The sequence below is a fragment of the Mytilus edulis genome, chromosome 6 (assembly GCF_963676685.1).
Source record: "Mytilus edulis chromosome 6, xbMytEdul2.2, whole genome shotgun sequence".
Taxonomy (NCBI): domain Eukaryota; kingdom Metazoa; phylum Mollusca; class Bivalvia; order Mytilida; family Mytilidae; genus Mytilus; species Mytilus edulis.
The window spans coordinates 79207185-79279273 of NC_092349.1; the positions used below are offsets into that span (position 1 = coordinate 79207185).

The window sequence follows — 72089 nt, forward strand, 5'->3', positions numbered from 1 at the left end:
GCAAAATATGCTTTTGTAATATTTATAGTTGAATTGAAAGTACTTTTCGTAAACTCTTTCGTTAGTATACCTATTTTATTTATCCTTTTGATTTGTTAATTGTTTTGTCAAAATGTTAGTGCCGTTTTGATGAAAGCACTAAGTCTTTACGACTGAGTTTAACTCAATCATTTTACAGTCTGCTGAAAATTTTCGGACGCCATCACTACTTGGTTAGCTGCTAATGTTGTATATCTATTTCATATTTTACCATGGATATTTTCCAATTTTCGCAACCACAATCCTGTCCTGTTCTACCAAATGTTACCTGCTGAATAACACCGGGTTTATAATTACACGAGCAACACGGCCGATACCACATGTTGAGCAGGTACTGTTTACCTTCCGGAGCACCTGAGATCATCCCCAGTGTTTTGTAAAGTTCTTAGTTTTCTATGCTGTTTTTTGTGTACTATTTTTTTTTTTTAATTTGAGTCTTTTTCTCTTTTTTTTTCCCTGGCGTTGTGTTTATTTTCGTCTATTGAGTTTGAATGTCCATTAATATGCCTTTTTTCACTATACATGCCTTTTTGCATTTTCTATGTCCGGAACCTGCACCCTAGTGGTTGTCGTTTGTTTCTGACTTTCATGTAGTTTCCATTCATTGTTTTTGCGGTTATCATGTTTCCCGTCCATTGTTTTTAGCATATATCAGGTCGTTATATGTTTTTGTCATTCACAGATCTTTAAATAGAGAAAAATTAGCAAATTAATAAAGAATAGAGAATAATAGGGTGCTGTAAATATAGTCTCTTAAATGACATAACTTGTATCCGTTGTAACTCTAAAGATATATGGAAGATGAAAATCATTTTAATGATGTCCGCATTTATCTGCTTCAGAAATAATAAGAAGTTGCCTATTTGTCTAAATTTGAACTCTGAAAGGAATAAACTGGTATGGCTTATGAACACAGCTACAAGATAAGCCAATTTTCACTCTTGCTAGTATATTTTTTTCTTGTCGGCTTTAAACACGAGAAAGACTTTGTGAATAACACAGCTCCTTGATCATCGCTTCTTGTTGTCTGATGCAGTATGAAACATACACTATTCTCGAAACCTCTCACCACAGTATGTGTTATTGCTGTACGGCCTTCAACAATGAGCAAAACCCATACCGCATAGCCAGCTATGAAAGGCCGCGAAATTACAAAGTTTAATGTAAAACAAGTCAAACGAGAAAACTAACGGTCTTATTTATGTACAAAACAATGAACGAAAAACAAATATATAACACATAAACAAAAGACAACCACTGAATTACAGGCTCCTGACTTGGGACAGGCACATACGTACAGAATGTGGCGGGGTTGTACATGTTAATGGGATCCAAACCCTCCCCTAACCTTGGACATTACATTGTAAGAACGAACTATAAAAATATGTTAATTTTGTATCTGTAGCAGATACGATGTAGTCTGTTACCGTTCTTAAGATCATTATCCCAGTCTGAGAGAAATTTCCTTCTGTACCTGATACAGCAAAAAGAAAAATCAAAAATTTATACGTTTCAAACGAAAATGAAAAAAAATTTGAAAATAAATGCAAATAAAATCAAACGAGAGGATTTTTACCACATCTTTTGATAGAGTAGAAACAATGATTTAGGTGCTTTATATAAATTTCATGTAAAAAAATGTATGTTGTAAATATTGTATTCATGGCATCATGCCCCATGGGAACAAATCAGGCCCATCTTGGGGTGTCCAAGTAATCATATAATCACAAATTGTTCCGAGATAACCAAAGACAAGATATAATAAAATAATCAAAAATACAGTCCTAGATTATCAAATAATCTTGAAATATTTGGTTTGGATGTTTGGATATTAAATAACTACTGTAAAACAGCAATCACATAACCAAAAACCTAGCGAGGAGGCTCCCTAATTCGGAAAATGAATTCTATATTTATGTGTATAAAGATAAAGAAAATAGAGAAAAAATAAGAATATAAATGAATGATAATTATATTAAAAAGATCCCCATTTCAGTTTCATCAACCTTAACTGGAATACGCTTGTTTGACACTTCCCTCAAAAGTCTGAAGAGAACCTTTAAGTTAGTCCTATAACATATGACTTCGCATTCTTATTAAATTTTTAATGTTTTCATACCGATATTTTTATTTTTTATTTAACTTTAACGGGTGGCTCATTAAAAGTAAACAAAATAAATAATCAGAAATAGGAAATAGAAATAGAAAATAATGCCCCGAGATCATATGTTATAGATCGTTACATGTATGTTTTAATTCGTTACCTCAACCGAACAAAAGACATTTATCAAAATAATACAAAACTCTCACTTGGGAGCAGCCACTTGCAAAAGTCAAGTGCATTTTTATTCAGGTAATAAGTAAACGTAATTCAATATGGCCGCCGTGAAAACATCACCAATATGTTGGCTATCCCTCCTATATGCTAAAGTACGCCATAAAGAACGTATGTGCCAAATCCGATTCTTGTATCACAATTTGCATGATTTTGTCAAATTTCGGTACTAAGCTGTCCCACTAACGTAATTCATTTTATAAAAGGCATATGAAACGAGTGACTGGTGAACAATAAAGTTTATCCAATTCTTAAACAAATGCATGTATATATCATATTTTATTAAACTTAGTCTTTTGTGCGCGATTTTGTCATTTCTTACGCAAAAAAAATCGTTTAACAAATATGGCAGCTCATTAATTGCCGTGTTTTGAAGCCGTAGTTTACCGAATGTCACCTTATAGTAAACAATCAACAAGGAAGCATATATATTGAGCACGTGTATAACATGTACAATCAAATAATAGTTTATTTCAGTGACAGATCCATGCGTATTGCGATCACCGAATTTTTACCAAAAGGGTCACGCTAAGGTAACTTTTCATACGGAAAATATTTCGGCGAATTGCTTCCTGGAAGCAAGCAATTATTAAAAGTAAACTTCTTCTAAATGTGGTAAAATTAAAGAATTTTCTACCAAGAAAAAATAAATAAATATATAAGTTTTAGAATGAAAACTATCTATTAAGTTATAAAAAACATGCATCATTTTTTTTTTAATTTGCTGTTTCATATGATAGTTACTTGTCTCAGACAGAAAACAATTCCTATATAGTACCTTAATATAACATTAAGGTATATATATAGAATTTTTTTTCGGAGACAAGTGCCTGTGTTTTATATGACTGAAATGATAATTGTGAGAAGTGTCTGTCTCTGACTAGCACACTTGCGACCCATCTTGGACTTTCAACCTGTAAATAAATAATTTTTGTAATTATTTATTTGGAAAAAAGCCTCTAGAACACTAGACTGCAAATTAATGACTCGAATGACTTTAACTACTATCAAACCACCCGTGCATGAAATTCTACCCGAATTCTTTATATATCCAATCAAACACACCTATCTATACTAGTCAACAAAAGAAACGATACACGACTTTGAAATAAAATTTATCAAAAAGTATTAAATATAAAACAAAATGAGATATACTATTTTAAAAAGCTTTCATTTGCAATGTATGCACATCTGATAATGAAAATCAAAACTTGTCGAAAAGTATCTGAATTCCGTGTAAACGAGCATAGGGTGCAAATTAGTTTTGCGGAAAGTTGAATAAAAAATCGACAGATAATTTTCTAAGTACTAAATAAAGTTTCAAGTTTGTTTAAAAATATTCAATATGCTAATCAAGTTATGTTCATGTTGTAATTAATGGGTTGAAATATTGTTTTTTTTTAAATTTTTGGGAAAAAAGTGTTTTTTGAAATCTCAAAAAATGCAAAATGTTTTTTTTTTTTTATTTTCGTCTCAAATCAATGCTTTAGGTATAAAAACAACACACAGTAAATTTGGAACCTTTCGGATTAGTTTTAAGATTTTTACCGCTTTTTGAATATCACTTTACACATACTGTCTATGGTAAATCAGTTGATAATGTATACATTTTAACGATTTCTCGTGGGGCCAAACTTTGCTTAACAAATAAACAAAGAAACTGTATGATTTTTAAAAACAAATTGATGGCAAACATTGTCTTTACTTTTAAATGAGAGGTTGGCATCATTAATTGGAACTTTTGTTTTTAAAATTGTCGTTTTATGTAAATTTGGTAAAAAAATCAAAAAAAATCGTGAAAAAACGTCACGAAAGCAAAAAAATATTTTTTTAAACGGATTTATATTTCCATAATGATTAAGTATTACTACCTTCAATATTGGTCCAATGAACGGAAAACTTTATCTTTAATTTGAAAAAAAGTCTTGTATCGTTTCTTTTGTTGACTAGTATATTATAAATAGCATAAACACATGCACGTTACCAAACACAACAAACTTGCATCGATATATGTACAACTTTAATAAATATAATAATAGGACTACAGAGAACCTATTCATAACCCATCCTTGTTTCCGGAATAAATCTCAGGTTTCGCTACCGATTTAAGTTTTAGAATATCTTAAAATTCGTCCAATAGAAATTAAGGCGTTTCAATTTCAACCATGGTGTCAATAATTAGGATGATTTAAAGAGAGCGTTAAATTTGTTGCTTCAGCAGTTCTATTAAAAAAGATTTAGCTTCATATTACATACTAAATGAGGTAAGCTTCAGTATAGTAACACGCTAGAAGATAAACCTATCTCCGAGTGTATTACTATTATACGAAAGTATACAATTTTTATTTCTATTTTTAGCTCACCCGGACCAAAGGGCCAAGCAAGCTTTTCTCATCACTTGGCGTCCGCCGTCGTCTGTTAACTTTTACAACATTTTTCACCTCTGAAACTACTAGGCAACATTAAACAAATTAACTTCACCACAGTCATCATTGGGACATCTAGTTTAAACAATGTGTCCGATGACCCAGCTTATTGCCAACAAGATGGCCGCCATGGCTAAGAATAGAACATAGACGTAACATGTAGATTGTAGCTTATATTTCTGAATCCAAAGCATTTAGAGCAAATCTGACATTGGGTGAAATTGTTCAATAGCTCATGAGCTATCTGCCCTGACATTTTCAGAAGTATCCGACAACCCGTTGTTGGGTTAATGTTGCTGCCCCTGAATTGGTAATTATACAGAAACTTTGCAGTTTTTAGTTTTGATCGTGAACACTATTGAAGATATAGACAAACTGTAAACAGCAATAACGACAGCAAAATAAGATCTACAAAGTAAGTCAACATTACTAAAATGAGACATACCTGACAACCCGTACATTTAGTTGTTTTGCTGCCCCGACATTGGTAATTTTTAGGAAGTTTTGCAGTTTTTGGTTATTATCTTGAATACTATTGAGATAAACTGTAAGCAGCAATAACATGAATATATAATGTTCACAAAGTAAGATCTGCAAATAAGTCAACATGACAAAAATGGCTAAAATTTATAATAAAACTACATCCAGGAGCCTGTAATTCAGTGGTTGTTGTTTATTGTTGTGTTACTTATGTTTTTCATTTATTATTTTGTACATTTATTTAATTAGGCTGTCATTTTTCTTGTTTGAATTGTTTCAGATAAATTTTGTCATTGCATGTCCCTTTTTTGCTGACTATGCGGTATGGACTTGGCTCATTATTGAAAACTGTCCGGTGACCATTCACTATTAATTTCTGTGTCATTTGGTCTCATGTGGAGGGTTGTCTCATTGACAATCATGCCACAACTTCTTTTTATATTTAAATATTAACTTAAAACATGACAAGACGGAAGATTTTCTTGACCTTAGATAGATTAGATGATAAGGATGCTATTCTAATATAGCTTTTAATGATTTTGTGTCTAGGCCTTTCTGCAACAATCAGAAATTTCTAAAAAAAAATTAGCTTCTTCAATCATTATGACTATCTGAAATATACTTGTAGCAGCACTTGATGTGTTAAGGTAAAACAGTTGCAAATCCAATAAAATTGCTCAGCAAAACATGCTACATAAACATATCTACATGTTCCTTGCAAATTTTAGAAAAATCTGTCAACCTGTTTGGAGATGATAACCATAAGAGCAAGGGAAAACATGGAAATTTCAAATTATTATCAGCCAGACAAACACAACTAGTCTGTGCAATCAATGGTCCTCAAATTTAGCCGACCGTCACTTTTTTTTTTACCAGTTAAGTGTTACAGACTCAAGTGAACTTCTTGTTTTCTGTATACTTATCTAATTATTTTTTTTATAATTGCATTCATTTTTTAGTTACAGCTAATTATTATAAGTGAACTGGATCTAAAAATTACGACAAGCGAAGGATGAATTTACCATATTTACTTGACAGGCAAAGCAAACAAAAACCAGGGGTGTGTCAAAACATTGAAATAGAAGACTCCAAGTTAGGTTTGTGTGAAGGTAAAAGAGAATCGGAGATTTGCTATATTGAAAACGAGGTTAAAACAGAAGATTCCAAGTTAAATGTATTTGAAGTTAAAAGAGAGACTGACAGCTCTGAGAATGAATGTAATATATTAATGTCGAGCGACTATAACAATCAAAACAATAATAACAATAGTGCCAACGTTAATAGAAAAATAGAAAAAGATGATATGGTTGACGTTGTACATGCTACAGAAACTGACATTTTCAATGTGAAATTTAAAAAGACCGATTTTTATACAGATTTGCCTTTAAATGACAAGAAAGATCGCCAGACCAATTTGAATAGGTCGGAAAATAATGGTGAAGCAATTAACTGTGACAAAATATCTAAGTTAATTTCCTGCAATAAAACAGAAGAGAAAAACAAACAAACTCAGACGAAGTGTTATAAATACAAATTTGGTGAGAAGGAATTTTCTTTTAAGTTTCCAGTCGTTTCAGTAGATAAAAATTTACCAATGATGTACATGTTGAATGGCGATAAACGTTCAGGTATTACATCGCCAGATGACCAATCATCAATGGCAAGGCAAGGTTTTAAGAATGATACACAAATGGAATCCGACAAATCGGAATTTGAAAACCTCAAAAAGTTAAACAAAAGTGAATCTGAAAAGCCTGTTTCGATGGTTTCATCCAGTTTTAATCACCAAGTCTCTTGTCAGATGTCACCGTGTAAAGAGAACGAAATCACAAAAACGATTCCACACAAATGCAAATTTTGCAACAAAGACTTTTTATCAAAATTTGCATTAAGAAGTCATATAAAATTACACACAGAGAGTGAAGGCTTTGTTTCTTATCTTCCTAAGCAACCACGTGCAGATTTGAAAACATCGGATGAGAACAAGAATCATATAATTGGAAAGGTTTACAACTGTTTTCTTTGTAAAAAAGTGTTTACGATTGAATCAGCAATGATCAGACATATTAAATTGCACAAGGAAAAAAGAAAGCATAAATGCAAGACATGTGGTAAAGGTTTTAATCAAAAACGTCAACTACAGAAACATGAAGTTATTCACACCGAGTGTAAACTCTTTATGTGTGATTCCTGTCAGATAAGTTTTAAAAATGTTTCTGAATTAAAACAACATATTCGAAATATTTGAAAAGGAAATATTTAATTGCTCTTGATGTGGGGAAAGCTTAAAGCCTTTAATACTTATGATGCCCTCGGAAGCCACGAGAACATACATGCTACATTGTCACCACTTGTATGTCATGTTTGTGGAGAACATGTTTCTTATTCTAAATAGAGGGAGCATTTAAAATTACACGACAGAAAAGCGCGTTACATGTGTGAAGAGCGTGGTCGGAAGTTTACTTTTACAGCTGATTTAAATGAGTGTGTAGCTAAATCTAATATATTTTGTTAGCTTGCTTACTTGCTGAACCGTGAAGTCATTGTTAGCAAGGTATACTACCCTCCTTTCGTAGTAGCCTAGTTCCACAGACAGATACTAGTATATAGGTTCGTTTTCTATCGGACTAGTCTACTCTTAAAGGATGGTAGTTAACCTAACCGAACAATGACTTCACGGCTCAGCTAGCAAGCAAGCTAACCAAAGATATTATTTTTGCCTACACACTCATTCAAATCGGCTGTAAATGCCACTAACAAAGACATTTGTTTAATCACTCAGAAATTAAACCATATAAAAGTAATTTTGAGTCGTGTGCTCAAAACTTTCAATCCAGTCCTGAATTGAAGAAACATTCAAGACTTCAACATCAAAAGTTTATGCATTTTAGTTCTTGTCATCAATGTGGCATTATGATAGTTTTAAACATCCCCGCCAACTTCGAATACATGAAAATATGCACAGGAAAGATAAAGGCTTTACATGTGATGTATGTGAAAAAAAGTTTTCTGATCAAAATTCTATGATAAAACATCAACAAATACATTTTGAAGAAAAGTCTTTTGAACATGTATGCCCAGGAATGCGGAAAATACCGAAAATACCAGTAATTAAAAGAGACATTTGCTTAACTCATTCTGATATCTACCAATTTTTATATGTGAAGTTTAGGGTGGAAAATGCTTTAAAGATATTCATACATTTCATAGCTGTGACCTACATGATGCACAATGTATGTATACAAACACACAACTCGGGCTCCATGTTTGTGACACTAGTAGATAAGGATTAAAACCTTTCCAAGACACATCGTCTTAATTAACACATTAAATAACACGCTGATGTACAATACATGCAATATGTACAAAACAGTCAATTAAGAAGTACAAAAATACATGTTACTGTATGATGTACATGTACAATTGTAGATCACATAAAATATGGAAACAATTTTCTTTAAAACAACTTTAAATATGTCACATCATGTATGTTGATCTTGTTGATAAACAAAACATTTGTGAACAGTAACTGTGCTATGTATAACATTTGTATCTTTAAAAAATGTACAGTTAAACTTTGGCGAATTAGGAACACAGTGTCAAATTACACATTAAGATAATTTATGTGCTTTATTTTTCTATGAAGGGAGGTTTATACTTTACAATCATTTTTAAAAATTTAGTTCATTAAAAATCTATTTGAAGAAAACAATCTGTATTCTTAAATATTTTCTATGGTAATGATCATTAGTATTGTCATTTACTTTAAAATTCAGAATGGAAATGGGGAATGCGTCAAAGCGACAACAATCCGACCATAGAGCAGACAACAGCCGAACTTTGTACATTTGTTTGTCATTAACTCTGAACTAAGAAATCTTTATATGGAAAAATATATATGGTGAAAGTTACAAATTTGTTTCTGTGAATGTACAAGTTCTAGCTGATAGTTTATTCCGTAATGTTGTGTCTTTGTGGCTGTATTGTATAGATAGTTGAAGGACATCGTAGTTAATGAATAATTCAATAAGTGGTCTTCTGTAGCAGTGTAGTGTAGATAGCTGGTAGCCAGACATCTAGTGTATTTAAAAGGAAGTGTCCTTCGGCTGTAGAATAATAATATAGGTAGTCGATGAACATTTTGTTTATTTAATTGGAAGGCTCATTCGTAGCATTAAAGTATAGATATTTGGCGGACATCTATAGTTCATTGAGTAGTGTCATAGGCAGAATTAAAGTATATAAAATTGGTGGACATCGAGATCACTCGTTCGGAAGTGTCATTGGTAGCAGTACAGCGTAGGTATTGGGGCACATCTAGTTGTCGAACATGCGAATTTTGTCGCTGAAAGCTCGACATAGGGATAGTGATCCGACGGCAGCGGCGGCTACGGCGGCGTTAGCTAATTTCTTAAAAGCTCCATATTTAAGAAGGTTGAAGACCTGGATGCTTCATACTTTGTATATAGATGCTTCATGTTATGATGTTGTCGTCAGTCACATGTCCAATGTCCTTGACCTCATTTTCATGGTTCAGTGACTACTTGAAAAAAGTTAAGATTTTTTGTAATGTTAAATCTCTCTTATTTTAAGTAATAGGAAAACTATATTTGGTATGTGCGTACCTATAGCAAAGTCCTCATGCCCGTCAGACTTTTTTCACTTAGATTAGTGAACAAGGTTTAGTTTTGGTGGTCAAGTCCATATCTCAGATACTTTAAGCAATATGTCTAGCATATTAGATGTATGGAAGGACTGTAAGGTGTACATGTCCAACTGGCAGGTTTCATCTGACCTTGACCTTTTCACGGTTCAGTGGTTATAGTTTAGATTTTGTGTTTTGGTCTGTTTTTCTTATAATGTATGCAATAGGTCTACTATATTTGGTGTATGGAATGATTGTAAGGTGTACATGTCTAGCTGGAAGGTGTCATCTGACCTTCACCTCATTTTCATGGTTCAGTGATCAAAGTTAAGTTTTGAGTTTTGGTCTTTTTCTAATACGTTATGCAATAGGTCAACTATATTAAGTGTATGGCAATATTTAGGATCTATATGTCAGTCGCGCAGGTTTTATTTGAACTTGACCTCATTTTCACGGTTCATTGCTCAGTGTTAAGGTTTTGTGTTTTGGTCTGTTTTTCTTAAAAAATATAAGCCATTGGTCAACTATGTTTGTTGTATGGAAGAATTGTTAGCTGTACATGTCTGCCTGGCATGGTTAATCTGACTATGACCCCATTTTCATGGTTCATTGGTCAATGTTTAGTTTTCTTGGTTACTGTTATCTTTGTGTGTGTGACAGTTGTAATAAAGCTTTTTATTTAGGACTATCAACATAATATCAATGATTTAGTTAGTAAAGAAGGCGAGACATTTCAGCGTGTGCACTCTTGTTTATTCAGTAGGAAGTGTCCTCGGTAGCAGTATAATGTAGATATCGTCGTTTTCGCAACAAATAAATGACTTGTACATAATTGAAGGAGTTTCTTACCTACAGAAAAAGATAAAATAAAAACCTAAACAGGCCATTGTGCATGTAAATACTAATCATATAGGACAACAACAGGTTTCGAAAGAAAGTTATTAAAAAAAAAACTTATTTGAAGCGGTCAATATTATAAGTGATATGATTGCTATTTATTCAACATTTCATCAGAGACTAAATAACGAGGATTTGAACAAATGTAGGTTATGGTACAGCCTGCAACAGAGTGCAAATCTATACCATACCATATATAGTAAGCGTTAAGCATAAACCCATACCATATAGCAAGCTTTAAAAGCAAACCCTTCCATAAAGTAAGCATTAAAGGCCCGACATGTCAAAGGCTCATGGGATAACAACATGAATCACAGGCTTCTGTTAATTGCAGGTTTATTACCACCACTACTTGTGGATAGTAAATCCAACCTAGACATCCGGTATGATAAAAGAATATAATAATATATATATACGGTGTACACGAGTTAATTCATGAACAAAATGTAATCACAAGCAATTTTACCGCAAGGGCAAGCGTGGTTCATTTGTGTACTCCATAAATTGATCTGAGAGAAGTGCATTTCGTTATCGCGTTATCTAGAATAATTACTGTTGTTTGTCTGTAGAATTTTTTGTTGATGTTTTAGCATCGATTTTTTTCCTTGACATTTTCCTTTGAGTTAGTTTCTTTTTACAATGTGCATCTTGAATTATCTTTTTGTTACAATATATTAAAAGTAAATAGATACCAAATTGTCATTGCTATATGCAAATATTTGTTGCTAGGGATAATTTACAATGATTTTGCCATTAAATAGTCATTACATTGCGATACATTTAAACAGGTTTGGTTTCAAATATAAATACAGTCATGTATATTTAAGCTGTATATTTAGCGTATTCAAAAGTTTATCTCCAGGATTGTATGCATGATTGCTAGGCAACACAATATACGAGATAGACGCAAAATGCAACTATTTTCAGAAAGTTTGTGGTAAAGAATTATAGCTTGACAAATTAAATAAAATTTGGGGTTAGGGCAAAAAATGGCTCTTTTCAACCCTTGCCCTTTACTTGACATTTTTTTTACTCGCTACAAAATAGCAGAAAAGCTTGGCGACATTCGCGTTTTGTCCAATTTCAAATTTTAAAAAGCTCTTTAATAAATTTTGTAATGTCCGACAATGTACATATATTGTATAATATATAGAATATATAGAATTACATCTGAAATTCCACTGGTGTTAATAATAATCATATCATTTATGAAATAGATACAACAAATCTTACATTACGTTTTTAATCGCACAAATCAAGTTGACTTCAAAGGTTATTTTAAATGGTCTAGTCACATTTTTAACACAAGACACGACCCTTGGTCCGCCTTATAGACAACCATCAGTGTTATGTACTTATATGTAAACAGTTGCATCAGCGGTTTTTATTTAATTTGCACTTAATTTAGTCTACAGTTTCTTTTTATCTTTTGGATGAGTTTCATTGAGTCTGTCAATTCTGTAAAGTTATGTAAACTAACAGATTGTTGCAAAATCATATATCATGGCGAAGCGATATTATATGATATATAAGATGTATCAAATTCAGTCAGAAATATGTAAACGGATTGTATGATGTCTACTATGATATACAATTTACTGATCTCTATTTTCTAACATTAAACCATTCTAATTTACTTTGAACACTAGATTAATATCTTACAGATAAGACCATGGTTTTAATTAGATATAGGACATGGCTAAATTTTGTCGATGCTCTGCTTCAGAAGTTCATTTTCATATTTCAAATGTTCTACATTCCAAAGTTATGGTTGTGATTGTACAAACACCTCTTGTGACATATTATTGACCTTCACCATTGTCGTGATACATTCAACACCTCTTGTGACATATTATGTGACCTTCACCATTGTCGTGATACATTCAAACACATTGATGCTATTCAAATTAAGAACAATCTTAAAAAAAACCAGCATGCAAATTATCAATTGCTTCATATATATATATTAGTTTTTGATACGTGGTATGAAATATTAAGTTTCATCAATCTACAAAAGCATAATTTCAAAGTATACATCATCATGATTATATCTGTGTCACTAGTTTTATCCATTCACCAGGTATTCCTAAAAAAAGGAGAAAGCTGGATTTATGTTTGAACATATTCCATATTTAGTAAAACGCTGTTCATTCGTCCCGTTACTAATAGTTGCCTTAAAGGGACCGAGAAACGGATCTATTTAACTTTAAAAAAGTAAATTAGTATACCCTATCTCGGGGATATGTGGAGTCAGGAACATCATTAGTGGTTGTCTATAGTAATATTTTGATGATCTTTCATAATTTGATATAGACAGCAGATCTTTTTTGACTGCCATGCACTTTTTCCTTCACTGTTTGCGACTTGGTGTTTGCCATATTGCATATATATAATGTCCTTAATTTTATGACTGAAGTATACCTGCTGTGTTTTGTATACTGTTGTTTGTCTATGATTGTTTTGCGTTTTCTGTCATGGCAATTGAAATGTCAGTTTTCTCCCCTACTTTTTTATAGTTTGATTATCCTTTCGCCTCTCTTCTATAAACAGAATAAAATTGAGAATGGAAATGGGGAATGTGTCAAAGAGACAACAACCCGACCAAATAAAAAACAACAGCAGAGGGTCACCAACAGGTCTTCAATGTAGCGAGAAATTCCCGCACCCGGAGGCGTCCTTCAGCTGGCCCCTAAACAAATTTATACTAGTCCAGTGATAATGAACGCCATACTAATTTACAAATTGTACACAAGAAACTAAAATTAAAATAATACAAGACTAACAAAGGCCAGAGGCTCCTGACTTGGGACAGGCGCAAAAATGCGGCGGGGTTAAACATGTTTGTGAGATCTCAACCCTCCCATGTCGTTTGGTTGCTGTCTTATTTACTTTTACCTCACATCTCCTTTTATTTATGGTGAATACCGAATTTATTACTCTTTACATGTCATGCTGAAATGTTATATATCAAAGTTGGTAAATTTGGAAACCTGTTGAAACGAGAACCTAGATTTAGTCTGAAATAAAACTATCTAAGCGAAAAAAAGGTTCCGATTTAAAAATATTTCGAAACCACAAGTATATTTAATCATATTCTTTGAAAATAATCTTATACACTGTTATTTGAAATATAGATACATTTCATTATGTATTGACTGTGGGAATTGATATTTGCTCATCCCCTTGGTAACATAAAGTATTATCATTCTGTAGATATGATGATTTAAAGTACAAGTAGTATTGAAGGTCCTCAAGTTTACATGTAATGTTGGTACAGGTTAGAAAACTCAAGAATGATATCATCATATATATCTTTGAACAGGAACATATGTAGCTGTGTCTTCCTATAGATCATTTCTGCACATGTATGTGCGGTCTTTTCTATTTATTCGAACTAGATAGACGTTTTTACACTTTTGAGTAGAAGTAAGTACTTATACAGTGGAGATCAGTTCTAACCTCTCATAAATTCTGTCAGAATCTGTCAGGAGAACTGTTCTAGAACAGTATGTAGAACTGTCAGCCTGACACCTTTTAGTCAGTTCTAGGTTAGAACTGTTCTAACTAGAACTGGTTTGGACAGTTCTAGCTAGAACTGATCCTGACAGTTCTACCCTAGAACAGTTTTAGACAGTTCTAGCTAGAACTGACCAAATATTTGGTCAGTTCTACTTCTAGAACAGTTCTACGGTTAGAATTGATTTCAAATTCTACGGCTAGAATTGATTTATAAATTCTACCGTAACGGCCAGAATTAATTTATAAATTCTACGGCTAAAATTGATTTATAAATTCTACGGCTAGAATTGATTTATAAGTTTTAAGAAATATTTGTCTTAATATAAAGGCTTCGGCAAAATAGCGAATTATATTATATAGAGTTTTGCTATTTTGCCAGTTTTATTTCAGATTTATAATCGGCAAGAGAACATGTTTAACCTCGCCATATTCTGCATGTATGTGCCTGTTCCAAGTCAGGAGCCTGTTATTCAGTGATTTTCTTTTGTTGATGTGTTACATAAATTATTTGTTTTTCTTTCATTTTTTGAACATATATTAAGCCGTTAATATTGGGGGGGGGGGGAGGGGGCATTATTATTTCATTTATTTTACATTTGTCATTCGGGGAGTCAGGATGACTCGTTTTACATAACAAAATTATCTGACCTTAATGTAATACGTTATTCCGGCCCAAACCACCAGGGACGGATCCAGCAGTTTAAAAAAAGGGGGGGGTCCAACTAAAATTTATTGTCCTCATTCAAATGCATTGATCTTCCATGGTACAAGTTATAGCAATATTGGAAAACAATGACCTCAGAATTTTGTACGCATGAATTTATAGTGCCAGCATGTCCTCTTTTTATTCAAAGTATTGAATCGAAAACAAATATCAGTAGTTTTCATACTTCAGACTGAGTCGTGTAATAAAATCTTTTGACCGCATCAATCTAAACTGACTTTATTTGCTCTTTCTTTCTGCAAATCTATATAGCTGTACAGTAATTCAGTTATGATTTTAGGTCAAGAGGGACTGTAATATATACAAGTTATAGCAATATTGGAAAGCAATGACCTCAAAATTTTGTTCGCATGCATTTATAGCGCCAGCATATCCTCTTTTTATTCAAAGTATTGAATCGTAAACAAATATCAGTAGTTTTCATACTTCAGACTGAGTCGTGTAATAAAATCTTTTGACCGCATCAATCTAAACTGACCTTATTTGCTCTTTCTTTCTGCACATCTATATAGCTGTACAGCAATTCTGTTATAATTTTAGGTCAAGAGGGACTGTAATATATACAAGTTATAGCAATATTGGAAAACAATGACCTCAAAATTTTGTACGCATGAATTTATAGTGCCAGCATGTCATCTTTTTATTCAAAGTATTGAATCGAAAATAAATATCAGTAGTTTTCCTACTTCAGACTGAGTCGTGTAATAAAATCTTTTGACCGCATCAATCTAAACTGACCTTATTTGCTCTTTCGTTCTGCAAATCTATATAGCTGTACAGTAATTCAGTTATAATTTTAGGTCAAGAGGGACTGTAATATATACAAGTTATAGCAATATTGGAAAACAATGACCTCAAAATTTTGTTCGCATGAATTTATAGCGCCAGCATATCCTCTTTTTATTCAAAGTATTGAATCGTAAACAAATATCAGTAGTTTTCATACTTCAGACTGAGTCGTGTAATAAAATCTTTTGACCGCATCAATCTTAACTGACCATATTTGCTCTTTCTTTCTGCAAATCTATATAGCTGTACAGCAATTCAGTTATAATTTTAGGTCAAGAGGGACTATAATATACAAGTTACAGCAATATTGGAAAACAATGACCTAAAAATTTTGTTCGCATGAATTTATAGTGCCAGCATGTCCTCTTTTTATTCAAAGTATTGAATCGTAAACAAATATCAGTAGTTTTCATACTTCAGACTGAGTCATGTAATAAAATCTTTTGACCGCATCAATCTAAACTGACCTTATTTGCTCTTTCTTTCTGCAAATCTATATAGCTGTACAGTAATTCAGTTATAATTTTAGGTCAAGAGGGACTGTTATATATACAAGTTATAGCAATATTGGATAACAATGACCTCAAAATTTTGTTCGCATGAATTTATAGTGCCAGCATGTCCTCTTTTTATTCAAAGTATTGAATCGTAAACAAATATCAGTAGTTTTCATACTTCAGACTGAGTCGTGTAATAAAATCTTTTGACCGAATCTATCTAAACTGACCTTATTTGCTCTTTCTTTCTGCAAATCTAAAAAGCTGCACAGTAATTCAGTTATAATTTTAGGTCAAGAGGGACTGTAATATACAAGTTACAGCAATATTGGAAAACAATGACCTCAAAATTTTGTTCGCATGCATTTATAGTGCCAGTATATCCTCTTTTTATTCAAAGTATTGAATCGTAAACAAATATCAGTAGTTTTCATACTTCAGACTGAGTTGTATAATAAAATCTTTTGACCGCATTAACCAAAACTGACCATATTTGCTTTTTTTTGTTTGATGTGAGTCTATATAGTTGCACAGTACTTCAGTTATATTTATTTTTACTGTAGTATATATAAATAACTGCAATATTGGAAATTGAACAAACATCAGTAGTTTTCATACCTCAGACTGACTCATGTAACAAAAATATGTGTCTGCATCAATCAAAACTGACCATATTTGACAGCATCAACCAAATCTGACAATATATGACTGCATCAGCTAAAACTGATCATTTTGCTTTTTTTAATGTAAAAATGTGCGAAGCGGGTTTTTTAATAGTGTGCACCACATTTTTTATGTTATTTCGAATAGACAGAAAAAAATGATAAGTCATTTCTTATAATTTGATTCTAAATTCCATTTTAAACCTTGCCAAACCATGAAAAGACGTTGATGACATTACGGTCACATGACTAACTTATGTCTATGGGCGCTGATAACACAATAACGACAGAAGACCCGTTACATCCAAACTTAAATTATTAAATAATGAACCGTCACAAAAAGTGACTTGGTCAGTAGTGACGGTTCATGATGGTTTTTTTTTAAACAAAACTATTTAACGGCATCATCCAACACTCACATCACTAATTCATATACTTTATTTTAAAATGAAAAGTACATGTATGAGAAATGAGAAGTTCTCTTCTTGGAAAGGTATACTGACTATACTGTTAATATAATTTGAAGAAGGAAAATGATTGGTTTTGTTTGTAGCCTTACGTCCAGTGGCAAATATTTCATTCATGTTCAGATCGAGTATATTTTTCTGACGTTCCAGACTCCCAGATATTATTCATTATCGTTATGGATAAGTTTGGCAACGAGATAAAAATTAGGAGGAAAAATTTTGTCCTGCATTTTTTTTAGCTGTAATCTCTGTCCTGCCTTTTTATTTTTCACTCAAATCGGTCCTGCCTTTTTTTTTAGTTTATCCTGACTTTGTTTTACCTAAATTGTCGTCCTGACTTTTTTTTTTTTTGCAAGTGTCACATCCTGCCTTTTTTATACTCAAAACTCCTGTCCTGCCTATTTTTTTCAAATTTCATCCTAGCTCCCCCATAAAAATCAAATGGTAGCTCCCTAACTTTTGATCAGTAAAAAATATAGAAACATCTGCTATTATACATAGTAAAGTAATTGGAACTGATTTTTTCTTCTAAATTCTAAATTGCCCTTTCTGCAGTGACGTCATTTAGAACTGTTCTACAGTCCTGACTGATTTAGTCAGTTCTGCTGACAGTTCTACGGTTAGAACTGATTTGGTCAGTTCTACCTAGAACAGTTTTAGACAGTTCTACCCTAGAACTGATCCTGACAGTTCTACCTAGAACTGACTTAGTCAGTTCTACCTAGAACTGATCCTGACAGTTCTACATAGAACAGTTCTAGGGTAGAACTGTTCTAGCTAGGACTGTTCTAGGACAGGTTAGAACAGTTCTATGACAGAATATTCTGACAGTTCTAATGAGAGGTTAGAAGTGATCTCCACTGTAGATGATCATTTCGAGCATCAAAAACCTGAACACTGGACGCGGACGCCATACGTTAGTGTAAGACCAGTCGACCCCAATCTAATTAAAAACCGATCTCTCGTCGCTCCTGTTTCTGATATGTCGCGTGGGAGCTCCCACGCGACATATCAGAAACAGGAGCGATGAGAGATCGGTTTTTAATTAGATTGAGTCGACCCCATAAAAAAAACCTAGACGCGGACGCTTTACCCTGGTGTTGGACAAATCTACCCTCCAAGGTGGACGCAGACGTCACGACAAGTCTAACCTCAACGATCGACGCGGACGCCATACCTTAGTATTAGACAAGGCTACCCTCCAAGGTGGATGAAAACCCTTGAAAGTGGACGCGTTTTTCGGAATACCTGAAAATCTCCCTCACACTTCCAGACGCAAGATCTGGTTCAGGACATAAGACCTGCTACACATACATACACATTGTTTTTAATGGATACTCTTGAAAGTGGAATGCGCACCCTTGCAAACTTGAGCGGACTCTTCATAGTTCAACGTTATATACCTATATGAAGTTATTTTCTTTCAGAACGACAGGTCATTCTTTTTCAGAATCAACCCGGACGATACCATGTTTCAATGAAATATGCTCAAAGGCATAAAATAATGACCTGTGTGAGGTCATTATTTTCCTTGATAAAAATGCAATCTATAATTTACTTCAAAATTTTATTCGTCTGATAGTTTTTGTTGCCGATTTGGAAATTTATTTTTTAAAATTCAATCGATGATAGATGTAAAAGAAACCTTCATTGCCCGCATTTTAATTTTAGAAACAAATAACGTGAAGTTTTGTTAATTTATCGCTACAATAAAGAAACATTATCATATATGTGAGATGAATTTTAATATAGACTTTCATAAATAAAAAGCCAGATTTAACATATTCGTGTGTTAGATTTTGAAAATCTTATTGAGTCACACTGAATAGGTTGATTGATGTTTGGTTGCTTGCTTAATGGCCAGTGGGAAATATTTCATGCATGTTCAGGACGATAAACGCTGCATAGGAATCATACTGTGACCTACATGTATTTATATTCGTCTTCGTGTCAGTTCTTAACTTTTTAAAATTTATGTATACCTTTTACACCATCAAATGATCAACTAATAAGATAATCTTATATTCTATTGAATAACATTAACGTAACTCAGAAAAGGGTCGGGTGCGGAGGGTATATAATTATATCCTGATTATCTGTTAATAAAATGTATTGCTTTTCAAAAGACAATCTTTCTGAATTTTTCATTCGATTCAATTAAAATAAAAAAAAAATATCCACTTTTCCGCGATAGAAATAACATTACAAATAGAAAAAAAACATATCCCTCCCCCTTTTCCATAAACTAAGTGGTACAATAAATTACTTTCAACGTGTCTTGTATTTGTCATACACCGTTATCGGATGGTAACAATACATTTGTGTCTTTCTTCATGCAGTTACAGTAATATTTTTATTGTGTAAGGATAATATTTTTTAAAAGGTTTATATCTAGATTCATTAGTGAGTTGTATTTCACATTCTAAATGAGCCGTAGGGCGCATTAAAACCTGAACGCATTAGAAAGGAATAACCCACTTTAGTGTTGTCGGTAAAATAGGATACTAAATTTTGCAAATCTTTATAAAAAAACAATATTTTTTTGACGGTATATAAGTCAGATAATGCATATTTTAAGGTTTTTCTTGTCGTAGAACACACTTCGGGGTGTCAGGATTGCTCAAATGAAAGACCGACCGTAGGTCGGTCTTTCTTACGGTCGGTCTTTCATTTGAGCAATCCGGACACCCCGAAGTGTGTTCTACTACAAGAAAAACCTTAAAATATGCATTATCTATAACTTAAGCCTTTATTTAAACCGAACCTGAACTTTAAGTATCTTGTTATTCTGAAAAAGAATAATTTGTAGATCAAGAGTTTCTATACAGCAATAGTAATTTGAAGGAACAATTGTGACATTAAGTTTTGCATTGAAGTGAAAATACGTCTTTAACATGCATATTGCATGAATCTCTTATTACTCAAAGAGGCGGAACAGAATTATTTCATAATTTAGATTGAATGATTGAAAACTTTTTTAATATTTACATTTTAGGAAGGAGCTTTTTTGAAATAATAAAGATACATGTAAATTGATATCTAATGGTACATGAATGTGTGTAGTACATGGTACTTAATTTTTAATGCCGTGTATGGTTGACAACCACAAATATCGCTAACTTATATCACAGCATACACACCTAGTGTCATCTGTACAAGTGCGTGTTTCTATAACCTTCAAGTAAGGAAACAGTTATCAATATACAATTTAATATGATCATTTATATCCGTGCATTGCATTGATTTTGTGTATGACTTTTGACTTCATATTACTTTAATATTGCATATATTACTGAATAAAACAGAGAGAAGTGCATTTCGATACCGAGTTCTCTTGAAGAATTACTGTTGTTTGTCTGTAGTTTTGTTTGTTTATATTTCAGCATTGAGTTTTAACCCTGACATTTTTCTTGCAGTTTGTTACTTTTTACAATCTGCTTCTTAAATTATATTTTTTTTTATAACATATTAAACGTGAAATTTGGTAAAATAGAGACCAAATTGCCATAACTATGGGCAATTATTTGTTGCTAGAGAGAATTTATAATGATTTTGCCATGAAATGGTCATTACATTCTGATACATTTAAACAGCATATACATGTATAATTCAATGCAACGTTAAACAGGTTTGATTTTAAATATAAATATATTTTCAAAAGTGTATATTCAAAAAGTTTATCTCCATGATTACTACTGGCAACAAAATATACGAGATAAACGAAAAATGCCACTAGTTTCAGGAGGTCTGTGGTAAAGAGATACAACATGACAAATTAAATTAAATTTGGGGTTGGGGCAAAACATGGCCCTTTTGACCCTTGCCCTTTATTTGACAATATTGTACTCGCTACGAAATAGCAGAAAAGCTTGGCGACACTCGCGTTTTGTCCTATTTCAAATTAAAAAGCTCATATATTGTATAATATATGGAGTAACATTCTGGATTTCCACTAAAGTATAATATCAGTGTTATAAATCATATCATTTATGAAATAGATACAACAAATCTAACTTTACGTTTTAATCGCACATTTCAAGTTGTCTTCAAAGGTAAATGGTTTAGTCACATTTTGGACACAAGACACGACCCTTGGTCCACCTTTTAGACAGACAGCAGTGTTCTGTACATATATGTAAACAATTGCATTAACGATTTTTATTTAATTTGCACTTAAATTTAGTTGACAGTTTCTTTTAATCTTTTGGATGAGTTTCATTGAGTCTGTCGATTTTGTAAAGTTATGTAAACTAACAGATTTTTGCAAAATCATATATGGCGAAGCGTTATATATAATATATTAGATGTATCATATTCAGTCAGAAATATGTGAACAGGATTTACGATGTCTGCTATGATATACAATATACTGATCTCTATTTGGTGCAAGGTCGAACATTAAACCATTCTGATTTACTTTGGGGACTAGATTCTAAATCATATCATATTTATAAAATCATGCTTTTAATGATTGAGGACGGCTAAACTTTGTCGACTTTGTGCTTCACATATTTATTTCAATGTTGCAAATATACTGCATTCCAAAGTTATATTTGTTCGGTCTTTTCGATTTATTCGAATTAGATACATATGACGTTACGCACTGTATTGGTGTCACTCAGCGTTACCTTGCAACATTTCGAGCATAAAAAAAACTGGACACTGAACGCGGGAGCTATACACCAGTGTTGGACCAGTCGACCCCTTCAAAAAGCATAGACGCGGAAGCCATGCCTCTGTGTTTAGACAAGTCGATCCTCCAAGATGTACACGGACGCCACACACTAGTGCTGGACAAATCTATCCTTAAACCGGTAAACGTAAGCCATACCTTAGTGTCGGACAACACTACGCAACAGGGTGGATAAATACCCGTTCAAGACGACGCGTATTTCGGAATACTTGAAAATCTCTCCCACACTTTTAAAAACAGGATCCGGTTCAGGACATGATATCTGTTTTACATACATGCAGGTGGTTAAAGATTTGTTTTTAATTGATAACCTTGAAAATGGAATGCATTCTTGCAAACGGGAGCGGACCCTTCATATTTATAATAAGCGCTTTTTATTTAAACCCAATCCCTGAACCATAGGTACATTGTTTGTGGTAATTCTGAAAAGGAATAATTTGCACATCAACCTGGCGAGTTTCCATACACTAATTTTGAGGGAACTAAGTTTTGCATTCAAGTGTAAATACGTCTAAGAACAACGCATGAGATTGAATCTCTCTTTATTCAAGAGGCGGAACCGAATTATTTCATAATTTAGATTGAACAATTTAAAAAATTTCTATTATTCAAATTTATGAAAGTAGAGTCTTCTGAAATGATAAAGATATATGTAAATTGATATATAATGGTAAGTGTGTGGTACGTGGTACTAAATGTTTAATATCTTGAACATGTATGGTTGACAACCATGCACAAAATCGATAATTTATATAACAGTATACAGTAGTATACACATCTATTTAAAAAAAAATTTGTAGTGTCATCTGCACACGTGCATATTTCTATAACCTTCAAGTAAGGAAACAGTTATCAATATAAAATTTAATATGATCATTATTTATATCCGTGTATTGATTTTTGTATGACTTTTGACTTAAGATTACTTTAATATTGCATAATATAACTGAACAAATGCACATGTTGATTGAAATCTTCAAATACGTGCATTGCACAGAGATATCCATAAAGATAACGGACTTTTCTTCTTGTTTATTATATTTTTAGTGCACCCTGCATGGCACGAACTCCTAAACATACTGTTACGTTTGTATAAATTATATAATTTTAAATAGAATTTTCGATGTTAAAATTTACTTCAACTTCACAGATCTACCACAATTCAGTACAGAAATTAACGATGTACTTATATTTAGCTTTATTTTGTAAACGATGGGCGAACGATACTAGAATGACATTCAAAGTAGATCGAAAATAAACTAACAACGCCACATGCTAAAAGACAAACAGACAACATTAAAATTATAATGTAATAACAGATAAATATCGAAATGTTATGTTTAAATAAGGGTGCAGTATTCACTTCGTGTTTGTTTGACATCTGTTTTGCAGAATTCATCTTATATCTTCTATAAGCACAATAAAATTTCTTGCAAAAATCTTAATAATATTTTTTAATTTTTAGTAGAACTTTGGTTGACTTTTTTTCCTAATTTTTATAGAATTTTACCTTATATTAGAGAACAATTTGTAATGAGAGTAGTATCGATTTTCAGACAAAAAATCCTTGATCATGTTCTTTCAATACCCATTTACTTAACTATCTACATTGTACCTACCTACTTACACATGTACATACCTTATTGAATCTATGTCGTATAGTATGAATCCATGGGTAAGCTTTCTCTATAAACTTTTGCCATGTAATAGCATTTCATTTAAAAACAAGAATGTGTCCATGGTACACGGATACCCCACTCGCACTATCATTTTCTATGTGTAGTGGACCGTGATATTAGGATAAAAACTCTAATTTGGTATTAGAATTAGAAAGATGATATCATAGGGAACATGTGTACTAAGTTTCAAGATCGGACATCAACTTCATCAAAACTACCTAGACCAAAAACTTTAACCTGAAGCGGAACAGACTGAAAAACAAACGGACGCACATACCAGAGAACATAATGCTCATAAATGGGACAAAACAGAGGCGGATCTAGAAATTTTCATTAGTTGGGGCCAACTGACTGCCCAAGACGTGGCCCACTACGGTCATGCTTCAGTGATTCCTTCTATAAGCAACCAAATTTCCCCCCTGAATCCGCCTCTGCACAAAATTAAAGAAAATGTGGTATGATTACAATTGAGACAACCCTTTACAAGAGACAAAATGAAACAGCTAGAAATTGAATTCAAATAGACATCTCTGATTTTTCAAAGAAACGACATGGTTAACGCGCGGATCTTGAAGAGGATACCCCAAAACATTTTCAAAAAAATGAACAGTCACACAAAAAGAAATATTTATATTATAGTTCCGTTTGCTTAGTATATATATGAGCGAAAATACTAACTAAGCAAAACAGTTGTACAACAGTTTGGCTGTTCGCAGGATAAATTTACAGGAAATGATAAAAGCTTTATCCAGCTTTTCGATTGTATTTTCTATGCAATATTTTAATATTGTCATGTATATAGCACGTTTTGTCATATGTGTTGTGTTTTACACAGAAATATAGTTTTATATTTGAGTGTCTCATAATCGTTGTCAGCCAATCAAATTTAAACAGTCAAGTTAACACAATGTAATAATAACAAGTAATAGCTTTTCTAAAAAGCTTGCCGTATTTTAGCTGATTATATTGAGATCAGTGGTTTGTGAGTAGTTTATTTTTATTGGAATATTGCACTTCAAGAAATATGAAAACATGCGCTTTTTTCGACTAATTTGTCATTTTTGGTGTATTATTGGTCTACCCGTGTTATAATGGAAGGAGATTTTATAAAATTGAGAATGGAAATGGGGAATGATATTATAATAAAATGTATTTTGTGTCTATAATCAACTTGATAAAAATAGCATATAACCTACAAGTACTTTTGAGGATTACTACTGGACAAAATGGACAACAACAGAAGGAAGTGGCGGATCCAGAGGGGGATGTATAAGGCGTACACCCCATTCCCCCCCCCCCTTTTGCTCATTTTTTTTTTTTAAATGATTAATCATACTAGACTATGTGAACTTTGCGATTTCCTGTGTACTCTATTTTTTTATATTTATGTGACAATTCTTTACTTATAAAGATATTTTTGGCTGGAATTTACTGATTGTCAAAGTTATGTGATTCGCTATGGTAGAGTTGACCAGTGCTTCGAAAAACGTCACTCAGTTGTTTTGAAATTCAAATTACAGTAACACATTGCTAAGTCTGAGGATGACAATCATGACACCTTCAAAGCGACATAGGATTGAGCAAGAACGTATTGACTTCTATTTAACTATTCCACCGAACAGGAAGTAATACTCTATAGACTATAACACTCTCATGAAAAAATTCTGAGGCAATATTATTTACCTACGAGAACATGTTTAACCCCAAATGCCATTGTCATGATTGATTGAATATATAAAAGTGCTGCTTTGCGTTGAAGACTAAACTCCAACCTTTAATAATTTACTTTTATAAATTGTGACTTGGATAGACAGTTGTCTTTGGTACTTACATACATGTATATGAGATCCAGTTATATCTATCTACAAGATTGAGCACACATTTTTTTTGTAATAAATTTAAAAGATAATTATTTCTATAATATCTGATAATATGTATCAGTTATTTGTGATTTTTCATTTGATGTGTACTCTCTGGTAATGTCAGTTTCAGCATGATCAGTTGATTGGTTGTGATAGAAAAAATGGGGCAGTTTGCAATTGTCATGTGCAGGTACACCACTTGTGGATCTTCTTTCCCCTCTCATTTATAAAATTGTGCATGATATCTATCACAGAAACGCACCAGAATTTTGGTAAATGAAACACTTGTCATATTAAATTAAAGTCAGGGGTGGAATTAAGAGGGTTTTTCAGGGGGCCTGGGCCATCCCTTTTGTAGGAAAATTTTGTTTTTTTATAGGGAATCACTGAAGCATGACTGGAGTTGGCCCCTTCTTAGGCAGTCAGTGGGCTCTCGCTTATGAAAATTTCTGGATCCACCACTAAAAGTTTGAGTATAGTTAGATAAGAATTTATGACATATTATGTTGAAATTTGCACAGATAATGAATGAAAAATAGAGTAAATTAAAAAATAGGCACTATTATTAAAAGCTTTCCTTGCTTATTCACAAGGACATATAATATCCTCCGTGCTATTCCGATCTTAGTTTCTATTCATACATACATGTACATGTAGTCTGGTGCTGTTCCAAGTAGTTTTCTTTTTTCTGTTTCTTGAGAAGTATTTCTTTTACCTGTTCAGTCACTGTAAAGTGTTACAATTCCTATTTAAACGCAACACATAAATAGTGACCAAAAAGGTACAGCTATCACATGAGAGAAGCTAGAAAAAAGTAAAATGTATACATTTTAAACATTTTTGTAGGACCATGAAAATGGGGTATATAGATAGATATGCATAAAGAGACCATAGAACAAATAAGCAAACAAATTCAAAGGAGATGTACAAGTACATGTAACATGAATTATTATTATTAAAAAAAAGTCATGGCATGGCCAGAGACCCCAAACTTGACAGCATTTGGTGTTGAACAGGTAAAATGTTTGCATTGACAATAAATATAGCCTTTGTTTCACCCAGGTCGCCTTTCCCTAAATCAGCTATATTAAAGGTAACCACATATTTCTGGGCCGGGTTGAAAAATAAATGAAAATGACTTTGAAAAAAGCTTATAGAAAGACACCAAATTTGGGAGACATCTATTAAAATGTTTGAAATAATAAGAAAGTTGACAAGAAATAAGCTTTTTCAGATAATATACAGACTATTGCAGTCAGCCGCCTGAAATGTTTGCTTATACACTTTGCTTTCCTATAATGATTTAAAATCAGTGTGATAGTTTTCATGAAGAACACTGAGCGTACAGGTATTATGACGAGATAAATGTTGTGTTACATGTATCTACCCAAATAAGTAAAATATGAAAATTCTTGCCTCCAAAACCAGTGATTGATCTCCTGATTTATATCTCATCACTCTATGCAGATGCTGTGTGAAAAAAAAATTGACTATACAGTATGCTTCTATCCATTGAGTTGATTTATTATTAATTATTTTGCTTTGAATACACCTTATTGCTACAATATGAATATGTCCACCATTACAAACTGTACATGTACATCACAAATATTCCATGTAAAATTTTGATGTTTTAATACAAAATATATGATGCCACAATGGAAAAGTAATTGTTGTACATGTATGACGTTAATGGTTTAAGAACGGACAGATTCTTAGGTCAGGTGGGACAATAAGGGGGAAGGGGGCGACTTCTCCAGTCATGCTTCAGTGATTCCCTAGATAATCAACCAAATAGTAATGCTTGTTACGAAAAAATATACTAAGTGTAAAACCTGATGATGTGAATAAATTGAAATCAGACATATCAAATAAAATTTTCAGTGCTTTTGATATATCAATGGGCAATCTGATGAGTTAAGACTTTTTTGACTGATTTTTATAGTTCGTTCTTATGTTGTACTGTTATACATGTACCACTGTCCAAGGTTTGGGCCAATGGGGGGGGGGGGGATCAGAATCCCGCTAACATGTTTACCACGCCACATTATTTATGTATGTGTCTGTCCCAAGTCAGGAGCCTACAACTCAGTGGTTGTTGTTTGTTTATGTGTTACATATTTGTTTTCGTTCATTTTTTTATATAAATAAGGCCGTTGGTTTTCTGGTTTGAATTGTTTTACATGTCATATCAGGGCCTTTATAGCTGACTATGTTGTATAGATTTTGATCATCATTGACCTATAGTTGTTCATGTCTGTGTCATTTTGGTCTCTTGTAGACAGTTGTCTCATGGGCAATCATACCACATCTTCTTTTTTTATAATGACTGCTGATCACCACTGTGTTCATACTGGGACTATTATGGTCCAACAACCAGTGGCGGATCCAGAAATTTTCATGAGTGCAGGCCCACCAAATTTCCCAAAAAAGGATTGCATGCCCCCTGGCCCCCTTCTAAATCAGTCTCCTGACAGCTACAAAGAATAAATTATCAGGTACAAGTACATCAAAGATCATTAAACTATCTACCCCACATGCAAACATCTATTTGGGAGTTCACTGTATTGCAAGTTTTTTTGGGGGGTTCGAAGGATCGTATAAATCATTGCATTGGGGGTCATTGTCAAAATATAGAGCTAAAGATAAATTATATAATTTGCAACAGCTGACACTATATATATATATATAGTGCACTGAAACCCTTGCAAATAACAATACAGTGTCAGTGGTGCTTGGTGTAGGCTTCTTTGCACATAAGAAACCATATTGCTCACCTTGTAATTTTTGTATTCTTCTAATAAGTATCGTCGGGTTTGTTTATTTACACCAGAAATCAATGAAGCGATGAATGCTGGAAACGAAATTACATCTTCGGTAAATTCCATGATTCTAATATTTTCTAATCAATATGTCCAAGCAATGAAAAATAAATCGTTATTATTTTTATACATAGAGCATACGTTTTATGTATTTACTATTTAAAATCTAAGCTTACGAAGAAATCTAACACAAAAGTATCTCAATGCTCGTCGATCTCAATCATTTAACCGTTTTAATACGCAGTTTAAAGTGTAAATTATACGCATTACTGTTCTATTTTTAGAGAATAGCAATAATACATAAATGTACAGTTTCTTAACAAAATAGCAACATAATTACAAGATTAAATCACCACATTGTCACAAGATTATATAATCTGCACCAAATTGACAGTTTGTCGTGAGTTATCATCATAACTAATCACTATAGCAAATGAACACTTTATCATAATATGTACATATAACCTAGTATCATGATTTCAATCCGACCCCACTTACGGACGCGTTGAACATATAATGCATGCCACTCATTAATAGCCAATCAGACGTTAAAAAGACCTTCATTTCCCAAAAAATCATTCCGGAAACATCCGCGAAGCAGTATTTATAACCAATGAAATAACAGAAATATCGTTAACAGATTTACCCGAACCTGACGTTTAGCCTCTGACTAATCAGACCGTATGACCATGGTCATACGGTAACTATATTTTTAAAACTACACAAAGAAAGATAACTCTTTATTTAATCTGTTCTAATTTTTGAACTTTGTAAAACTCAAACTGTTACTTCGATGATCTTCGATGGCAGATGATTTAGTTACGCACTCTGGAAGCTGTCATTGCGGTGCTGTTAAGTTTGAAGTAGTGGCCGAAAAAGTTCTTCATGTCTACGATTGCAAGTAAGTAGTTTATTTTAGGCATTCGGTTATATTGTAATATATATGTATACCTGACTTTAAATAAATATGTATATATGCTATGTAGACTTTGCTTTTACTTAGCGTGGTCATTGCAGTGTGAAATTCTGTATATTCTTCATTTGCTCGTTGAACAATATCAAAGGTTGGTAATTTGATAAAACCGGTTCCCAACAGGTACACATTTTTAAATCTTGACCTCGTTATTAACTTAGACAAAGCTTTATTAAGAGTCGGTATAAGCAGTACACTTACAAACATAAGCTCAGAAGAGCTTTATAACCGACAGAACACAAGCACAACGAATGGAACATTATGTCATACATATGAAGTGATGAACACATACACTATTTATAGAAAGCAACAGTTAATTTGACTCAGTCTAATGCGCATACATGCAACACAAAAGTCCTAAATTTATTAAGTACATGTATCTTAAACATGTTAAACATACACAAACTGAAACATGCACTTATGAGGTACAAACACAATATCATTTAGGAAGGTAAAATAGTCTTAGAAATACCAAATGGCCTGTTATAGGACAATCAATCGCATTATAGTCGAAAACAAATCTCTAATTTCTTCTATTTTCTTCGAAATTAACATACCGCATTAGACTCTTCTCCGGGATTGTTTTCATCAATTGTTTAGGATACAATTCAGAAAAGATTTTTTTTAGGATTTTACACCTTCTGCAGGAACAAAAAAAAAAAAGACCATCAAAATCCAAAACATATTTTATTTTTCTGAAACATAAAATGCAATGACATTTGAACTTGATATACATCTAATAGATGCCATGCCTTAAACTTTTAAAACTTCACAGGTTAGTAGTTTTCTCGTTGGAATTGTTTTACATTGTCATATCGGGGCCTTTTATAGCTGACTATGCGGTATGGGCTTTGCTCATTGTTGAAGGCAGCACGACTACGGTGACCTATAATTGTTAATTTCTGTGTCATTTTGGTCTCTTGTGGACAGTTGTCTCATTGGCAATCATACCACATCTTCTTTTTTTATATTAGAGTAGAGGTATACATACAGCCATTGTTGTCCGTTTGTTATGATGAACCTTAATAATTTTCTTAATTGTCTAAACGAATTTGATTAATTATTTGTTGGCTGAATTACGTCCAGTAGCAAATATTCCATGCATGTTCAGAACGATTTTCAACTGTGTAACTCTTTGATGTGATATTTTTTTTTTAGTTGCAGTATTTGTAAGAAGAAACAGAATAAACATTTTGTTGTACCGAAATCCAGATTTAAGCTGTTACAGGTATTTTAATAATGGGCAGTTAGTAATAGTTGACCTTTAGATATACTGCTACGATAATACTCCAAGAAAATTAGTTATTGTGACGTGACCAACTGGTAAACATATGTTGATAGAAAAGACAACACTCTCTTGTCGTGAGGCTATGGAAAATTTCTTTAAATCTCTGATCGTAAGGAATATATAAGGCTATGATACGTTTCTTTAGAGCTCAATAGGAATGAGCCGTGTTGCACCTTCTTTTTTAAACATCATTTAATATAGGACGAAGCATTTTAGGCTAAGCACTATTAGGCTAGAAATCCTTTCTCTCGTTTTCTTCATGTTTCTGATAGAATCACTATAGAATCAACTAGGATTTTAAATCATTGCTGTGTTATGGAACTGTTTTGTGTTTTATCTTCTGGAAGAACAAAGTCCAACAACTTCATATAAGAATAAAAAGATGTCAGGTGCTGTTCCTGCGGGGTTCAGCCATGCCATTTTGCATCAAAAAAAGGTCCTCTTATTCTTTATTTTGCGTAGTGCTCCCTCCTCTTACATCTTATCGTGAATCTGCGTCTGGAGGTGGCATGACTGCCAACGAGACAATTATCAATAAAAGAACGAATGATGTAAAAATATCAACTATAGATTACCATACGGCATTCTATAAGCAATAGCAATACCATACAGTAAAGCTATACAAGACCAAATATAAAACAGTTCACTCGAGAAAAGTAACGGTCTGATATATATGTACAAAACAATGAAAGAAAAGCAAGTAAGATATACATCAACAAACGCCAACCACTGCAGAAAAGTCTCCCGACTTTGGAAAGGCACATACAGAATGTGACGTGGTTAATATGTCGGTGGATGTCCCCGCTTTCTCTAACCTGTGACAATACACGCAATTTTGAATACTTGCATATCATTTAAATTTATTGCAAAACATGTCAGAAAAGTTAAGTTATACAATCCATTCTAACTGCGTTTTAACGTATCGCAGTTGAATGTTTCTGCTAGCATTGTTAAAAAGAAATTAAACACAATAATTGTGATATACATACGCCATTAGTTGCTCAATGTATTCTGCACTATTTGATATTTTCCAGGGTGCTGACAATATAACTACATACACCTTCAACTCACACAAGGCTCAGCATACATTCTGTAAGACATGTGGTGTTCAAAGTTTTTATACACCAAGATCTAATCCAGATGGCTATGGTAGGTCCAATCAAATGTTTTATACTTGTTTTTATCAAAGCTTTGAAAATATATTAACGTGACAATTTATAAGTCTGCAATCCCAGAAACAAAATGTGTTATGCAACAGATAATATAGGAACAATGCGGCATCTAAAAAAAGAGTCGGAAGATACATTGTACCAAGGGGACATTTAATACTCATAACATAGATCTTGCCCCACATGCGACACCCGGCGGTATACGCCTATAAAATGTTAAAGATTCGTGTTTCATGTTGATGACAATTTCTGTTTATACATGTTTTACTATAATAATTATATATCGCTCGCTGAAACCAAAGGATTTTTTTTTATTGCTGTACCATTTATTGTATACAGGTATAGCACCACACTGTATTGAATCGAACACAATAGAAAGGATAGAGGAAGAAAAATTTGATGGACAGAACTGGGACCAACACATTGAGAAGTCTGGCATAAGACAGAGATCTAAGGAATGAATAATATTACCCATATAGTTACATTGTGACGTATTTGTTTGAAGCTGGTTATACATGTGTCAGATGGTCGATTTAGATTAATATGATCAATTGTATGGAAACTCATTTAAGACTTTGTAATATACCAAAAGATAGTATACAACTGTAAATACATAATAGTTTTGTAAATAGATATAAATAAAAAAGGTGCAAATAAATATATTTCAGGTGTTCGAATTGTGAATGATATCAGTTGTGGTTTGGTAAAAACAAAAATGTATTTAAATACTAAAAATACAAATACAGTGTCAAATTATACAAATGTAGTTTATATATATAAACTCAGTGGCGGATCCTGAAATTGTCATTGAGGGGGCGGGCGCAGAATGCCAAAAGAGAGGGCCATACATCAGTGATTCCAAATAAACAACCAAATGTTTCCGAAAAATGAGGGACCGGGATCCCTCCCCTAAATCCGTCTGTAACTCACTGTACAGTCTAATAATAAAATGGTGGATACTAAATGTAATCATGACATTTGTGTTAGTTATTCATTTGACTAGGAATTTAAGATCAGAAAGCATACATTTGTATGTTGGACATATACAATAATTGTTTACACAATGACTGATTTGATTGTTGCTTACTAACGTCCAGTGGCACATATTCCTAAAAATATGTTTTTGATTGTTAAACAATATTAACGTCAGCACACTGGATACTTATCCGATTGTAAACATGTCCTGTGTATATCCCTCTCTTACAAGTTCATCTCTTCCACTGCACTTTTAAACGGTCTCCCACGCTTGAAATATAATAACCTACGCCAAGCTCATTCATCAGGTTCATTGACAGCGAGTTGGCGTAAATTAAAGAACGAAACTTCAAAATGAACTAAAAACAGGTTCATGCAAATAAAACAGCAACCGAATGTTACAAATGACCGACATATAATAAGACATCTAGAGGTTACCCAGTTTTTAAATTAAATTGGTCAGATCGTTTTATGACTAGAACAGACATGAAATCGCTTCTAAAATTAACTTTACTTTTCTTTAAACCGTCTTAAATACCGACAGTCTTCAATTTCCTCCAGTCTTTCTTCCAAGGTAGGATTGTGCATGAATATATCGGGTTCAATATCATAGTCACGTGATTTGATGACGGTTGGTTTAATTTTGTAAATAGGAGGTAGCTGTGGCGGAGGTAGTTTTAACGGTCTCTGTTTATTAAATTCACTTCGAATACTGCTCGGTCGAATGTCTGTTTTTAGAGGACTTGGTGTTGGCGGTTTCTGGACCTTTCTGTCGACCAAAAATAACTTTCCAATCTCCTGATCCTGCGCAACAAACGATGCTGTGAAAGCCTTCACTTCGTTAGCCTTCTCAAAACGTCGAAGCTTCTCGTTGTTCACATAATCATTTTTAATTCTGAACTGCAGAATTCGGTTTTTAATTTTCTTCTTTAGTTTATCAGGTGAAATGTATATAGGTTTTGAATCATAAGTTAACGTATTTTCATCATTAATAACTGGAATTTTGTCTTTTGAACTATCCTCCTTTGGTGGGATACACGGCAGACTATAACTCCTTACGATATCCATAAATGTTGTTACCTTAAAAAGAAACACAAAAAGTTATTAAGAGTTATCTCCACTTTAACATTAAACAATCAATTAATAGTATGCGAGTGATTTACATTGTTTACATGTAACATGTTTTAATTCCAAAATAACTTTCCGAAGTTTTTCCTTTAGAAATAAAATGTATAAATTAATAGTCTTGAAAATTGACAACAACATAACAGCACAACTTATTTTAACGTACACGTATGTAGTATACTTTTAAAATCTATAAAATATCTATATGCTAGTGCGATTTAAACCTGTAGATATGGTAAATATATAGAGATTTTATCGTTTGATGTCGTTCTTATACCTCTATATATTTTCTGTTGTTAGGCAATATTGTCCCTGATTCATGTATATTAAGTATAGTATCATAGATTGCAGTGCCCTATTCACTTTCTTTAGAAGCCTTGGTGGTTCAAATGTTAACTACAAATTCAAAAGGACGAGATGTTTAAAGCCCCAAGAAGAGCAATATCATTGGCAACATCAAACTTCAAATTCAAATATTCATGCGATATAATGGTCTGCAAATTAAAACAACGACGGGTAAATGTTGAAGATTTAACAAATATAACAGACATTGCACCTTACGAAGAAAAATAGTAATATAACTCCATCAACGCTTGTGATAGTGGTAATTATCTGTCGTTAGTTGGACTATTTAAAATATATACCATACAATTCAAATCAAGTATCAAGACCTTATCAAGTAGAAAAAAAGTCAATATAATGTTACTTTTGAAAGAGCTTTTTAAAAGAAAGTTTTTTACCAATTAAAAACCATAAGAATTGTAATTTATCAAGTAAGTCAACAATAAAGAGCTCCGAAGTTGGGTGGTAATACTATCTTGCATATTTTCAACCATTCATCTATAAGTTAAAATTAAAGAAAGTAGCAATTGATATTATAAAAAAGATTAATACCTACTATAATATATTAATATAAAGTATATCAATCTTAGATAGAATCAGATGATTATCCCAATACCTTGAATGAGCTGTTATAATTACTGTGACAGTCTATTTTTTGTGACCCTTTATATCTTGCTGCCCGGTGTGATCCAAAACTCCGTGTTGACCGAAGACCGTACTTTGACCTGTAATAGTTTTACTTTTACAAATTGAGACTTGGAAGGAGGTTGTCTCATTAGAACTCATACCACACCTTCTTATAGCTATGATTGCATGTTTGAGCAAATTCAAATAAACAAATAATTGTAAAAATGCAAATTAAAAAAACAAATAATTGTAAAAATGCAAATTAAAAAAAACAAATAATTGTAAAAATGCAAATAAGATAATTATTTTTAACATCAAGTGCCAGTAATAAATGCATATCCAGGACGAAAATGGGTTCATAGGATATAAATAAGTCACTTGCTTTGTACCAGACTGTCGACACGCTGACCCGGATAGTTAGACATCGGACATATTGTTCTGATTCCACTCCGACCAGTTTCAGTCGCATGGCAAGCGAAGTAGCAGAAATTACAAACTTCAAGCTGTTTATACTTTGACTCGGCGTTTAGTTCATTTATATGTTTTAGAGTTTTTATTGTCAAGGGTCCAGATGAGGCCGCCACACGGCAAATGCCGCGTTGAAGACCCATTGGTGGCCATTGGCTGTTTTGTACTCTTTGGTCGCGGGTTGTTGTATCTTTGACACACTGTCTGCTTCCTATCTACATTATATTTTGACAATTTTGTCTGTCCCTTTTATACTCTTTGATTTGTATGCATTTAAATGTTAAATATTGGAAATTTTGAACTTATCAGATGAAGTTCAACTTAAAAACAAATGACGTGGTTTTTTGTTTAGTTTTATCTGTCTGTCTGTGTGTGTGTGTTATATGTATATGTAGAATTTTAAAGACTAGTCACACAGAAAATGCTAAGAATTTTTAAGACTAGTCACACAGAAAGTGCTATGAATTTTTAAGACTAGTCACACAGAAAGTGCTATGAATTTTTAAGACTAGTCACACAGAAAGTGCTATGATTTTTTAAAACTAGTCACACAGAAATAGCATAGAAATATTCGGTAATCGTAGTCATCAGCTATACTACCAAATGCAGAAGAGACCAGTGGTGAAATGTGTGCCTGTCTCAAGTCAGGAGCCTCTGGCCTGTGCTAGTATTGTAAGATTTTTAATTTTAGTTCATTTATATATATATTCAGAGTTTAATTAAAGTATTACATCCATTATCACTGAGCAAGTACACATTTCTGTTTAAGGGCCAGATGAAGCACGCCTCATGGTGCGGGATTTTCTCGCTGTATTGAAGACTTTTTCTGCTCTTTGGTCGGGTTGTTGTATCTTTGACACATTCCCCATTTCCATTCTCAATTTTACTGACATTCATTCTTTAAAAGTTTTAAAAAAATCTATTTAAATACTAAGTATTCTTTTAAACATTTTTAAACTTTAAAAAGAAATATTAATTCAGACTGCCATTTTTTTCTAAAACAGTATAATAAAAAATGAATGAAGTCGACCAAAAAAAGTACGAGCCACTGTGAGCTAGGCCAGAAATAAGAAAGGATACACATTTATCAATCAGGAATTAAAGTAATAAGTAGAGAGAGAAAACATAATAAAAAAGAATAATATATCTTACCTGTTCCCCAGTTATTTCCACAGAACTGTCTGTACCACGTGTTTGTACAGATGAACATAAAACAGGACTTAGCTTCTCATTGCTTCGTAAAATTAATTGTCACATTTTAACGTCGCCATAATAGTAAATGAAGAATATTGTACAAATTCGAACAAATATAGCACTTGAGTTCCCTAGTGTTGACATGTACAAATACCATAAATTATCAAACCTTCTTAGGATAATATAAGTAGTTGACAATTGTCATAATATAAAACTATTTTGATCCGTATTGTTCTCTACTTCACGACTGTAATTCAATGTTTTTATCAAACTTTTCTTTTAAATGTTAACCTTAGGTCTTTATTAAAGTTTAATAACTTGCTCAAGAGCTAAAATACAAATATTATTGATAACTATACTGTTTTCAACTTTTATTGACAAGTTAAGCGATATTACTAATCAGCTTTTCTATCAAATCTTTAAAGTTTATGATATATAGTTGAAATGAAATTGAAATACTTATTTCTCTTTTTATGAACTTGGCCTAAATATATGAGTCATTACGCGAGTAATTAAAATTTGGAAATATGAAAATAATGTTTTTATTATACCTTACCTCACCTGTAAAGACAAATTATAAATATTTTAAATCCCTTCGATTGTATTTCATATTGTCCAACGTCAAGCATCAGATGTCTTTATATAAATGTTACGCAGGTCGCAATTTTTTTTTAATAATAAACAATAATAACTTATTATTTTAAACTTAATTTTTAAATTTGAAGTTTCGGTGTGGACCGTTATTCATGACGTATTGTATATTTTCATAATGATTCGGTTGGTATGTTTTGAAATTCTCAAAACTGCAATCGATCTCAGATAACTTGGGGTATATAACCTAAGTCAGATTTGAAATATCTAAATATATGTACAGTAGCATTGGCGCAATTAAGTTGCGGCGCAAATGAGGTTTTTTTTTGGCGGAAAAAAGATATCGTCCTTGTCGAATTAGACAATACAAGATTATGATAAAATGCGCACGTACTTTCCAATAATGTCTGTTACGATAAAAGGATTTGTGTTTTATTAGTTTATGGTTATTAATGACGAGAACAATTCAAATTTCTACAAAGCAGAACCAGCAGGATGGAGGGTGGGGTATTTTAAATGTTAAATGTTAAAGGAAACTGCACCCATCTCAACCATAAAATCAAGCTGAATTTCACAAAACTCTTGATAATATTGGTATTGTAAAGATGATGACTTTGTTTTGTGTTCAAATTATTAAAAATAAATAATTGATAAAATTGTCGCAATAAGATTTTTTTATTCGCAGAAGTAGCATTGGCGCAATTAAGTTGTGGCGCAAATGAGTTTTTTTTTTGGCGGAAAAAAGATATCGTCCTTGTCGAATTAGACAATACAAGATTATGATAAAATGCGCACGTACTTTCCAATAATGTCTGTTACGATAAAAGGATTTGTGTTTTATTAGTTTATGGTTATTAATGACGAGAACAATTCAAATTTCTACAAAGCAGAACCAGCAGGATGGAGGGTGGGGTATTTTAAATGTTATTGATAAAGACGAAACTATTTTGACATTTACATATTATTACACAACTAATCACATTAGATTATACTATAAAAGATAAAAGAAGTCTAAAATCAAAAAGGAATTAACTTTGTTTACAGTTTTTATGAATTTTAATAGGCATTGTGGCACCGTTAAAGTCCACAATTCCTCAAAAGTCCACAACACCGCTAAAGTCCACAACAATTTTCCGCTAAAGTCCACAACGCCGTTAAATACCACAAAATTTCCGCTAAAGTCCACAAAATGACCTCCGCTAAAGTCCACAAGAAAACTCAAGAAAACGCCGTTAAAGTCCACAATAACAAGTTCCGCCAAAGTCCACAAAAAAGCACCGTTAAAGTCCAAACAATTTTTTTTTATTATCAAAAGATCTATTTTCTTTTTACACCCGATATTATAGATCTAATCAAAAGCATGGACTTTTATTCTTAGAAAGTATACCTTGTCAGCATAAATTATATTTTTGATGAATGAAAAAATTATAGTATTTGCTTTATCACCATAAATGTGATCTTTGTGTTGCGATTTTCTATCAATCAAACCGACAACCTTTCTGAAAAATTATCTAGCTATTATACTCTTTTTATTCTTTAGTAAACATTTGTTCATCCACAGAAAACTCCAACATAGCGTTCCCTTTATGTATATGCTAGATATAATTTGGAGCCTATATTTGACATTTAAATTTCCTTTGCAAATATCTATAAAACATAAGTAAGATTTCCATTCAATGTTTGTTAGGCACCACAGGAGCCAAAACGGTATGTAAATCTCAAAATCAGACTTAGAACCATCATGTTCTTGTTTGAAATCAAAATAATGATAAAGAATACCACACATTCATGCATTTGTGGTACTCAGCAGATTTCCATCACTCATTGGTATGCATGTTTGTTTTGTTTTCAAAAAGGAAATTGAATTTGTTTCAAAATGAAAGATGAATTGAATAAATTAAACGCGGTTGTGGTTCTGTATTGTGTATTATCCATGATGTGTACAAGTATAAAGAAAATATTTTCCAGACAATATGAGTATTTAAACCGTATGCGTATACCTGAACGTATGCTCGTACCGTATGAGTATACTCGTACGGTTTAGTACGAGCTCGGCCATACATGTCAAATTTATCAAGAGTCAGAAAATGAAATAAAAACTTTAACCAAATTCAAAAGTGACGATACATTTTTTAGCATGAAATTGAGTTCAAATGCTCAAATTGCAATTGAAGTTATTGGAAGTACATACATGTAAATTTTGGAAGATAAGTTTTTAGAAAATTTAGGAACGTTACTTCAAAAACCGTCAAGCCAGTAAAGTATAATGGTCAGAAGTATTTGTCACCTACAATTATTTGTTATATATATCATGAAAATCTACGTATTTTCATAACAAATATTTAAGGAATATTTCATGTAGGATTTTAATCAAAATTAGTACCAATAGAAGCAAAACTCTCATAGGTTAATTTGTTTATTTGGTTACATATCTATTTTGAAGCGTTAATTATCAATTTCTGATGATATAACACAAAGATTATATTTTATCAAAAAAATTGAGAAAAAAAAGATTTGCAACAAAACTAACCGAAGAAAATCCAACTGTAAATGCCGTCAAATGTATTTTCTTTTTTTGCATTCACTTGCCGATGTATTTGTGTGTTGAGAAATCCAGAACTAATAAAATGTGTCTATGAGCATTTGAGGGTGTGGATATAGAAAGGCGATAGGAACGTTTATATTGCATTGAGCTCGAACACCAACAATTGTTGAACTATCATTGATAAAATGTAAGTCACATCAAAGCTCACGGTATGTCGCTTTCCGATTTTCTTTCTTTTTTCTCTTTTAAAGATACTTTTTTAGTATTTTGAAAAGGCTAAATGGAAGACTAGTATGAAGTTTTAAGCTGAAACTTTTACGAATGATATAACATCAAAGAATGTTTCTGTTCTTTTCAATACAATTTTATTGGTTGCTGTAGAACAGATTTAGAGTTTTTATACATATTAATCTTGTGAGTAATTTTACATGTGATTAAAACACTTTACCAAGATAAACAACTAGTGTATGTATATGTTTAAGCCCCATTTATAGGCATTGGTTCTCTTGTTTGAATGGTTTTACACTTGTAATTTTTGGGGAACGTTATAGCTTGCTGCTCGGTGTGAGCCAAGGTTCCGTGTTGAAGGCCGTACCTTGACCTATAATTGTTTACTTTTATAAATTTTAACTTGAATGGAGAGTCTCATTGGCACTCATACCACATCTTCCTATATCGATCAAATCAGGTTTTATTGTGACATCTTGGTAGAAACTCATTTAACGCATCGATATCCTATACTAATCGATTAAATTATTATTTAAAGCATAGAATATTTTATCTTGTATTTAGAATTTATAATAATGGCTTCATTTTCCGTTCTGAAAATCATAACACATTAATTTTCGTTGTTTTCTATAACGAACACCGAAATTAATAACGTAAAACATTGGTTAAAAGTTTTGCGACAGGAGACCTTTGGGAATTCATAAACTTAGTAGATTTTTTGTTTAATGATTTAATTCAGATTGTTGCCGGAATGAATGCCGTGCAAATGTTATAGATTAGGAGGCACCTGTGCTTTGTACATTAATTGTGTCAAAAAGTAATTGATAATATGCAAAGAATAAGAGAAAAAAAGTACTTGAAGAATACAGTAATCATACCTAACGAATTTACAAACTTTTTAAAAATGATGTCCAAAATGGCCATCATCATCATCATCATAATACAAAGATTAAAATTAATGGAACAAAATCATATACAGATACTGTACTTCTTTCATGGATCAAATTGATAAAAAAAAATACTACCGAGAAGAAAGTCCATACTTTGTATTGTACTAACGGGATAAAAATAACGAATAATATGTTTAACAATATAAAAAAAATGGTGTGGACTTTAACGGTGCTTTTTTGTGGACTTTAGCGGAACATGCTATTGTGGACTTTAACGGCGTTTTCTTGGGGATTTTAGCGGAGGTCATTTTGTGGACTTTAGCGGAAAGTTTGTGGACTTTAGCGGCGTTGCGGACTTTAGCGAAAATTTGTTGTGGACTTTAGCGGTGTTGTGGACTTTAGAGGAATTGTGGACTTTAACGGTGCCACAAGGCATGTCGTCGGATTTTTTTTTTATGTATTTCTTTAAATTAAAATTGTAAATGTCCCTTCAAGATCATAAACTTTGCATTGAGTCTTAAAGTAAGACGAAACTGGAGACGGATGACAAGGGACCGGTATTTTAACAAGTTTATTACTGACTGTATAGGAACTCAACAAACAATGTTTATTTACGAATTTTAAAATAGATAAAGATAATTGTTGAAATAAACCTTTTTGCAAGGACTCGGACACCATGAATTTTTTTTATCAATATGTTTTTAACAGCAGGTTACATACAGACTTTTGTTTTGCTTTCAGAAAGAGCTAGTGTGCTACAAAATGGTATATATATATATAATTATTGTTATGTTTTTACGTATCGTGGTTTTTTTTATCATTTGCTTCCTATTATTATATAGCTATGACGATACTTTATTATGATACAGTAAATGTTTGTTTTTCGCTGATCTGAAGGGAACTGGAACAGGCTGATAAATAATTTGTACTCGTTGACAACTGGACCTTGTGGCCTGAACTGGAACAGGCTCATACAGATTTGACATGCTGAAATGAAACGTGTGGCATTATATGAAATATCATAGATATTACATTGTAAAATTAATTGACCCAACAACCGGGAAGGAAATAGTTTATTTGTCTTGTGATATAATTGGAAAGTCGTATGCGTATCTTTTCCTGTCATTTGACGAATGGTGTTATTATATAAACATATAAGACACATACGGTTTTCCGCCACCCCCTCCCACTAATTCAATTTTCACATTCGTTCATACATTTCATCTGAATTTGTCTACGGCTGGAAAATTTACAGTCTTTAATAATAGACAGATATTACTTACTTGTTATTACATTTCTTTCTCTAAAAAATGTGCGTAACTTTATACATTGTCGCTGATTTGGACATAGATATAAATCGTACTTTGTTAAAAAAACAGTTTTTCCTTTCAAAATTCCTTGAAATCGCATTATCAAGCAAGATGCTTAATTTCTTGATTGACAACATATTTGTGTAAGTTCGGAGGATGTGTTTTTCAACAAACAATCATCATTCCCATGAGAACCAGTTATGTTCCTCTTCTTACCGACTTGTTCCTACCTTCATACTAGACTGATTTCAAACAGAAACCTCTGAGGAGGAATGAACAGAAGATACGTTATCCTTTTAATTCACGTCCGTTTATATATACATGCTGTCCTATCACTTAACAATATATTGATTGGTGTCTATGTTGAGCACATCTATCATTTTAAAGTGAAATGAAGGATACACCAGATACAGGTAAGGCTGCCCCATATCTTGACTTTTATCTCGACCAATTAAGTCAGTTGAGAACAAAACTTTACTACAAAATAAAAGATTTCAGCTTCCCAATCGTGAACGTTTTATTTTTATGAACAATTAACATCAGGGGTGTTGATAATAAAAACCTTTGAACCAAGAGTTCCACCATCATGACCATGTGAAGTTGAAATTATTCATCAAAAATCATAATGACGTCATCATGAATGGTTTGACCGTTCCAATTCTAATCATGTCTTCCTTTCTCGAATGTGAGATACCGAATTAGACTGATCACCACGGGTTTGTACTTACAAAAGCAACATGACGGGGTGGGGGGATTAAATATGGAGAATGGTCTGCTTACTTTCGGAAAACTAGAGGTCACCCTCGATTTTTATTGGGTTCGCGTTGCTCATTCTTTCATTTATTTAAGTTGAGCTTTATTTACCCACGTGATTGTGGTATATATAGAGAAATATGGTCATAATTGCTTTTCCTGTGATTGGCAGTAAAACCCTAGGAAAAGTTAGGCGTCAGATTGGCTGTTTTGGATGTACAAGTTCGCAGTCTCATTCAGAATTTAGAACGTGTTAATTTATGGCATGTTGCAAGGCAAACATTATGTAACTATCCAATAAATCCGTGTTTTCCTGTGGCAGTCTTAATTTCCCGGACCTTCATCTTGGACGGTCTCTATTACAGGATCTTCCTATAGTATTTATTATTCACTTCTTCTCGTGTTAAACATACAGGATCAAAAAGACGATAAATAACCAACAATAAATCAATCGATCTGTATGTTCTGTTACGTATCTGTTTGTCATTATTTGCATTTCACAACACCTAGATACATGTACATCCCCTGATTTTAATGGGGTTCTTTATTCTAAATGTATAGTTTTTGGTGTCAATTTTTCCCAATTACGAAAGCAAATTTACAGATCTAACATTGTTGGGTAAACATCAACCCAACAATGTTAGATCTGTAAATTTGCTTTCGCTAAGTTTTTGTTCATCCCTCGCCGGGATTCGAACCCATGCTACTGAGGTATCGTGACACCAAATCGCCTGCACTGTAGCCGTCCCGCTAGACCACACGACCACCTGGGCTTCACACTGACTAAGACGTACTTATATATATATATAATATACAATTCATGAATTCAGACGTACTTATGAATATAATTATTTTCTGTGACTGTATATTACATTAATTTGTAGGATCCTTTACTATAGATAATTTAGCTGATCTGTAACAATAACATCTTCATGCCTTATATATCATGTACTGTAGTACGCCGCTAGATTAAAACTGACGTGGAAAGGTAACACATGCCCACCGAAAGCTCTTTTTTTGAGAGCCCAGGTGGTCGTGTGGTCTAGCGGGACGGCTGCAGTGCAGGCGATTTGGTGTCACGATATCACAGTAGCATGGGTTCGAATCCCGGCGAGGGAAGAACCAAAAATTTGCGAAAGCAAATTTACAGATCTAACATTGTTGGGTTGATGTTGAGACGAGTTGTATATATATATATATATATATATATATACTAGATTAAAACTGACGAGGAAAGGTAACACACGGCCAGCGAAAGCTCTTTTTTTGAGAGCCCAGGTGGTCGTGTTGTCTAGCGGGACGGCTGCAGTTCAGGCGATTTGGTGTCACGATATCACAGTAGCATGGGTTCGAATCCCGGCGAGGGAAGAACCAAAAATTTGCGAAAGCAAATTTACAGATCTAACATTGTTGGGTTGATGTTTAGACGAGTTGTATATACATTATGTACACAGCCATGTATCACCATCATTGATGGCGATCCGATGGATACATCTGTTGTAGAGTTGTCACTGACTCAGACGTATATATACGTACTTATAAATATAATTATTTTCTGTGACTGTATATTACATTAATTTGTAAGATCCTTTACTATGGATAATTTAGCTGATCTGTAACAATAACATCTTCATGCCTTATATATCATGTACTGTAGTACGCCGCTAGATTAAAACTGACGAGGAAAGGTAACACACGACCAGCGAAAGCTCTTTTTTGAGAGCCCAGGTGGTCGTGTGGTCTAGCGGGACGGCTGCAGTGCAGGCGATTTGGTGTCATGATATCACAGTAGCATGGGTTCGAATCCCGGCGAGGGAAGAACCAAAAATTTGCGAAAGCAAATTTACAGATTTAACATTGTTGGGTTGATGCTTAGACGAGTTGTATATATATATTTACATAAGGAAGCTATCATTTGATTTTTATGGGTTTATATTGGGGGGGGGGGGGGGGGGCTGGGGGGGGGGGGCGAGGGGGGATGTTGATACATTTTGTCCCCGTTTTTTGTTTAGTTGAATTCTCTGTCCTCCATTTTTTAAATTTATTTTCGGTCCTGCCTATTTAAATGATCTTTTTAGAACTTATTTTACATAAATTGGCATCCTGTCCTGCCTTTTTCAAATTTTAAAATGAAATGGTAGCTCCCTAAAAGATGTGTTAGGAGTGCCAATACGACAATAGAGCTATAATAAACATGTGAAAACCCTCTGTTAGGCGAACAACCCGTATTATACTTTTAAGATATAAGGGCATGCATGTATAAATTATTGATTCAACAACCCAACAACCAAAATAACCAACAAAGACCCAAATAAAGTCTACACCAATAAAAATCAACTTCATCAAGGTCGTTATTTATTTATTACGTAAATATGTGTAATAATATCAAATGTGTCATACACACAAGATGGTTGTAGTCATCTTGCCAAACTCATGAGTTCTTAGCTACATTTTTTCCTACTATATAATTACTTGTGCATCCTGTTTGATGCACAGTACATAAAGTAAAGACCGAGAAGATATTCAACGATGAACGGATGAATTTGATATATCAAGTATGAATTCAAATCTTTATCTGTTGATGTTTTTCCTCTCATTATGTGAAAAACACGTAAACACAATTCTGATAGGAGATAATCTTTGCGGCAAAAAGTACCGGTAAGTTTTAATGAATTCATTAATGTCTGTATTTTCTTATTTGTTGTTGAAGTTCTAATAAGAAGGTAATAAATTCGACATTTCAACTTAGGCACCTAAAGCTGAAGTAAACACGTCAGCTTTAACTGGGCACTAGCTATCAAAATCAGGTTAAGCGATTTGACTCAAATTCTCATATTAGATTTTAACCATGTAAAACATTTATCCAAAAAAAAAGTTTGATATAAACAATTTACAGAGCATATGAACGGATAATACGTAGCTTTGTTTCGTGTGTATTTTAGTCTTGAAGCCTTCTAATTGACTATCGAGTTGAAATCCGAAGACCTCCGATTGGTCATATACGCGATATAAACATAACTAATAGTGTTGTCAACGGTTAACCGTTCGAACGACCGAATACCGAATACCAAAAACGCTAACCGGTTAACTGGACTTTTTTTCAATTTTAAAAGATTTGATATAAATTTGTATTGACATTATTAAATAGTTGTGTTTTCTTTAAAAATTGTCGTCGGGGTAATTAATTTGACGGATCAATTGTCCAGTATATTGATTGGTATTGTTAATCCAAAAATATAAAATTGATTAGAACTTGTCTCTCAGCTCGGGGCAAGATCTTAAGGAAACATAATTAGTTTCAAATTTTTTTAACAGTAATTTTTAATCAGCAATACGATTAAATTTTACGATTTACTTCATTATTTCATTTTTGATCTTATATTATGTAGACCTACATCTGAATGTGCAATTTCCGTCGTGCAAGTGTTTGTCATACTTTAAACTAAATGCTAACTCAAAAACTATAAAAAGCAAACCAACGGGAATGTAATCAATGTATACTTGATGTTACACCCCAGTTCTATTGTTATACTACATAGTTTCTATTTTTGAAACACGTGTAAATTGAATAGATCTATTGTTACGAATAACAATGGATTTTTACAATTGTCTGTAACAAGCGGGGTTTCTGGAAACCCCTGCTTCTACATCCCGCAAACAAAGGCCATTGTTATTCATAACAATAGAAATTGATTATTCTTTAAATAGCATGAGCATAAGAAATTACTAATATTGTTCACTACAAATTATTTCAAGATATTAAAAAAAAAAAAAAAAAACATTTTCGGAAATTCCAATACCGCAAAAAAAGAATTAAGCATCTATTTTCAATACAAAAAAATCCTTTAATTACTCCTTTACTGAAAGTAATATTTTTTTTATCCTAGTCATATGTTTCTATTTAGAAAAAAGGGGGATTCTAACTCTCGGAGGAGAGGGGCTTTTTTTCTATCAATTCGTAAGATAAAAAAAAAATTAGTTATGATTACCTTTATAAAACTGGTACAGGTAAGTAATTTGGGTTATAATATTGCCTTTATCTTTAGTCTCTTCTACCAAATCCAACCCTTGCCAAAAAATATCGTCCGTCTCATACCCTTCCATATTGACAACTGTTTACAAGGAGCATGACGTTTTTTTTTGTTTGTAATGTGAATACACGATACAGTCAACCTTGACCTGCTGATCCATATTAACCCAAGAATTTAATTGGAATATGCAAAACAACCTTGACATTGGAAAAAATATACTCACTTGTAAAAGTTTGAACGAAGATAACCAAAAAGGTTACTATTGAGGTTTCATGTAATAAAGCAAAAATCTTATAAATCATGGTTTGATATTGTCAATAAAATATATGCTATCGGTTTTTTTTTTATTTAATAATCAATGTTAACAAAATAGAGCTTAGAATGGAGTGTAACTTAGTTATACACCTCGGGATACGGCCCAGCCTCCAGCTGACGGGGTTTCTTATCAAGACACACCTTTCCCTCGGTGTATAACTAATACGTACGAATATCAGAATTAATCAATTTTAGTTGATACACCTCACATTATTTTTGGAGACAACAAGACAAAATGGATGAATCATCGATTTCATACATATTCAATTCTACGAGCTCAAGATTTTTTTTTCATTTTTCAATTTGAAGTTAGTACAAACGCCATAGTTAAAACCGTGTATTTGATTATCAACAGTCAAACTCACCCAAGAATCTTCACAAACAAGCCTTATAAAACCAAAGGCCAAACTTTAAAAAAAAAAAACAAACGTAAATGTATGACTTGCATGGAATGTAGTCACATTGACACTTATACCACATCGTCTTATATCTATGTGTAGTGTCTAACTATTGATAAGGCCTTCAAACATTAACTTTAAGTACCGGTTAACCGGTTAGTCGGTCGAACGATTATACGAGTAACCGGTTAGACAAAAGTGTACGATTTGACAACACTAATAACTATGGATATAAATAGAAACGGATCGCGTGCAATTGGATTTTTTTAGGACTGTTTAGTTTCATATTACAGATTAAAAATATAAATGTTAATCGTCGCTTTTACCTGTATTAGAATATGTTTTTGTTAATGGTCGAATCAGTAAATCAAATGGTTTACATTTGTTTCACTTTCAATGTTGACATTCGTTTTCTTAAAATAACCACACACGCATGAAGTTATCGATATCTAATTAAGGGGTTAAATTGAACATCACATGAATACGATGTCAATGAGGTAGAATTATTCACTTGCAGATAAACAATTCACCATCAATGTTTCTTAGCTCAATTTGACAATGGGTTTTTTCTTAGTCAGAACTTTTGTTCGCATCAAGCGCGAACAAATTCATTCAGTTTACGACGCAATTAATCAGATTATTTTTTTCAAAATTAAACTCTTTAAGGTATGGGGGAATTTACACTCAGAATATTATTTTTTGACACCTGCTTGACCAGAATATATTTTTCATCAAATTGGGGATCAGAATATTTTTTTTCAGAAAAAAAACCTCCTGGAAGTTAAATGGTTAACATACAGCAACAAATTGTATAAAAAAGAAATGTTTCCAAAAAATATTTACACAAAAGAGGAGTACACTTTTGTATAAAAGTTATTCCAAATTGTTTTGAAAAAATCCGCACGTATTTTTTGAAACAAGGAAGATGGAGATGTCTATCTAAACGATAGAGATGTCTACAAAAACGAAATTTTAGGTAAATGTATAAAATATCGACCCATTTTTTTCCCTCTATTTTAGCACATTATTTAAAGGGATTATTTTATTACATAATATTTGTTATGACCTGATCACAAATAACTTGTATACAAATATTCGAAGAAAAAAATCATCTCGGGATTGAAGTTGTATCGTATGCTTTTAACTTACAATAAGGTGCATCTTACAGTGTACATTTTTATAGTTTTATTTATTTACACTTATCTTTCTATTCTATGGAAATTTGATTTTTAGGATTCTTGTAGCCTTATAAATTTAAAGCGTTCGCGATAAAATGGCTGTGATAACATTTCCAAAACATCTTATGGACAGTTTTATGTGTATTCTTCAGACTGAAAGCCTTTTACTACTGTTTAAAGGGGCACTAGCTGTCAAATTCCTGTTCACCGATTTGACTCAAATTCTCATATTTTATTCATAACAATGTAAAACATTTTTCCAAGCTATAAAAAGTATAAAATAAACAATTTACAGGACATGGTCTCAATAAGATGTAGCTACGTTTCGAGTGAATTTTAGCCAAGACGCCATCTAATTAACTATCGAGTTGACCTTCTATGACCATATAAGCGATGTAAACATAAACATAGATATGAATTATAAGTTTAATTATAGATTAAGCAACTCGTGCAATTGTATTTTTATAGGTACGTTGAATTTTGTATTGTAGATTAAACATTTATGTTTATCGTCGTTTTTACCTTTATAAGAATGATTTTGTGTGGATCGAATCAGTAAATCAAACTATTTACCTTGTTTTACTTTCAGTGTTGACATTCTTTTCATTTAAATACACGTACACGGACAATGCATGCGTTATTCTATCTCTTTCTACGGGGTTAAATTGGAGTTCACATGAATACGGATTTAATGAGGTCCAGTTATTCACTTGCAAGTGAATAAGTCATTATCAATGTTTATAAGCCTAATTTGACAAAATTGAACCATTTTAGCTGATAAAAGCAAATTAGTATTTCACTATTTCACTTCCATTAATGATTGAACCAAAAAAATCATACATTTTGATTTTTTTTATATATCTCGTAGTTAGTGCCCCTTCAAACAGAACATTTTAATCCGTATAATCAGGTTTATAAAATTCACATGTTTAGCAGGCTGGAAGAAAATATATCATATAGTCTGAAACGTAATACATCACTTAGAATTTAAAGGTCTTTACTGTTACTTTTGAAAAATGCACCGGAACACAGTCGCATAATATGAAGATTCAGATGTTGACTCAGTCAAGAATAAAACATACGATCCCCTCCGATAGAGGAGAGAACATTGTCAAGAGAAATTGATGATGCTCAAATGAAATCAGTATTTTAAAAATAACCCATTTAAACTACGTTTAAAAAAAAATGCGACTTAGAGTTATATTGCGGATGATGATAAAGTATCAATAAAAACAGATATTGAGGCTAGTGTCAATGAGACATTAACCCAACGTTGCAAATACCAAATAACATCTAGATATCAAAATGCATACGCAATATATTGATTGACTTTCAGAAATGTGAAATGATTTTAAAAATTATCTACAAATGCATTCAGCAATCTATACATGCTATACCTATGCTTCTATTTTTGCTAGCTTTTTACTGACAAATGGAATTAGTTCTATATAGGACAGGTAAGAGGTTAATGTAAATCAGTCTAAAAGCGAATAAACAAAGACCGGTTGTACAACTGTATTGAGAAATTATGTTTTATAAATAAGTCTTGATATCCTTTCTCATTGTTTCCTGTTCATTATAATGACAAACTTTGTTTTTCATTCTATTGTGTGGAGAGCATAATTTGTGCTTCAATCAGAAATGAAAGAGAAATAGTTATATAATAATTCGCGCTAATCAGATAGTTTGATACATTTTTTTTTCAAAATAAGATAAGAAAGATCGTTTATGATTTTCTTACTTGCAAGTGAATAATTCGACCTCGTTTTATCCGTATTAATGTTACCTGCAATTAATCCCATTATGTAGATATTGGTTTATGCGGGTATAAGTCGTGTTCAGTCATTAAAAGAAATTAGCACATACTTACAACTTTTCGTCCAATTAAATTGCTTGATTTTGCCTTCTAATTTTCATAGTACATACCTTTTCCGTGTACTAAGTAACTACGCATGAATGACCACAAGGGTAAGATTTCATTGTATCGTAATCAAGAAATCAAAAAATTGCTACTGGCTGTTTTGAAATAAATTCTGTGTTCCAAATTTAACTAAATAATTTGTAATTAGTTTTCAAATTTTAGATTTTTAACATCCTACTAATCAATCTTTTGATCTAAATTTTTGTTTTGACAATCAAAAGTTTCTTTCATTAAAATACAGAGTAACAATTATGATTCTTTATACATTGATTAAAGTACAACTCCATCTAAAATTTGTAATCCTTTATCTTCCATGCAATTACTTTGTACAAAAAAAGAGTCAACCATGAATCTTTTGAAGGGAAACTATCAATAAAGCAATTTGATATATTTCGTCATATATTGGTCGATTATTGGTTGCCTAATGTCCAGTGACAAATATGTCATGCATGTAAACTATCTACTAGACTTCCTATGGGTACATACCAGGAGCAGATCCAGCCATTTTTAAAAGGTGTTTCAACCAAAGATATGGGAGGGGGATCCAACTGTTTGTATTCATTCAAAAGCATTTTCAATATAGTTTTAGTTTTTATGTGAAATTGAAAAATGTTTTCCAGAATGTAAAGCTTCCACTGCAATTTAAGTATTGTCTGCTTTTGGTCAATTTATTTTGTCATCTTACCATGTAAATAAGTACACGTACATGTATAGTAAAACACCGCTTTATATCAATAAACATACTTACACCAGCAGCTACCATCTTTTCATTCTAAAGTCAACGGCCTTTTGAAATCCCGTTTTTACAATGATATTAGTGAGTAGATTTACAAAAACTACGTAAATGAGCTACATCTAGTCAACCAAAACATGTCGATAGACTAATTACAGGATTACTCAAGTTGTAAATATGTGCTAAATTGGATAGTGTATAGAAAGGTATATACTATGAAACTATGAGCCCCTCGCTCTAAGTTTCATAGTATATACATTTCTATACACTAACCGGCACAACTGTCAACTTTAAAAGAGAAACAAAGGTGAACAATTTAGTGAACTGATATAGATTCGATCCACAAAAAATCAGTCTTGTATAAAAAAAAAAAGATGATAACCAGTACTTTTTTTTTTATACCTGTGTCATGAACTCAGACAGACCTAGAAAACTCCAATTGCTCGAGATCGCTATATTTTAATAGCTATGTTTATGTTTTATACACTTGTAAATTTGGAAATTGTTCCGAGGTTTTTATCATTGCGAATAATGCGACAGAGTTGTAAACGCAATAATTTAAACTCGCATTTCGAAATATTTTATATGAATCAAACATATTTTTTTCTAAAAATCGTCAAAATTAAAATCGCATTTAAGTCTAAAAGAAAATAAATCGCAATTATAAATTATTTATTATCTGCCAAATGCATTATTGATTGTTTAATATAGATCTCTTGTAATTTGGTTATACATTTTAGTAAGTTATAAAGCAAATTTTAGAATTTGAGTCAAATTGTTTAACAAGAATTCCACAGCTTATGCCATTTTAAGGATGGCCCCCTTTTATTTAAGAATTTTTGACAAATATTGAGAATCCTCTGGTTGTATCCATGTAATACAATTAACAGTTTTGCTCGCTTATCCCAACCTTTCTTTTTATACATGTAACTTTATAACATACACAGTGAAGTCTGAAAAATCTTTGTTATCGTTTCATAGTTTTTGAAAGAGAGGAGGTGCCAATGTTCAAATTGAAAAATGTAGAGAGCATCATTTCAAGCAAATATCTTAAACGGCTTATATTTTGAAAACAAACGCAGATCCGTCACTGTTTCTGCTTTTTAGTTCCTTTATTTATACAGTATCAATTCATAAAAGTTTTTATTAAGCTTGTTGTTATGAAACCGATTAGCGAACATCTTTGAATGTGCTTATCACCGTTAACTAAATTTTATAAAGCATATTGTGACAACCGGTGTCTGGGGTCGTCTTATAGTTTTCAAATTTCAGACGGTCGAGATCAGGACCTTTGGACATATTAAATGAGTTGATCCTTGATTCGGTGTCAAAACCTTAAAGTTTTCGCACTTTGTCTTAAGTAATTACCAAATGCCAATATGAAACTTTATTGATTGTGTTAAACACTGTAAACAGATATGAGATTTCATATTTTGATTACACAAGATACATATATTTGGTAAAAAAAAAATTGTTCACATTTTGATTTGAAATAGATTAATAGTTTTGTAAAATGTTTCATTCACAGGAAAAACAAGTTTTTATCGCCGTTTAAACTTATTAAAACAATACACATAAGTAAAACAATGACAACCCATCCGAATACATCCGGACTTGTTGTTTTGGAAAAATCAATTATCTTTGAAACGGAAATAAGTCCTTTTCATTAAGATTTAATATCTAGATACGGAAATCATTTCTTCATTGATTCTAATACTGACAAGAATTGTAGTGAATTCGTTATGGTTAAAGATCTTTGTTCGTTTATATTGTTACTTTCACTGATTGTCAGTAGTTTTACCGATGGATTAAGTACGACAGAACAAAATGCATGTCCTCGGTACATCAGGTCAGTAGACTTAAATCGTATCAAGATCGCACAATATGAAGATTCGTCGTTAATTAAATCATTTTAACCCATTTTAGGTCGAGCTTTTTTTAATGCTGAATTTTTGGCTCTGCTTTTACGTAGTGTTTTCGTCAATTCTTTACACTTCTCAGGAATTATTATTTCCCTCGGAGTTCAGTATTTTTGTTATTTTACACTTTTCTATGTCATTAAGTCAGGTCGGACATTTGTCTCATTGGCAATCATACCACATCTTATTCATGTGTATATTTTTGCTTTTAGTTCACTTGCATAATAAAATATATATCTTGATAATAAAGGACCGATTTAAATAAAGTTCACATTGTTGTGTACGTATTAAACATTTTATAAACACATTTTCGTTTTACAATTTTTGTTAGTTTGCAGAATTGTAGAATGGGGAACATTTGAATGTTATTTTTATAAATGGAGTATGAACTCGTTAAAATTTGAATTCACGTAAAATTCAAGTCAATGAATATTTCTAACAAATCCATCAAACAAGCACGTGAAAAATGATACGTAGTAAATGTAAGACAAATATTTTGGATACATTCCATGAAAAAAAACGTGTATTAAAAAAGTAGGCGTACATGTACATTTTGGCTATCCGGAAATTACTTTTTCTATTCATTATTGTGTTTTAGAAAGAAAAGAAAGTGTACGGCAAAACCAATAAATCGTGCAGAGTTTCATGTTAACATGAACATTTGCTTTATAATTTTTAACTATATTTTTTTTCAGATTTTGTTCGGATTACTTTTATTTAAATTCTCTGTGGGTATTGGTACTTTCATCTTTTTAAAATGTTTCATTTCAATCGTGGTTAAAATAAACATGTACATGTAGAATACCCGATCTTAATCAATATCATGATACAAGATGACATGCGCGTGTGTGTGATTTTTGTGGTACATATTAACATAGATTTGTAATTGCATGATATCTGAGCACACTTCTGGTTTTAGTGCCGTATATTGTTAAATTGTTAGTTATGTGTAAGGCGTTTGTACATTGTTGTTTATCCGTTCAGTTTTTTTCGTTTGGTTATGATTTTTTCATCTGTCATTTTTTAGGTAATCTTTTAAATTATTATCTTCTACTTTAAAAAAAAAGAATATGTATATATTTTCATCAATTGATTCAGTCTCATCATGATCTAGATGATAGTATTTTGATATTGCCCTGTAACATTATTTCATGCTTAAAAACGATATACTTTAATCTCTTCGTACGTAAATCCTAGGGAAATGTGAATATTTTATTGTTGGGAATTTTCAACATTGATTTAGAATATTTCCAAATCTTGTTAATAGAAATGCTCTTATTATTTTTACATGTTTAGCCTTTGGAAAATGTCAGTCATAAGTTTAGTCTTGAAAAGAACAGATTTTGAAATTTAGAATTTGTACGTTTACCCCTGTAAAATAATTTCTACTTGAGAAGAATTCGGATCCACAAATGACAAAATCCATGACACAGGCTAATTTTTAAAAGATACACATCAAACTAACGTTTTTCTCTATCGTTATATTTCACTATCAGTTTTATAATAATTGGTGATATTAGAATGATTTTTTCATAATGTTTTAATTATATCTAAATATGTACAACGTAAGCACATGCTAAAATTACATAGTTTTATTATAAAACACATTTTTTTCATTGCACATAGTCATTGATTTAAATTTCAAATGAAAACAACCAACCATTAGTTTAAATGAAACTGATCCCAGTAACATAGAAGGAAAAACACCTTACAAATCTAAGCATATTGAAATGATGTTGCAATGGATAGAATGATGTATTACCTAGTCAGTAGTGTAGTCATTAAGTTTATACATACATTTAAATATTTGAAGGCTACGCTTATGTGTTTCTCATATAAAAAGTAAAATAACAAAACTACCATCCTCCGAGGAAAATTCAAAACGGAAAGTCCATTTATCAAATGGCAAAATGAAATGATAAAACACATCAAACGAATGCACAACAATAGTCATATATCTGACTTGGTACAGGCATTCTCAAATGTAGAAAATAGTGAACATGGTTTTATAGCGTACAGTATAAATCTATTTTTTGTGTACCAAGAACTTCGAGTTCTAGAGCAGAAATGACTTATATTGATTTTGTTATTTTGTTCTGTTTAGACGAATGAAGCCAGATGGACAGTACCATAGAGTTTTGGAAATGACATGTTGTCCGGATTATATGGAAGTGGACAATAAGTGTATAGGTAATTAATGACCTTCTAGATAAAAAGAAGAATAGTCAATGCTTGCTTATAGACTCTATAGACCTTTTGAATACAGTTTGAAATATTGATATGTTGACATGTTGATTTGTTTTTATGTGTTATCCACTATGCCGTAATTTACGTACTGTAAACTTGCTTTTCTGTATCTATTTATATGATAGACGTGTACGTACGTTTCGTTTGTACAACTGCTTGAGATTAAAACGTAAAGGATTGAGATCTTAAAAGAAAAATGTAATCCCTTTACATATTGATGTGACTTTTCAAAGTTCTCAAATATTGTTAACTTCATATTAAAATGTGTTGTGTTTTTTTTATTTGGAGAAATTGAGAATACGATGAAATGATTCTAAATTAAATTCAAATTTTATCAATGTGATTTCTATCTTAATTGTATGGAATGTTCATTACTACAAAAAAAAAATATGTAAACTGTTGCTCCAATTTGAAAACTAAATGAATTTCGTTATCAAAAAATAATATTCTTTTCAGCGTGCCCTGCGGGCCATTTTGGACAGAACTGTAGTGTACCATGTCTTGACGGTAAATATGGACAACAATGTAAATTGACATGTAATTGTACACGTGACCTATGCGACCCAAAGACTGGTTGTAAATGTAAAGCAGGTTATACTGGAGCACACTGTGATAAAGGTATGACAGGTTTTAATATAACCTTGATGTAACTACCCCTTTACAATAATTGCAGTTGTTAGGACTTAGTACAATGTTGTGTCTGTTGTCTATGTCACGAACCATTTATGCAATGCATTCCGACCATTTCGAAAGATAGCGAAATATTTCCTTCATAATTGTATATTTAATTGAAAAAACAAAAATAAACAGCGTGTAATGATCTATATAAAAATTCAGGATCACTCCAACAGATTTAAATGATTAAAACGTAAAATGCGTTGACCAGAAATGACTTTTTAAAGCCTACTTTAGCTCAACCTTTCTTATATTTAACTTATCAATTGTAAAAATATAAGTCTACTTTGTCTCAATATAAAAAAAGAAGATGTGGTATGATTGCCAATGAGACAATTCTTTAACAAGAGACCAAATGACACAGAAATCATAGGTAACCGTACGACCTTTAACAATGAGCAAAACCCATACCGCATAGTCAGCTATAAAATGCCCTGAAATGACAAAGGTAAAACAATTCAAACGAGAAAACGAACGGCCTAATTTACGAACAAAAAATGAACGAAAAACAAATATGTAACACATCAACAAACGTGAACCATTAGATTAAAGGCTCCTGGCTTTGGACAGACACATACATACAGAATGTAGCGGGGTTTAACATGTTAGCAGGATCCCAACCCTATCCTAACCTGGGACAGTGGTGTAACAGTACAACCTCAGAACGAACCATACAAATCAGGTTAAAAAGGCATAACTCATCAGATGGATACATATGCCTCCCTTTCCTATATTTAACTTATCAATTGTAAAAACGTAAGTTATGTTGACTAAAGGACAACTCTATTATAACTCTACTTATGGTCCAAAAGACGGACAACCAAACAAACTTTAATGTTAGTTCATAAAAACGCTGCATATATCTCTTACAGGAAAGCAGGAATAAAATTAATGAATCTGGAAGAATTCGGTCGTTTAGAATTTTAATCCATTCAAAATAATTATTCATATTCATTTATCTTGTACTTTGTTTGAAAAGGTAGATAACTTAAATATACGATTTCCATAAGAATCTTAATTATTGAACTTCTTTTACTTATAGAGTGTCCAGATGGATATTACGGCATGGATTGTCAATCGGTTTGTAAATGTTCAGAACACTCTGACTGTGATCATGAGACTGGCCATTGTAGTTGTCACATAGGTTATGAAGGCAGATTTTGTCATGACAGTAAGTCCAGAGAACATTCGATTTTATCCTTTTGTTGTTTGAAAAATATGACATTATTTTCTAGAAATCAAATGATATTTTAGTGTATATTTCGTGGAGAAACATAAATGACGTCACTGATACTTACCAATTTTTCTGTATTTTAGCTCAGATTGATTTCTCAGACTACTTATTTAATTTATTAACTCACAGATCGTTATACACAAATAAAGGTAAAATAAAATGACAAATTTCAATATCAGATAGAAAAATTGGCACAAAATCTAAACGTTTGTATAATATGCATTCTTGTAACAAGGTTTAATCTTCATACACAAATAAAGGAAACATTTTAAGAGAAGTTTCAATATCGAATACAAAAATGGCACTTTATCTCTTGTGTTTGTATAATATGCAGTCGTAACTTTAATTTAGATACATGGATTAATATACGGATATTAAAATCGTTTTAAAATCAATTTGAAATACCAAATAAACATTTGGCACTACATAGCCTGTCTCTGTATATAAGCATGTTGTTCATTTCAGTTTGCCGAGATCAGTTTTACGGACAGGAGTGCTCCCGTAATTGTAGTTGTCCAAATCAGGTACCTTGTCATCACGTGACCGGTCATTGCTTGTGTCCAAAGGGGTTCAAGGGAAACAACTGTGATGAAAGTAAGTGAACAAATTATAAGAGATGCGTCTATGAAGTGTATTGTTTGACCAATTGAGGTACCCTTGATGAATGATTTGTACTGAGACCAAAGGTATCATTAACTTAGTAGCAAGGTTGTATGTGCTTTTTACGCTTTAAATACTTGATGGGTAAATCTGTAAAATTATAGGGTAAATCTGTAATAGTATACAGACACTGTAAAGAAGTTTTCAAACGGAAACCAATACAAGTATGTAATTCTGCGCATATATTTTTGGGTCTGATTCATATACGTCAACGATTCAAGTAATACTGAAAATTCAAGGTTATTTTTATCATCAAAGATAAGTGGGATAAAATAGATTATATACGAAATATGTTTGTACGATTGGATATCGGATTATTGAGAGAACAATACATTTTTGTCCGAGTTTTATTTTACAATTGATTTGTGTGTGATCAATTGAAAGGAAATGTTATCCGGGCATTTGTGTTATTTTTGTATTTCCTTGTTCAAATGATATTTATAAATAGAAACCGGGGTAACGCGACCACATTTTTGTATTTCATTTCACGAGGTTTAAAATGTTATTCCTTAAAATGCTCATTTGTTAACACACAGGGAAGTCTGTAGATAGTCCAATTTATGTCGATAAAACTCACGTCTGTGTTTTATATTACTCAACATGATTCACCTATTGTCAATAACGAAGGTACGCCAATTATGGAAAGTTGATACAAAGCATTTGGAACAAGCATCTGGTATTTACCAACATCCACATTTATCTACATTACAATTAGATTTTAAAAATGAAATTAGTAGATGTTGTTGATAACAGACATAACATGCTCCTTTTATTTATTGACCACTCATATATATTATGATGCTAAAAACAATACATTTTACTTAAATGAATGTACAAGAACATAATTATGTTTAATTAAATCTATGTACCAAAAAAACTTGTTTTTTAGGATGTCCGGTTGGTACATTTGGCGGAGACTGTCTTGGTACATGTAATTGTATAGAAGGAACATGTGATCCAAAGGACGGACAATGCACGTGTAACCCGGGTTATTCTGGTAGATTATGCAACGAAAGTAAGTCGGTCGTATTTAAAGCCATGCACCCAAACTCGTTTGCACATATTAACATGAATATTATGAATAACTACAGACTAATATATATTTTACTCCTCAATGTTAAATTAATTTTGAGTTTCCCTAAAGAGACATTAATTGTCTAAATGCTGATCTGATGCATTAAAATTGGTACTGTTACTGTCATTAACACACTTATTTGATGTTGAATAATGTCATCCTTATACATCATAGGCAAATATGTTGACCGTTGTTCAGATCTCATGAATCCTTTTTATTAAAAGTCATAAAAGAAAGTCCAGTTAGAATCGAATTACGCATAAATGAGATAACTCGACTTGAAAAGGAAAGCTTCTCCTGCTATGCATTATCACCCGCCATGTCCGTATAATAAGATCATGCAACACACTTGGTAAAAAAATGGCAGACAAGTCAAATAAAAATCAAGAGATATGATATGATTGCCAATGGGACAACAATTAACAATAATGTTAGGTAATGAGAGTATTATTTAGATCCAGTTCTTCAAAGTGTAAGTAATATAAAAAGCTGGAAATCCAAAGGACAAAATCTGATATATGGAAAAAAAAACAAAAACAGCGATAAGGTGTTTAACAGTTTATTAAGCAGCTAATGCATAACATCATTACTCGTTCCAAAGGAATACGTGATTTACGTAACTGAAACAAATACTATGATAAGTAAATAATAAAGTGTTTTCCCGGTATACAATATTTTAATAATTTTTACAGATTGTCCAGAAAATTCGTTTGGGAGTGGATGTAATTCCACCTGTACTTGTGATACTCACTCAAGATGTCATCCAGTTACTGGAGAATGTCTGTGTCAGCCTGGCTTCCACGGAAAGGATTGCAGCAAAAGTAATTCAATTTTAATCAAATATAACTTGCATATCGTCCATAATTGAACGGTGTATAAGGAGTTTCACTTAATGGAGGTTTCTCAACATCTTACGAACGAACGAAAAAAAAAGAGGGAGCATTCATTTATTCAATACTTTTGGACTATCGGTTGTTATCTTCTAACGTTTGCAATTTCGTTTACATAGAAAATATATACATTTTGGAATTTGTAAGACCATTTAGAGTCGTAGACATATTATATTGTCTTGATATCTATAATATATGATATACAATTTACGGTTTAATCTAAACATTTGAAAATCTAATTGGTCAATAAATCATGGCGAAGAATATAAAATATTTAGAGCCAGGACAGTAATCGTACAAAATATTTTGATTAACATGACAACATCATTTTGAAAATATATATATGAAAAAGGGTAAATATAGAATTTTGGGATGGTAGGGAATGGGAATCTTTTTGAATCTTATCAAGGATCAGATCAGTGGAAGAAGTCTTTCGCAAACATGAGGTAAACTAATCTAAGCGTGAACGCTTTTAGCTTTTAATTTGAAAAAAAACATTCCTCGGATCCAGGGTAACTTCGTTGCCCCAACTCTTAAATCCAAATGATCACTTCTTGACCTTAAATGATTATATCTGATTTATATTCTAGCTAAACTGATAAAGTCAAGAAGATGACTAAAGGGAAACATTGAAATAAATATTAAAAAAAAAGAAAAAAGCAGTTAACACTTTAAAAATATGTTCTGTAATGTATTTAATTTTGTTTTGCTTTGTTTTGTTTTCATGCGATTCTTATTTTCTTTTTTAGTATATAATTATATATTATTTTTTTTCATGGAGCTTTTATGGAATGCTGTATATGTTTTCTTCGTTTTTTGTTTTTTCTAATGTTTTTCTTTTTTACTTTGGGAATGGAATTTAAAGAAAATGGACCTTTTAAAAACTATCTAACTATCATTTTTGTTGGTGCTGTAGCACTCATATTTTCAACAAGAATACACAAAACTCTATAACTTTACGATTGATCGAGTGCACCTTTATATTTCTGTAGCTTATTCCCAAAAATAATTTTAGAGCAAGTTGGACCGATTTGACCTAATGCACATCGAGACTTTTCTGTTGGGTGCTTTATTCTAGGAGATAGAATTTACCCAAACTCACCCTCCTTTATTCGTTCCATATTTATAACGAATGTTTGGATAATAATATAGTGGCGTATCCAGAACTTTTCATAAGGGGTGGGGGGGGGGGGGGGGGTTGCTGACTGACAGAAGAGGGGGTCCTCTCTAGATTGCGAGTTTAATCTCCCCAAATAACACACGGCTAAAAATGATCTTAACTTAAATACAAATATCTTCCTTATTTTTGGCCCTGTCGTCAGAATTTCGTATGGTCATATTTTTCTAAAAAGCCGGTTTAATGACTAGTAGTATGTTGGACTATTAGTCCCCGAGGGTATCACCAGCCCAGTAGCCAGTACTTCGGTACTGGCATGAACATACGGATTTTTTGTGTTATTAAAATTTGCTGTTACAAAATATTAGAAATTATTATAAATTAAGGAATGTATCTCCCTCATGCAAAGCTCTGATTCCTTTCACGGATTTGGCTATACTTTTTGGACCTTTTGGATTATAGCTCTTCATCTTTTATATAAGCTTTGGATTTCAAATATTTTGGCCACGAGCATCACTGAAGAGACATGTATTGTCGAAATGCGCATCTGGTGCAAGAAAATTGGTACCGTTAATTTTATTACTACCACTGGGTCGATGCCTCTGCTGGTGGACTATTAGTCCCCGAGGGTATCACCAGCCCAGTAGCCAGTACTTCGGTACTGGCATGAACATACGGATTTTTTGTGTTATTAAAATTTGCTGTTACAAAATATTAGAAATTATTATAAATTAAGGAATGTATCTCCCTCATGCAAAGCTCTGATTCCTTTCACGGATTTGGCTATACTTTTTGGACCTTTTGGATTATAGCTCTTCATCTTTTATATAAGCTTTGGATTTCAAATATTTTGGCCACGAGCATCACTGAAGAGACATGTATTGTCGAAATGCGCATCTGGTGCAAGAAAATTGGTACCGTTAATTTTATTGGAGAGTTTCAACCCCCCTATTTCAAAATGAAAAGGAGTAGGTCCGGTAAGGGCCGATTTTGGCCTCAAATTTCCAGTTCATCTGACGAAAGATTTTAGACACTTTTTAAACACCTAAGTGTCTTTTTCAGCTGATTCAATTAGTTTATGTGAAAGATTTAAACTGATTTACTCATTTAAAACGCTCCGATTCTAGCTTAAATATGAAAAATCTATCAAATATGCCAAAAAATGTCACTTTCAGATGTTTTTTGTCAAAAATGAAAGTGGCCGCATCCGTGTTCATCCTTAACCTTTATATATGTTATGTATTTTCATCAAATACAACTTACATTTCAATATAAAGAATGAACACAAATGCGGCCACTTTCATTTAAGACGGAAACCGTCTAAAATTTAACTAAAATGCTAAAACTGTGAAGATTTCAGTAATTTAGCATGATTTAATGATGCTAGTACCCGATACATGTACATTGTTTTGTAAAAAACTGCCCATATTTATGTAGCAGAAGCATTCTAGTTTCAAATAAATAACTCAAAGTTTACATTTTAACAATTTTGTAAAACTGCTATATTTTGGGGCCAAAACGTGGTTTTAGTGAACCTTCTCCTTTGTGTATGTTTGCTTACCTTTAATTGAAATGTTTTTTTCTGAAGCTATTTTCATATGTCAAAATATTATATTCAGTACTTTAATTTCTTCTAACTTATAAAATTTGCTAAGTTTTGGCTGTTTAAAATTGAGGTAATTTTAATTGCAAATTCAGACACAAACTTATTATAATAATAAATTTAGTTTCTTCTTCATAGTAGAAATTAAAATTATCCCATAATATTTTAAGCATATAGTATTTCGTAAAACTAGTTACTGATAAAAGTTTCGGAACCTAAATATGAAAAAAGTCTTAAGAAATAAACGGAAAAAGAAAAGAGTTAACAACTTCAATTTCAATACGGAACTTTATCACTTTCCTTCCATCACATTTTGTGTATTAGTCAATAATTAGCTCTCAACTGATATATGAAATTACTTCCTTTTTCACTATTATATATAATTTTTTTTCGAATAAAGTGCACTAATATATGGCCCATACTTTGTTTGTATATGTTTATATTATTCTATGTTTTTTGTTATAAAACATCAAATATACTTTGTTAGAAAAGTCTCATTGTAAAAATCAAAACAATTGACGGATTGTTTCAGTGAATATTCCGTGATGTGTACGATATGGTCAAGTCCGTTGAAACTTGCTACTTCAAGTCCAAAGAAAAGACAAAAGTCGTTAAATTTTATGCAGTACTTAATATGCCAAAAAAACATCACCGACTGAAAGTTTGAATCAATATACCAGTATAGGGAAGTCAACCTTGTTCTGCATTGTATCTGCAATGAATAAAAGATTGGATGAGGTGAACATAAAGGTGTTTCATGCGATAGCTGTAAATTTGAAGAACTGCTGGCAGTTTACCATCGTCCATACTTCAAAAGTTACACTAGTAAACAAAATTGTTCCCCCTTTGAGAGCGAGGATGCTTCTAACCTGAAATTTAATGACGACAGACAATTATCGGACTGTTCAGTGTCCCTCAGTTTCGGGTGTTTGTACGCGTTATAGAATGCAGTCGTTCAACTGAAGCGCTTGATATTTTGTTGCAACAAAACATTTTAGAAAGATCGAAAACAACGCAAGTTTGAATCAGATAAGTGTATTAAGAATGTTTTATCCGTGGCAGAAAGCAATGGCGATGATTTTAAAGTTGAAACAGTTTCTCGTCCATCTTTTAAACTTCAAGCACTCTATCATTCTGGTTGCATTACAAACTATTTGCTTAAAACGAAACAAACAAAATTCCAAACCCGTGGAAGCAGAAATCTCAGATCACGATACTGCTTTTACTTATTTTATTTTGGCTTTTGACAACGATTAAATGGTGAAGAAAAGCATTCCTTATGACTACATTACTTGATAAATATAGATGTCGTCTTCCTACTGATTCTAATTTAAAATATTCTACTTGTAAAATGCCGTTTAAACTCATTGATAACTATAGAAACTCAGTTGTAATACAACTTCAACAAGTTCAAGGCAAATCTAACATAATATTCAGTAGCAACATAACTATTGAAGATGTCAAATCAGCTGCTAGTCAATTGCAAACTCACCTCAAAATCTCAATGTCAACAGTAATAGACACAAATAACGCACAGATATAAAGTATACTTAGAAAAGACATCGAAACTTAACTAATTTCCACAGAAGAATACCCAACTTCGGATTAATTGCCTCTTTTTCTTCGATTCAGGCAATGCCTTCGTATTTATTGCAATTCATTTTATGGTTACTCGATGATACTGTATACAGCCAAGTCTATTCTCATGAAATGGCACCAGAGAAATTGCGTAAATGCTTGGCAATTAATGAGTCAATCGTTTATGTGGCCGAAAAAAGTTTTACTCCTTTTCATTTAGGTTTGGCTTCACAAATGTACCATGAGTTTGGTTCAAAATACCTTGTTGAAACATTGAATGCCAATGGATTTTATTCTTCGTAAAGTGGAGTGCGACTCTATCTAATAACCATGATCTGAAATTGAGCGAATTCAAGATATTGTGTACATCTCGTATAATGTTTCCCCAGCATCTTTGCAGACAAGCATATGGATGTCATCACACCTTCTTAAACAACCTATTAGATCACCTATTAGATTCGGTTAAATCTTAGATGGATTGATAGGATGGTTTGAAGCCGGTATTTTTTGTGCGACAAATGTCTTCGGACTGCCTACAGTACTTGTATGTACTTTTAAAGGCAAATCTGTGTGCTCAAAAGAACGTGTTTGCTTTGAGCAGAACCTTTCATGTACAGACCTGTGTCAATGAGTGAAATGTGTAGAAATATTATAAAAACGTTTATTGTGACGGTTGATGAAAATGACGATAAAGAGGTAGCGTTTGATTTTATATATAGCTTGTTGCACTAATATACACTGTCTAAAGTTAGGAGAGGGTTGGTGCGCTTTTAAAAAAGTTAAACCCGCCACATTCTGTATGTGTCTGTCTTAGTCATGAGACTGTAATGCAGTGGTTGTCGTTTGTTTCTATATACTATATTAGTTATTTTCTTATTTATTTTGTACATTAATCACGCCGTTAGATTTTTCGTTTGTATTACATTTTTCATTTTGGGAATTGAAGACTATGCGATATAGAGTTTACTCATTGTTGAAGTCCAACGGGACCTATAATTGTTAATTAATGTGTCAGTTGGTCTCTGTTGGAGAGTAGTCTCATTGACAATCATATTACATCTTCTTTGTTTATATGGAATACTTTTGAAGTTTGTGGTACGTTGCAAGGAAAAAAGGGGGGTACAGGTACAAAATCGATCATGTAGTAGACATTAACCAGAGTAAGATACACAACAACAGATAAAACTATGGAAGAAGCAATAATTGTGAAAAAAAAAACGAAAGCAACGAATAGTCTATAAAAAAAACCAGAAGTATCCGCAAATTCAATTTGAGGTCATATTTGACTCTACTGTTCTATTGCTTTGGTTCGATACCTCACCCAAAGTGATAGTTTAAAAAATAATTTTAAAGTATTATCCTTCATGACACCTGATTTTATACCTGAAATTGAAATTATTTATAAGGTTAAGGTGCTCTTAACATTTTATGGGTTAAAAACAGAATTTTTGGAATTTTGTTTGTATAAAGGCGTTTTAGGATTTGTTTTGATAAAAAAATCTTTAATGATTAAGGTTTATGTATAATAACAAACATTACTAAAGCCAAAAACAGTATCGTTTGTATTTAGGTAGAGTTTAGAAATAGAAAAAAAAAGAGTTAAAATTGAAACCCTTAAAAATTTTCACAGATTTGTACAGATGACCTCTATTTAAAAAAAAATGTGACCATATCAAGTCCTGACGACAGGCATATTGTTATAGTACAAGGTTTTCTCTTTCCAAAGATATATTATATAGGTGTGTGTTCGGTGGGGAGATTAAATTCGAAAAAATATGCCTTCAGTCACCGCACTATTACAAACTGACAATGATCTTTTTAAATGGATAAGGGAGATAAATCGAACGCGTATATTCGAAGTGTACACAAACGAAACTCAACGTAGTAATACGTAACATTCAACAACAGAAAATAAATTGGAACACCGATTTTTAACCACAAAAATAAAATGCAAGGTTGCAAAAATATTATGCAATTGTTAACTGTTTTCTTTAAACACACTGCAATAACGGTAGACATTTATCTTGGATTTTATTATAATAAAATTACTGCTCCTTAATGATACGTTCGAAGAGTTTTGTCCGTTCGCAAACCTCTATTATGTATTAATGATTACACTCATATTTCAGATTTAAAGTCACATTTATAAAACTACGCATTCAATCCAGCTTGTATGCAAATCTCTTTTCGAGTAAACAGTTCTTATTAAACATTGTTAAACCATTTAAAAGAATTAAAATATTATGTAAGAAAAAAACTGAATCCAAATTAATTTTGGCATCAATGATAATTTTAACTTATTTTCAGCATGCAATGTAGGATCATATGGGCCTGGCTGTATATACACATGTAAATGTTCCAGAACGTCAGTATGCAACACACAGACTGGTGAATGCGCGTGTGATAGAGGATGGACCGGGTTAAGTTGTGACCATAGTAAGCTATTATCATGAAGTCCCGAAACAAACTTATTGTTAGAGTAGTTCTCCCTTTTGGCAACGGTTTTGCTACACAATGGTGTTTTTGTAGTTTCTTGACCTTTTTTTGAATACATCGACTAAGTTACGGAATTTGTTTTGTTATTCAAAATTATTACATGTAGATTACCAATAAAGTAATTTGAAATAAGATTTAATAAAAAAACCTAATCAGCCTCATATAGTTATTATTTTGTCATTAGACTTTTCAAACTAGGATTTATACAGACGATATGACTGCAACAATACTATTTTGCTCAGTAGTTTCACATTTGCTATGTATCGCAGGATGTTGAACTGTTAAGCTTCCAAAGGAATGATTAACATTATGTAATATAAGTGGATAATTTAGTTGTAGTATAACTTTTATTTAGAATGCTCCTCTGGTTACTATGGTGCTGGGTGTCTTCAACGCTGTGGCTGTTTAGAAAATCAACATTGTCAGCACGTGACTGGTGACTGTCAATGTGAGGCAGGGAAACATGGCTTGCACTGTAATGAAAGTGAGTTTTGTTTTTATAATTATTTGAACGGACATTTGCAATTAACAATTACTTATTGTTTTAATAACTTTACGGAAATTTTAAGTGCCTACAAACAAAGTTTAATTTTATATTTTCCTGTTTGTTAAATTGTTGTTGGCGACACATTGGGGTTGTTTTGATTTTCTCACAAAGGTTGACCGAATATTCATCAATATATATATATATATATATATATCAAAGTCAAATAATTTGTATTGATAACATGTAAATTCAAAAGACCATAGAAAGAACTTCATCAACGAATCAATAAAATAAAAAAAAATCTAACATAAAATGAAATGTGTGTTTATGCTTTCTTCACTTCACTTTTATTCCTATTTTAGCTTGTGGTGCTGGTACTTATGGAATTGACTGTGCTCAAAGATGTAGCTGTCAACATTGCAGTTCAGTTGACAGAGTTTGTCAACAAATGCATGCCAGTAATGATGGTATATTTCTAATTATATTATTAATAATAAAAGAATATGTGTGGTAAAATGCACTATCTATTAAAAGTCGTAACAAAAATGCAGAGACCAAGTTAAATAATTGATAACATACACAATATTTTTAAGGTAATTTTATTACTTTGCAATATCATGTTCGGTACGATATATCAGTATAATGACTTTATGATATGAAATAAAACGAAGAGAGTTAAATGTTGAACAAACAGATCTTTGACATTGCAAATGAGACAAATCTTCACAAAAGACCAAAATGACACAAAAAAAAAACCGTTGTTGGGACTTGTTTTGTATAATTTTGTCAAATATTCACACGTTGTCACAAGTCAAAAACATCCTCAGTGTTTCCCAAAAGTTAATCATATGTTTGTGTTATATAGAAACTCCTTGATATATACATTTTACGCATAACAATACAATGTCATATGTCCCATTTTTACGTACTTCTTCAACATCCGATCTTTAAAACCTTTTGTACTCTGTGACTGCAAAAGAATGTGACAAAAATAACATTTGCAGGTGTGAGTGTCTTTGTATATAATAGATTTCTTGGAAATTACACGCCTCTGTTGCCATTGAGGGAAAGCTCATCGTGTTGACCGATGGACATCATCAATGTGCAATAATCAATCGATAAACCAATGGCCATGTCGCATTATCCCTTTTAATGCTTAATAATCCATCAAAATTAACGCATTTTTCGTATCACTTTAACGTATTACACTCATAATAGTGTAATGACAGAAATTTCTATTCGTGCAAGCAAAAAGACAAAAGGTTACAACCATAAGAACATTTCTTTTTAAACCGTCTTGTTGGAGGACTATCATAAGCATGACAAACTCGTGCAAGCAAAAAGACAAAAGGTTACATCCATAGGAGATTTCCTTTTTAAAACCGTCTTGTTGGAGGACTAACATAAGCATGGAAAATTGCAAGAGCAAAACTTTTTTTTTAATTTTTGGCAACAGAAGTTTTATTACACAGTAAAATGTAGTTTTGTTAGTATTTGGTCTTTATACTTTTAATTTTCTTACTTTTAGATAAATCAACAGTAGGAATATCTGTCGGTATAGTGGTGGGAATTCTGGTTTTGGTCGGATGCCTTTTACTTATTGTCGTTTTGAAACGCCGTAAACGTATGTCAGCTATACAGGACCTGCAGAAGATGAAGAGGGACGATTTTAGCAGTAATCATTACGAGGACATTGATACCTACGCTGAAATACCAGATTCAAAATTACTACCAAATTATCCTTACAGCTATGCCGATTCAACTGATGTTAAACCGCCAATCAAAGAGAGACAACCGACAACAAAACGAACACGGAATATTTACCTGTCTGTCACTGATGCACAGAGATTCAGTAAACTCTCAGTTTCAAGTGGAGACATAAAGAGTAATGGTGATAGTTCGGACTATTTGAATCCATATACAGGATTAATAAGGGATGTCAAATGTGCTAGTTATCAAGAAATCAACAAAATGACAAAAGAACGGAAATCTAGCAATGAGTCTGACTCTGGATATATAAAACCTGCATCAGGAACTGCAAAGACAAACGATGGGAGTAACAGACAATGCAATGACTACATAGATGCAAAATCTTCTATAAGACTTAACAATGGCAGCGACCTCGACATGATCACCAAAAAAGACAGAAACGAGAGCGAAAGCAGCATCCAGTCTGGATACTTAAAAATGAACTCGAGTCTGAAGAAGAAATCAGAAACTGATGCTGATTACAGCACAATGGACATCGATGAAAATGGTAGTCTTAACAGTGTATTTCTTCCAAAGATTACAATAAGCAGTCAAAATGGTTCAACAGAGACCCTGAATATAAGAACCAATGAATGAACACATTTTCAAACATTTGATTACAAATATGTATAGAAATACAAGTCTCACTGCCGTTTTATGTACATTCTGAAATAAACACATTATAATTATGTTAATTCTATTAAAATGATCTTGACGTTCTCAGGCATAATTAAACTTATTTTATATTATCGAAGTTTTCAATCAGATGTCAAAAGGGACAACACCATGTGTTTGTAATCTTTCTCCATTTGTTGGTAGTTTGCTGTTCTGTTTCTGCTGGTCATATTGGTGGCGTTTATCAAACCGTGAGTTCAAAACTTTTCTCAAGAAAGGACACAAATATCATCCTCCATCTATGATACTTTAGAGAACAGCCCGGATTTCCCCTGATATTCAACATTGAAACCATGTAATTGATTGTTTATACAAGCAATTAAATGATTAGGTTAAGTGCTTCTAGCACAGTTGGTGTCCACTGATGTCATCAAATGAACACAAATGGCTAACTGGTCAAGATTATTTAATTTCCATATCCTCTGCACTAAATACATTTTATATTCTTGTCTACAAAATATTCTTATGGTCAAGGTTTTTTTTTAATGAAAAAATGTTTTCATCAAAAAATCATTTGAATAATATTTCTTTAGAATTTCAGCAGCTAATTTAGAAATGCTCTGATAAATATTTTAGATTTAGCAAATTTGATATGTTTTAATATCATATTATTTTAATCGTGTCAAGGACCAATCAGTCTATCTTATTATATAGTCCTTCATAAATAATTCCATTTTTCATGTGCATATATTTGAAGCTGGTATATACATATTTCTTGTTAAAATAGTTTTTACGGAATACATTTTTTGGCATTTATTTTGATATTTTTTTCAAATTCTCACTTGCAAGCTTGTAGTATATTTATTATGTGCGTATATTAAGAATAAAAATCAAAATCTGGTCTGTGTTTCTAATACTAAAGGAGGTGTTTCGGTTACGGTCGTGTAGACCTAGACCTATCCTCATCAGGTATCCCTAACCTATATTTTTCCTTTCTTGAAACTCGAACTTTAAATGGTTCGAATTTGGTTTCACTTATAGGTATACTCATATAACTATATTGAAATCAATCGGGTCCAGGACCAATCCATATATTCTTCATTTCAAGGTTAAAATATTATCCAATTCTATTCACGTGCAAAAGTGGAGCCGACACACACCCCTTATTATTTCCACTGAATAGAGGGGCAATATGTATATAAACCACGTTTACTGTTATATAGTATAGCTTTGAATGAGTGAAATCAAACGCTTAAAATAAGAGAAAATAAGTTGGAATATGAAATAAAATTGAGAATGGAAATGGGGAATGTGACAGAGGCAACAACCCGAGAAAAGAGCAGAAAACAGATGAAGGCCACCAATGGGTCTTCAACACAGGGCACAAATCCAGCACTTGGAGATGTTTTAAACTGAAAATTAAACACAACAAGAATGTGTCCTCAGTACCGGTATGCCCCACTCGCACTATCATTTTCTATGTTCAGTGGACCGTGAAAATGGGGTAAAAATTCTAATTTGGCATTAACATTAAAAAGATCATATCATATGGAACATGTGTACTAAGTTTCAAGTTGATCGGACTCCAACTTCATCAACAAACTACCTTGAGCAAAAACTTTAACCTGAAGCGGGACAGACAAAAGGACGGACGGACAAACAAACGAACGGACGAACGAACGAACAAACCGACACTACAACCAGAAAACATAAAGCCTCTCTACTATTTTATGTGGGACATAAAATAATAAACAGCTACGCCATTAGCTAGAGCACATGATACGCCTTACGGTTTTCATTTTAACAGTTCAATAACTTCTCAATGTCATATCAGAAATTTATGAAAAAAGGGGGGTTATCTTAATAGATTTAAATCAGTCAACAAAGTTAAATGAAAAATAGTCAAAACACTTTAAGGTTAGATTGTTTGCAAACTGGATAATCACCTTTTTATGAATAAATCCCATAACTCGGAAATGTGAAACATGATTTATAAAATTTATAAAAAGTGAAAGGGAGCTTAAAAAAATAGATATATAAACAATTCGCAAAAGTTTCAAAAGGACTGCTGAAAGCATTTTTGAGTTTTTCTCCAAATACTAGAAAATGTAAATGTGTGACAAAAGTCACATGTTAAAGACGGACAGATATAGT

General features: G+C 32.3%; 4 protein-coding genes across 5 annotated transcripts; 3 read left to right on the forward strand and 1 right to left on the reverse strand.

Moving 5' to 3' along the window:
- The first annotated feature begins 4525 nt into the window (after positions 1-4525).
- On the forward strand, positions 4526-8801 carry LOC139528545 (zinc finger protein 723-like). Its single transcript, XM_071324575.1, has 2 exons — positions 4526-4638; positions 6240-8801. Exon 2 carries the CDS (start codon positions 6293-6295, stop codon positions 7526-7528), a length of 1236 nt encoding a protein of 411 aa, XP_071180676.1. The 5' UTR covers positions 4526-4638; positions 6240-6292; the 3' UTR covers positions 7529-8801.
- Positions 8802-29287: 20486 nt separating this feature from the next.
- On the forward strand, positions 29288-32628 carry LOC139528546 (centromere protein V-like). The gene is made up of 4 exons (XM_071324576.1): positions 29288-29437; positions 30668-30737; positions 31832-31946; positions 32306-32628. The coding sequence occupies exons 1-4, from the start codon at positions 29340-29342 to the stop codon at positions 32425-32427; spliced, it is 405 nt and encodes a 134-aa protein (XP_071180677.1). The 5' UTR covers positions 29288-29339; the 3' UTR covers positions 32428-32628.
- A 37-nt stretch (positions 32629-32665) lies between these two features.
- LOC139528547 (uncharacterized) lies at positions 32666-36744 on the reverse strand. The gene is made up of 2 exons (XM_071324577.1): positions 36656-36744; positions 32666-34021 (listed from the first exon to the last, which is right to left on the reverse strand). The coding sequence occupies exon 2, from the start codon at positions 34007-34009 to the stop codon at positions 33452-33454; it is 558 nt and encodes a 185-aa protein (XP_071180678.1). The 5' UTR covers positions 34010-34021; positions 36656-36744; the 3' UTR covers positions 32666-33451.
- An 8636-nt stretch (positions 36745-45380) lies between these two features.
- Positions 45381-70050, forward strand: LOC139528548 (multiple epidermal growth factor-like domains protein 10). 2 transcript variants are annotated; one of them, XM_071324579.1, is made up of 11 exons: positions 45381-45672; positions 55614-55699; positions 56213-56374; positions 57474-57602; positions 58131-58259; positions 59215-59340; positions 60093-60221; positions 66896-67024; positions 67440-67568; positions 67934-68038; positions 69100-70050. In XM_071324579.1, exons 1-11 carry the CDS (start codon positions 45572-45574, stop codon positions 69915-69917), a joined length of 2043 nt encoding a protein of 680 aa, XP_071180680.1. In that variant the 5' UTR covers positions 45381-45571; the 3' UTR covers positions 69918-70050. The 2 variants fall into 2 exon arrangements, with proteins under 2 accessions (XP_071180680.1, XP_071180679.1); XM_071324578.1 differs by lacking the exon at positions 45381-45672 and adding an exon at positions 53167-53439.
- Positions 70051-72089: the final 2039 nt, after the last annotated feature.

Bases quoted from the DNA above. Each gene is read 5' to 3' on its own strand.
- LOC139528546 (XM_071324576.1), top strand. From the start codon at position 29,340: ATGGCAGATGATTTAGTTACGCACTCTGGAAGCTGTCATTGCGGTGCT. The intron at 29,438-30,667 runs GTAAGTAGTTTA...TTTTTTTTTTAG, and splicing joins CTTCATGTCTACGATTGCAA to TTGCAGTATTTGTAAGAAGA. The intron at 30,738-31,831 runs GTATTTTAATAA...GATATTTTCCAG, and splicing joins CCAGATTTAAGCTGTTACAG to GGTGCTGACAATATAACTAC.
- LOC139528545 (XM_071324575.1), top strand. From the start codon at position 6,293: ATGAATTTACCATATTTACTTGACAGGCAAAGCAAACAAAAACCAGGG.
- LOC139528548 (XM_071324578.1), top strand. From the start codon at position 53,333: ATGGTTAAAGATCTTTGTTCGTTTATATTGTTACTTTCACTGATTGTC. The intron at 58,260-59,214 runs GTAAGTGAACAA...CTTGTTTTTTAG, and splicing joins GGGAAACAACTGTGATGAAA to GATGTCCGGTTGGTACATTT. The intron at 67,569-67,933 runs GTGAGTTTTGTT...TTCCTATTTTAG, and splicing joins TGGCTTGCACTGTAATGAAA to CTTGTGGTGCTGGTACTTAT.
- LOC139528547 (XM_071324577.1), bottom strand. From the start codon at position 34,009: ATGGATATCGTAAGGAGTTATAGTCTGCCGTGTATCCCACCAAAGGAG.